We start from the raw sequence: 63,487 nt of genomic DNA on the forward strand, positions 1-63,487 counted from the left end.
TAAATCCTTACACAAAGTTGGTAGTTTTTTCCGTGGGCTAAAATTGAAGGCACAGGTGTTTTTGACTCCATGCCAAGGTCTCTGAGCCCCTTGCCAGGGTCTCGAATCACCCAGGGCAGTCAGAGGAATGTCCTGGGTCCCAACATCTCCCCCTCCTATTTGGACCAAGAACACCTCTTTTGCAGCCCTGTTCATGGCCCGTCGCATGCACTGAAAAAGGCATGGCAAAAGGAGCAGAAGAATTATAAGCCCTACTAAAATGTAAAAAGCTGTTTTCAAAAGTTCCACAATAGTGAAGAAAGAGTCCTTGCGGCAATTGCGCTGGAACTTGGCAGGATGGTTTGCTTGACACCTTGGTGTATTTGCACCAAGAGGACACATTTCTATAAATGATATGATTTAGGGTGGCATCTGTTGTTTTGTTCTTTGTTTGTGTCACTTCCGAAAAACCGAATTTTATACAAAAATTCATTTTTGCTGAACCAAGAATTTCCAGTTTCTGAGGTTCAAAAGGAGCCACAGGAAGAAACTGTAACCAAACATGCCATCCATCTACAGGATTTGAGATGACCTGCAAGACCTTTGGAGGGATGTTCTTTGGAATCGGCCACTCATTCACTGGCAAGCGTACCAAGCATGTTGAAAATGGTTTCCTCGGCCTTGAATGTGTCAAACAGATGCTGTCCAAACCCTCTGCATCGGCCAAAGCTTCCCGAATATTTTCTTTGGTTTGATCATGGGCAAATCCGCTCCACTGCCCAAGGTAACAAGCAAGAGAATGAGGCACATGAAAAACACCTGATTGAACCCCAAGCTCATGGCTTCACTCCCTATGAGAAGCTTTGCAATACAATGACACCCAAGCCCTGAAAGAAACCCCAAGTCCTTGAACTTATATATTGATTGAGGAGATGTTCATGGTCTTGTCATCTGCTTCCGTCTGTGCGCTTGCCTCTTTGTTTCCGGGATCTGTGTCTGCTTGCATCTGGGTCTGATAGGGCTTCACGTGTCTTGCCGACACCCACTTCGGTCCTCGCCCTGTGGAAACACAAGCAAAACCCTTGCCTCAAGTAACTAGTTTGAAAGAACCTTCAATTTGTCTTGTCTCTGGATTTTGGATCAAAACTAAAGGATTCTCCCTTAGTTTTGCTTGTCTGCTGTTGGAGAAATGTCTGATAATTGGTGGAGTGGACTCTGAAAAAGAGCCGTTTAAAAAATTCAGCACATACAAAGCTTTGTTCAACCGCATGTAAGGTGTTGCTTCTGCCTCCCTCCTTTTTTGTTTATCCAAAAGGGATTTCAGGGTATGATGAGTTCTTTCAATGGTTGCTTGACCTGTGGGAGAGTGGGGAATACCAAAGGTATGTCTGACACCCCACTTTTTCTGAAATATGTCAAGCACTTTCCCTATATAAGTTGAACCGTTGTCTGTTTTCATTTCTTGTGGCACCCCTAATGATGCAAAAGCTTGCAAAAAATGTTGACAGGCATGTTGTGCAGTTTCTCCTGTGTGCAAGGATGCAAAAATTGCTCCCGAAAAAGTATCAAGTACAACATGAATATTTTTGAGTTTCCCAAAAGATGGATATTTTGTGACATCAGCTTGCTACAACTGGAGACTCTGCAATCCTTTCGGTTTGACTGCTCCTGTGGATGCAGGTGGTTGCACAAGCTGACAGTCTGGGCAAGCACTAATGATTTCCCTTGCTTCTTTTGGAAATGCAAAAGGATTCCATCAATGCCTGTGCATTTTGATGAAAAAATGCATGACTCAATCTTGCCTGCTCAAAAATGTCTGGTAAAGTTTGTGAAATGGACATGGTTTATTTGTCTGCATGGGCATTCCCTTCTGCTAGAAGTCCTGGAATAGAAGAATGTGCTCTGGTGTGGGCAACAAAGTATTTCTGTTTCATGTTTTTCAGCAATGTTCTCATACATGATAAGTATGAATATAAAATGTCATTGTTTGTCTCTTTTAAAAGTGATCCTTCCAATCGTTTGACAACATTCCCAATGTATGCTGAATCTGTGATCAAATTGAGAGGTTGCTGGAACAATTGAAAAACTCTGACCATTGCTGCTAACTCCACAATTTGTGGTGAACCTTGCACTATCTTTATGTCTGAGTCCCACTCTCCTGTAACCGAATTTTGCCATGTGATTACTGATCTGTGAGTCTTCCCTGAACCATCAGTAAATACCGTCATCCCGTCCAATGGTTCCTCACTTATTTTTGGCTTTTCCCTAAAACTTATTTTTGCTTTCAGCAACCTATGGCTTGGAAAATGAATTGTGCAAACACCAGGATAACCTAACAATGCAATTAACAAATTTTTTGATTTCTGCATTGCCCAATCAAAATATTGGTTTTTTCAGTGGTAAGTAAATTGTTGAAAAATCTTTGCCTGACATTGTCAGCAACCTTGTCCTTGCTTTTATAATAATTTGAGATGCCATCTCCAGGTCCGTGAGGATTGTCTTTGGAGACCTCTAAGATAAAAAAATCCAGTCTATGATTAAGAGAGGGTCTCTTTGAGATGAATCCCATTGAAAAATCAGGCCATGAAACTGTATTTTTTCCCCCAAAATTGCCAACTGGAAGGGCAGTGATTCCACAAAACGGTGTGCCTGTTTCTGATGAATGATCTCTGTAACTTTCTCAAGGTCTTTTTGTGCTTCAGGTGTGAGAGTTCTGGGAGATTTCATGTTATTGTCCCCTCTCAATAGATCAAGCAATGATGGGATATCATCATTTGTGATCCCCAAGATTGGTCTCATTGAGCTGATTTCTCCTAGAAGCCATTGCAGGTCATGCAAATTGCTGGCTTTTGAGCTGACTTCCATTTTCTGTGGTCTTATTGTTCGCTCCGAGATCTTCCACCCCAGGTATTTCCATGGTGTGATCTCCTGAATCTTAAAAACGCTGATTCCACAGATTGCTTTGCTGAGGGGGTCTGCTCGACCTTCCATTTTTGCACTTCTGCAATCACACAGTCATGAGCTTCTTGCAGCTCCTGTTGTGTTGGTGCTGCGATGAGCAAATCATCCACATAATGAATGATTTTTGCCCCCGGGTGTTTTTTCCGTGCCAGAGACAAAGCTTGAGCCACATACCATTGGCAGATAGTCGGCGAGCTCTTCAGGCCTTGTGGAAGAACCACCCGATGGTACCTTTGCAGAGGCTCCTCCCTATGGATGCTTGGGACGGAGAATGCAAGTCGAGGAGCATCATCTGGATGAAGCGGAATGCTGAAGAAACAGTCCTTGAGATCAATGATCCCAAGTGGCCAACCTCTTGGAATCATTGAGAGAGAATGTAGTCCCAGTTGAAGCAGTCCCATGTTCTTGATGACCTTGTTGATTTTTCTGAGATCATGCAGCAGTCTCCATGAGCCTGAGGTTTTCTTCCGAATGACGAACACTGGAGAATTCCATGGGCTGTTCATTGATTTCATGTGTCCCTTTTGCAGTTGTTCTTTGACCAGGCTCTTCAGAGCACTCAATTTCTTTTGTTCAAGGGGCTACTGATCCACTCAGACAGGATTGTCTGTTTTCCAAGTCAGTTTCAGAGTGGTGAGTGCCACAGTGACCCCCACTAAAAATCCACTTCCAATTTCATGCCCTGTTGTGCTAAAAGGTCCTTCCCCATACAGTGATGGGTTTTTGCACAATGAAAGGATGAATGATTGCTGTTTTGTCTCCTGGTCCTGTGACAACAACTGTGTTCTCACTCTGCAGACAGAGGGAACTCCCCCGTGTGCCTGTGAGAGAACCCAAGGGTGCAACCAACTGCCATTCCTGGGGCCAAAAGATGTACGATATGACTGTGACATCGGCCCCTGTGTCAAGCATACCTCTGATGGTGATCGACTTTTCACCACCAGATCAATTGACAGGTGATGGTGGGTTGATCCCAACCTATGTGTTTTATCCAGGAAGCGTGTACTTCCATGTGGTCACCAGAGGAAAATTCCTGCTGACCAAACACTGGCATGACTTGTTCCACTGCATGTGGTGGCAAAGCGATAGCTTTGGCTACTGGGGTATTTTCTGGAACAGTCAGTGATGGTCGAAGAGCTTTGGCTAGAACTGTCAGCTCTTCACTATGATTTGCCGAGATGATCGAGGGGTAAATGACAAGTCCAAGGATACTGCTTCTGTCCTTACTGATTATTAAAAAGTCTTGTCTCTTGTGTGAAGTTCCAGTGACACCAGTGGGTATCACTGCATGGCTCTCATCCATGAAGCACGCCAGTTTGGAAGCTGCCAGGGTACACTGTGTGTCTGGTGGCAGCAGCTCTGGGTCACTGGGGATTCCGCAGATTGCTTTGCGGAGGGGGTCTGCTTGATGTTCCCCGATGATTTTTCTGTCTGGTCTTGTGTTATTGCCATAGCTTGTGTCGTCATGCGCTGGTGATGCATGCTCCTTTTTGAGTTTCCTGGATGTGGTAGAGGTTTTCCATCCACATCTGTCTGAGAGCGGCACTCACTTGCAAGGTGTTTTCCTCTACTGCACCTTGGACAAATGTCCAATGGCTTTTCAGTCCTTGGCATTTGTGGGCAGTTTCTCTTAAAGTCCAAATGCCCCACATTTGTAACATTGTCCTCCAAGAGAACTGCTGTTCTTTTCAAAGTTTGCCAAAACCTTATCTAATCTTTCATTTTGCACTTGGAACATTTTCTCTATCTGTTCCTCCAACTGTCCCTCTAACTGTTTTTCCAACCATTCCTTCACGATGGACACAATGTGTTGAGGAGTTCCCACCTTGCTGCATGCTTCCACCATCTCCGCCAGAGAGGCCTGATGTGGCAATGCACTGATAAGTCGTTTGCACTCCTCGTTTGCACTGACAAATGCAAGGCTCTTGAGTAGATGTGGTTTCACCGCCTCATCTGTCACTTGTCGATCCACTGCTTGCATGAGACGATCTGTGAATGAAGAGAAAGACTCTAAAGGACCTTGCCCGATGTCCGTGTAAATGGTGTCTTGAAGTCCTGCTGGTGCAATTTTTAGAATTGCCTTTCGTGCTGCTTCTTTGATGTCGCTCAACACCTCTTGTGGAAGTCTCACCGCTTGCTGCACCGGGTTGTCCTCAGGAGGATCACCTGCCAACAACACCTGCCATGGTGAGGTTTGCATTTTTTCCACCCTGATATCTGGCTCTCAGCTCACCATCTTGAAGAGCTCTTCTCCATCTCATGTCCCACACAAGGACTTGCGTGTCTGTAAGGATAGTTGATGCAAGACATCTGAGATCATATGATGTTAAGTCATATATATTGAAAGTGAGTTTTAAAAGCTGTTTAAAATATGAAGATCCCAGTCCATTATCTCTGATGGCCTCTGCTAGATCTTTGACTACTTCATGATTTATTCGTTCCCATCTTCGTTTTTGGCCCTGCGCATCATAATTCACTGGCACCAAGAAGTCTCCTGTGCCACGTAATAAATTTCTTTCTTTAGCTAATTTCATCCTAATATCTGCCCAGTCTGTCATTGGAATTGTTTGTGCTGTGTGTACCTGTATCTCCACAGGCACTTGCTTGTAAAGTGAAGTCATCTGTTGTGGCTGCTGCCATGCTGCGGCCTCTCCTCTTTTGGGACTCACCAGCATCAGTAGCATCTGCAACCCCTGCTGAGCTGTGGCCATTGCCCTTGATCCTGGATGGTGAACAGGGATTTGAAATTCCTGTGTTGCTTGCAAATTCTGTAAAGATGAAGACCCAACATTCATAAATGAAAGAGGAGTATTTGCTTTTGAAGAAACAACACGACTGCCTTGCATTGACTGAAAAATCTGATTAGTTTTTGAGTGCCTCACATAGTATCTGCTGTATTTCCAAAAGATCTCTAGTCTGAGATTTTGACTGAGGCTGGGACTGTGCAGGCCGCTGAGTTTGGCTGCTCTGATCCCCACTGGGATTCACCTCCCCTGGCTCAGTGCCAACACCCACAACCGGTGCATGTGGTTCCTGCCCTGCCGGTGCCTGTGACGCGTCTGCGAAACAGGAAAAAACCTTCCCCACTCTGACTTCTGTGTTTTGCCATCGCCGGCACTGCGCATGTCGCTGCTGCATATTTGGCTCCCGCAATTCTGCTCCCCATCCCAGCTGGCCCGGTCCTGCTTGACGCAGTTCCCGTGACCCGTGAGCATTCCCTAGATGGCTGCTGATCGCTCGCCATTGCAGTTGCGCGAGTTGTTCCCTTCATGTACATCTTTGGCACTGCCCCACGTGCAACCACCACTCCCGTGCTTCCCGCTGGTCCCATGGCCCTCCCGGCTGCCCCTGCTGCCTCCCCAGGCTGCCGCTGGCTGTCCAGTGCCGCCATGGTGTGGCTCTGCCACTTGCTGAGAGGCAGCTCCCCCCTCCCCTTTGGGCCCTGTGATCTTGTCTGCACCCCTCCCCACCTGTCCTGCCGCCACTTCTGCAGTGAGGCTCCGCTTTGGCTTTCTCAATTTGGGATAACAAGCCTCGAAATAGGCGAAATCCCAATCTTCCTCCTCACTGGGGAAAATGGCTAGTTTCAGCTTTCCTGGGACTGGTAGAGGTATGTCTGTGTCTGAGGACCCTGAAGATTCTGGGGATTCTGGGGACCCATGGGATGCCGGGGACCCTGGAGGTGAAGGCAGTTCCTCCCGCTCCCCTTCGGCGGGAGTAATTTCTGCTTCCCCTGGGTCGGTAGGGACAACTGCCGCCTGCTGATGGCAGGGTGACTTCCCTCCCTCAACCCCTGTAGGAGTCTGTGTTGCCTGCTGCTGACCGGCAGCCTTCCTGTTGTTTCACGAAATTGCCTTCAGCATTACCCTCGCTGAAGGTGAAAGCTTTGCTGCCCTTTTATCTTTTCTCGTGGCCAAATGATAAAGGTGTCTGTTGATCTGTTTCCAAAAGCTTGGCTCAAACAACAAACAGCACGCTGAGTGTGGATAATTACACCGCACCCATAGCAAAAGATCCCTAAGTTCCTTCTCAGCAATTTCCACAGGATGTGTGGCTGCCATGCCCTGTAGGGCTGACAAGCTGTTGAGCTGCTCCCCCTGTTCTCAATCTTTGACTTAGGGACTTCTGGTACCACTTGAGGATCCAGAACTTCAATGGGACTGCGACCACTGCTTTCAACAAGACTGCAACCATCACTCTGACCAATCTGGTTATAGTCTGGCCAACCAGGTTTAGACACTGCCTTTGTATGTTAAAAACACATTTCTGTGTATCAGTGTATTTTTTGCACAGAGCCTCCGTGAAGGAAGATGATGGCAGGCAGTGGTGTGGGGACAGCCAAGGGGACCGGGGGAACCTCGGGGCCGGGGCGGTGCCCTTTGTGTTTAGCCGCAGGGCGAGCGGCAGTGGCCGCTGCCCGTGGGACCCTGCGTAGTGCCAGGCACGGCGGCGACACCGACACGACAGCGACTTCTTGACAGCGGCAGAGGACCAGGAGCTGCCAGGGCCTGGCCGGCCCTGCTGCCCCCTGAAGGAGCTGGTGATCCCCCCGCTCCCCTATCCCCGCTTGAGGAATCCAGAGCGCCCCGTGCCCACACACGTCCCATCCCCACCACTGTGACACCCCCGGCCCAGATCCCCCTCGGCCGGGCTGCCCCGGGCCTCCCCTGGGTGGAGGCTCAGGCGGTGCAGGAGCTCCTGCAGGAGGCGGGGCAGAGCCAGAAGCGGCCCGAGAGGGGCTCTGGATCCCCCATTGCTATCCCCCTCCAGCTGCCTGACAAAGATGTTGCCACAGGGCCGCTGCCGACCCTCAGGACTGTGAGGCTGTGCCTGTGGGCAGTTCGGGCTGGCCGTGCTGCGGGTATGTGCTGGAGTGCTGCCGTGACAGACCCTCCGGAACTTCAGTATGAACTGGAGTGCAAGGCAGCAAAATGGGACCCCACTCTTGAGAGTTTGCTGTCACCTGGAGGAACATGCAGTACACTTGGAATTGACTGCATCAGATGTGGAAGCACAGTCCCACCATTTTCTATGGACTGATCCAGACTGCACTGGAAAGGGTGAAGCTCCAGAACACTATCAATGATCTCATTTTATGGGGCAGCACAGCAGAAGATGTTTCTGAGAAATGGGAGAAAATAATTCAGATTCTCTGGAAAGCTGTTTTTGTCATTAAACAAAATAAGGTCCAGGGACCTGCCCAGGAAATTCACCTCCTAGGAGTGTAGTGGCAAGATGGCTGTCAACAGATTCCTGCAGAGGTGATTAACAGATAGCTGCCATGTCCTCACTGACCATAAAGAAAAAACCACAGGTTTTCCTAGGTGCCGTGGGTTTTTGGAGGATGCACATCTTAGAATACAACCAGACTGTAAGCCCTCTCTACCTTGTGACACAGAGGAAAAACTGTTTAAATTGTGGACCTGAACAACAGCAAGACTTTGAAGAGATCAAACAAGAAATGACTCACACAGCCGTAGGGCCAGGCAGGACAGAATTAAATGCTGTACACCACAGCCTGGAGCCTCTGGCAGAAGGTCCCTGGAGAGACTCGAGGATGACCTCTTGGGTTGTGGAGTCAGGTATACAGAGGATCTGAGCCAGCTGTACTCCAACTGCAGAAGAGATTCTTGCAGCCTATGGAGGGGTTTGAGCTGCCTCAGAAGTGATTGGCACTGAAGCACAGCTTCTTCTGGCACCCTGACTACCAGTGCTGGGCTGGATGTTTGAAGGAAAGGTCCCTGCAGTATGTCACACCACCAATGCTATCTGGAGTATATGGATTGCCCTCATTACACAACGAGCTCAAATAGAAAACGCAAATTGCACTGGGATCTTGGAAGTTATCACAAACTAGCTTGAAGGTGACAACAACTGGCCCAACTTTTCCAAAGGTGAATGCAATTCAGATATGTTCATATATATTCTCCTATAAAGGGAGACAACTCATTCCAGAGTATTCTCCTTTAAATTGTCTGAAACCTTTAAATTGTCTGGTAAAAGGGAAATATAACCCCCATTTTTAAAACCGGGAAAGCCAAAACCCCAGGGAACTACAGACCAGTCAGTTTCACCTCTGTGCCAGGCAAGATCATGGAGCAGATTCTCCTCGAAATTATCCTAAGGCATATGGAAAACAAAGAAGTGATTGGTATCAGCTGCCATGGCTTTACTAGGGGCAAATCATGCTCTGACAAATTTGGTGACCTTCTGTGCCGGGGCTACAGCGTTGGTGCGTGGGGCAGAGCAACAGGCATCCTCCGCCTGGATTTATGCAAAGCGTTTGACACTGTCCAGCATGACATCCTTGCCTACGGCCGTGACAGCCGCACCCAACACGTTCCTATTTGTCGGCTCATTCTTGGGGTGGCGGGGTGGGGTTCCACGCACGGGGGTTCCCCCTGCCCCGCCCGTGCCTGGCACAGCCATAACCCTGGCACAGCCATAACCCTGACACAGCAATAACCTGTCGCGTATCCTGCCCCATCCCCAGGGTATCGGGAGCGGAGCCTGTGAGCGCCGGTCCCTTCGCCGCCCCTCTCTCGTACACCGAGCGGGCGGGGGTCGCTCCGGCCCGACCCGGCCGGGAGCATCTGCCAGGAGGAGAGGGCGCGGGCAGCCCTCGCCCCGGCCGTCACCAGCGGCCGGACCCCCCCACCTCCTCTTCGCCCCGGAGCCGCCGCGGTGCCCGGGCCGGGCCGGGCAGCCCCGCTTGCTGCCCGCCGGCTGTGCGGGACGGCCCCGCTTCACACACGAGCAAACGCAGGGCAAGTGTCCCCCGGCTTTCCCTTCCCCTTCCCCATCCCTGCTGGGACACCCAGGATTTCGGCCGGGGAACGCGTCCAGACAGCCCCTTCTTGCTCTCCCTGGCCGCCGCGGGAGCCACCGGGGCGGCGCGCCTTGCAGCCTGGGCAGTCACCCACGCACCCTCCCGGGGTCCCCTTTCCGTCAGGAGCCTTTCTCCAGAGAGGCGTTTCTGACTGGAACCTGCCGGCTGCAACAAGGGGTTTGCACACCAGGGTTACGATCCCAGTAAGAAAGACGCCTGGATTCTGTTAAGCGTCATTTAAAATAAGACTTGAAAAGCTAACAGCATAAAGAAGGAAAAGTGTGGAGTTAAACTTACGTCTCCCTTTAGATGCTGGGAACTCTGTGTTGTGCAGCACTGGAGAGTAGCAGCATGCCCTACAGATCCCATCAGATGGAAGGATTGGTCTGTTCTGGTAATTCAAGCTTTTATAGGATTTTCTTACAAGAAAACAACTCCATTCATCATTTCTACTGTCAAACAGAGAGCACGTTCACATGACAACTTTTTGGTACGCTGTGAGATAAAGGCAAGGCCAGGCAGGTGTGTAATCACTGGTTTGGAGTGGGAGCTGCTCCACTGTTATCATCACACGACTGAATCTGCCCTGCACCGAGGCAGAAGTGCAGCATGGCACAGGCCTGAAGGTGATGCTGTTGGTGCACATCACAGCATGGCCTTGTGCCTTCAAAGTCACTGTTATGTGGATCACTAATCCTCACTGTGCAATGCTCTTTAGGTCAGAATCACTGCAGGAGCCCATAAAAGTAGTTTGAGATCCCCATCAGTCTAGAAACAGTTTGGAAGATCCTGAAGTTAAAAGCAATTATTCTCTGTAGCAGGGAATTTAGGATATTAGTGTGGAGTATGTTGTTTATGCTGATGAGGTAGCAGTCTATACAGAGTCCCTTCACTGACATTTTGGCAGTATAATTTGTTATTTAAGAGAAACGGATTATACAGATAGGCTGAGTAAAAACCAGTCAGCAAGTTTTAATGTTCAGAATGTTAGCTGGAGCTCAGCTGGAACATGATCAATAGTTGTCATGAAGGAGACTTTGGCCTAGCAGGCTGCATTCAGCTTCAGAATGAAAGAACTCCTGAGATTTATCTGTCACACACAGTATCTTCTCCCAGAGGTTCTTAGTTAAAAGACATTCTTTGATAATAAGATTGCTGTAGTCCGACTACTAATTCCAATGAAGTCTGTTATAAACTACAGAATGATACCGAAGGTTATTGAAATTCTCTGCTGGCTACATAATAATTGTCTTTACTTATTGACAGCAAGTATGTCACCGTCTCTGTCTTTTAGTTTCTCTTCTATGGATATTCCTCATTTTATTGTCCTTGCCATTTCACTAGTTGCTTTGTAAATGTAATTTTCTAATGAATGGAGCTACAGCAAAGACTCACTTGTGTAATGTTTGGACTAACTTAAAGCTCCACTGAGGTGGCCAGGGGGCATCTCACAGGCCTTGCTGCAGAGCAGACCTCTCTGAGCACTACTCGATATCCACCACCTCCTCCTGTTCCACAGCACCTTGGGATTGGTGCTTATTTCTCTCACACAAAGTTCGTCTGCAAACACAGCAAGCAAGCTAATGTCTTTACCAAACAGCAGAAATAAACATGGGAAGTCAAGCATAATTTTCATGTGAAGTTCCTGAACCATGCTTACTTCATATAGCAACACTTAAAACTTTCTGAGGGCAGAAAATGTAACCTCTTATATCACCAGTGTTTAGTCTATGAAGGATCTTTTTGGCTGTTCTGCTACCCTTGAAGTAAACATGACAGAGATTGTCATTCCCCTTGTTAAGTCAGAAGGACCATCTGGCACTATATTAGAACAGTATTCTATTAAATTCATCAGCATGCTAATTATAGGATGACTAGTGAATGGTTAAACTGCCAGATGCTATGAAGATATATCACTGTCTGTTTACGTAGTTAGGCAAACGTTTAATTAATCCTCCAGCTGCTGTGTCTGCTTTACCTACGAACATAGCTAAATTGCATTCACCTGTGCAAAAGGCTGGCCAGTCATTGCCTTTCAATAAGAAAAGAAGCTTAAACAAAACTTTGGTGCAGCATACAGCATGTACATGTATGATTTAAATATGCATGCTGGTAATTGCATCAAAACTAATTACAGACTCTTCCACTTCAGTTCCTGGATTGTGCTCCCTTATCTTTTAGTGGTCTTGCAATTTTGAAAGCTGAGTTGCTTTGGAGACTTCAGCAATGCCATGTTAGAAAACTCAATATACAGCCTCAGTTAATAGGATGTCTTTTTTTTAAAAAACCTTTTACTCTTCCCCATTCTAAGGAGTCTTTCATTCAGAAAGCACTGAGGAGGGTAAGTGACCTTCCAATATCACACAATATTTAATATTGGTCCCAGGGTGTTTAGCATTCCCATGAGGCTGCTTCTTTACTGAAACACTGAAAAACAGAGCCCATTTGGGATGTGGCCTTGGCTAAGGATGATTTTCAAAGAGAGTGTAACTCCTTTATAATTGAAAGTGTTAGTACTTCACTCTATAATTGAAAGTGTTTGCATGTGGCTCTATTTGTTATTGTAAGGTCTAAGAGATCAATCTCTAAAGAGATGAGATCTGGAGAAATGGGACTTAGTGATCTAGCTAAAGTCTAGCCTCCGTTCACTCAAGTTTCCAGTACACTTCCCTTGTTTGTGTTTAGGAACCACATTTCAGAAAGGTGCTTTATTTCTACCTAGTAGCGGGCCCATAGTCATCTTGGACTTTTCATAGAATCCATCCCAAGGCACAGACATTGTGGAGACCAAAGATGCACATGGACAACAGGCTGAGATGCAGCTGCAAATCTCAAGTCCCCTAAGTCAAGAGCTTTTTTGGATGGGCAGCATCCTTGGCTGGACACAGTCTGTTGATCTCTGTTGATTGCAGAATGTGCTTCATGCAACTGAAATAGCCAAAATTGTGTTGCATTTTTCAAAAAGTTCTTGGTGTGATTTTGAAATGGGCCCACAAGCATTTTTCCAGACAATTCATAAGCACAGGAGTTACTACATAACAAAGAGCAGTGCCAAAAGACAGACTAGATGCAGCCAAGCATTTTGGAGGCTAAAGGAATTTAATGGTATTTTGTGACAGTTGACCTTTTTGCCACAGTACTGACAAGAGTAGGAAGAAATAGGATATACTGGGAAGTTATTCAGGAGATACCAGGGACATAGGCTTTAGGGAAAAAAGTTCAGAGTTTAGAGCTTCTACAGTAAAAATAATAGTTTAAATATTTTTACTATTTTAAGCCTACTTTATTTATCATTTTCTTCTTCCTTTGCTAGCATTCCTCTTAGCCAGTTCTCATAATATGTGTCTCGTGAGACACACACAGCCTTCCCTCTTGGGCACAAACACTGACAACGTGATGCACATGATGGCTCTCTCAGGGTTAGATGCTGGTAAACATGCCTCATGCAGCTCAACAACTGAAATCCAGACAGCATTTCTGGGAGTATGTGGTGTCTTAACCCTGGCTGGGTGCCAGGTGCCCACCAAAACTGCTCAGTCACTCTCCTACTGAGCTGGGCAGGGGAGAGAAAATATGTAAAAAAAAGGTTGAGATAAAGACGATTATGTTACCAATACCAAGAACTATCACAGGCAAAAAAGGCTCAACTTGGCGAAATTAGTTCAGTTTATTGCCAATTAAATCTGTGTAGGATAATGAGAAATAGAACCAAGTCTTATGACAACTTCTCCCCACCCCTCCCTTCTTCCTGGGTTTATTTCCCTCCTGAACTCTCTGCCTTCTTCCCCCCAGCAGTGCAGGAAGACAGGGAATGGGAGTTACAGACATTTCATCACACATCTCTATGGGCAGCAGGGGGATAGCTGCTCCACTGTGGACCTCTGTGGGCTACAGGGCCACAGCTACCTCACCATGGTCTTCCTCACAGGTCTCAGGGGAATCTCAGCTCTGGCACCTGGAGCACCTCCTCGCCCTCCTTCTCCACTGACCTTGGTGTCTACAGGGCTGTTTCTCTCCCATATCCTCACTCCTCTCTCCAGTTGAAGTTGCTGTGGTTTTGTTTTTTTTTTTTTCCTTTCTTAACTCTGTTATTCCAGAGGCACTCTCTGATGGCCTTGGCCTTGGCCAGCAGTGGGTCTGTCTTGGAGCCAGCTGGCATCAGCTCTGTGGGACATGGGGAAGCACCTGGCAGCTTCTCACAGCCACCACCTGAGTGGCACCCCCCAACAAAACCTTGCCACACAGACCCAATGCAGAGATAAGATACTGGTATCTCAGGAGCTGTGATCAGTGCTTCAGAGTTTCCTTAGAGTTTGTGGAGTTTTCCTGGGAAAGCAGAAAAAATGTATCTGTGGTCATCCCTTGCAGTTTTCCTTACTCTCTCTGTTTGGATTAAGAGTGTCTCATCCTCTGACACACTCAGTTTTGTGTGCACAGTAAAGTCACCTTTGGACTGGGTCTGCAAAACCAAGAAATGGCCTTTCCTCAGAAGTTCCCAGTAACTGGGAAAAGCACAGCACTTGCAAAGTGTTATATTTGATGGTTGTGGAAAGTTTTCCTCTGCTTCTTTTAAAGATTCCAAATTTGCTGACTTTCCAGGCACATTGCAAAAGGCATTTATGTAAGAGGGTTTTCAGAGGAGGCAGCTGACAGTGGAGGTAGATACTTGGCTGAACTGCTGAGGCTTAACTTGACAGTATTTTTGCATAATTTATTATGGCAGTTCCACAGGGCCTTGGGAACCAATCTTGATTGTTTTAGATTTAAATAAATAAATGAGGGATTGTGGGACAAACTGGCACTCCATTCCAGGAGATGAACCTGAGACACAAAGGCAGGCTCCCAGTGCCAGAATCAACTGCAGTTTTACAACTATGCTAAGCTATGCAATTATCTTAAACCACACCGATCCTTTTGGATTTGCAGGTGTAAATTTAGAATCAATCTCCTTACACAAAACAAATAAACAAAATCAGCACTGCATTTTCATATTAACACAGCTCAGCACAGTGCCAGAATGAATTATCGTCTACGTTCAGAAGCACTGCTGCTGTGCTGGTTGCCTCACAGATAAATTAAAATGTATAACTCTTTGTCTGAGAAGCTCTGTGACTACAGAGCACAGCAATGACCTGTAGAGATTGTGACCAGTAAGGTAACTGGGAAGAAACTATGATTTTCTAAAGCAGTGCTGGTTAAGTCAAGCTTTTTACTCTGCTGGGGTGTGCAGCCCTGCTGCTTTCATTTGTTATTGGCTCCATTTTTCTATCCATTCCCTCACCTCTAGGGAAAAAGAACTGCAAGAGTTAACCCTAAGATAGAAAAAGGATGATTATGACAGAAAAGTATCCCTAGGGCTAGAAGACAGGACGCACCACCACCAAGAGATTTGGGTGGCAAAAAGTACTGTGAGCAAAAAAACAACCCAAGGTGCAACATTCCTTTTAAATCAATGGGGATAGACAGCAGGCAGCAATGCAACAGAGCTTAACTATGGCAAGTCAGTAAGCAAGCAAATAAATAAATAAATAACCATTACACATCAGTTCACTGCATGATCATTGTCAGAGAGAACAGAACTTCTCTGGAGTTTCCTTCTTAGTCAACTGGGCTGGAATCCAGTGGGAGAACAAACTCAGAGGCAGCTTTCATTTAAAAGACAATTTGTTTATTAACCAGGCAGAAAATCTCATTGAAAATAGAGGAATTCTTATGATTGTGCTGCAGTATTAATTTTCAAATATTCTGCCAAAAATCTTTGGGTGTTTTGCATAAGATGAAACCATAATTCTGGATGGGACCTTGAGCAGGAGTGGGGCACGAGCTGACTTTCCCAGAGAAGTCCCAGGAGGCAGTTTCACTTGAGACATTTAAGATTCCTTCTCTGGCAGATTTATGTATATATATTTCTAATCTGGATTAAACTATTTGATGGGAATGTTTGCTCCCTGGCAGGGAGAGAGTGTGTGCAATGTTGAATTTGACTCATGTAATTCCTTTTCTGGTCATTTGGTAATACTGTTTTGGTGGAATAAGGTGCTGACTCCTGGTATGTTAGTACATCTAAACAAATGTGGGGCAGGGGTGGGGCTGAGCACTGGTCCCCAACTCTTCTCTGCTGAATTTTTAGTTTGCTCAAGGGCTGACTGGACCACTCCAATGAATGTTTTCCAAGAGAGAGCCCAGAAGTGCTTCTGGGGAGAATCTTTTCTCGGCAACTCTTGTCAGAAGGCACCATGAGTGAACCTGACCCTCCATCATTGGGGTATATCCTCGTGCCGCACTGATGTGAATAAAACATTCACTTACAGGTTCTTGAAGTTCAGAGTTGCAGAGAAAACCCTAGATGATTTCATAAAAAGAAAACAAGGTGACGTTCCCTAGCCCTCTAAATCATAATTCTGTTGCTGAAGGGACACCAACAGGGTGCCAGAGGACATCCAGAGAGAGGATGGGGTGGAAGTGCTACAAGAGGAACATGTCCTGGGCTGTGTTGATGTGAGACAGTCCATGTCATTCAGGAGTAGGGACCAAACCCTCTTTTTTGGTATTTTTAATAGAGTGGACATAGTCTTTGCCATCCAGCCTTTCAACCTGAGATACAGGAGTTCAGACCCTCCTCCAGCTGTTCAAGGAAAAGAGCAAAATTTTTTTTTCACATGGAGACCATGTGTAAATCAGGGCTTTGGCCAGAAGCTGAACATCTCAAGTCAGCTTGCAGGTGGAATTGCAAGAAAAACAGCTAATAGATCTAGCTAATAGATCTGTTGGATCCTTGCCTTCACAATGTGGTGGATGAGAAATCTGGAAGCTGTCCCACAGAGAAGCTTTCTATACACCTGAGCTGAAGGAGGGGTCAGTTTTGCAATGTTAATGGATCAAAATGTTTTCACCTTGAGCTCCATGCATGGTGCCACAGCATGGCAGAACCCCTGAAAATGTGTACCTACACAAGCTGTTAGGATCTCCAGTTAAAATTTGTTCCTTTCTTTGCTCCAGGCATGCTGTCAGTTACTGCATCTCAGCTGCAGGCTGGAAAATTCTAGCCAAAGGGAATCTTCTATAAATTGCTGAATTCAATCATAAAGCACTCATGTGACCATTTCACAAGATACTTTAACTGGAACAAACCCAGCAACAACAGTCATGCAGAGATGATGAGGCTTTAACTCTGCAGTGCCATAACCTTTTACTGATGGGAAAGTGCCCATAAGGATTTTCTTGGGAATTGATTTTCCTCTTTATTGTTGCTAATAAGAGATGTTGATAATAGAAATTAACCTAGGTATCTCTAAATAAAAATAGCATGACTCTGCTGTGATTCACTTGCAGGAAAATGGGTCCAAACCCCTTTCTAGATCTAAGGACTAAAAAAGAAGTAGAAATATGCAAAACAATTATTATCATCCATCATTTTCACTGAAACAAAGCAGAACAACAAACAGTTATGATAGTAGACTGAATCATAAAATGGCAATATGCCAAGGGGTGTATCAGCTGAGTCTTCTTACTTGTCTGTTGGCAAAATAAAGAGGATTAGGGGAATGACTCATCTGCTGATTGGAAAAGCTACTTTAAAGTTGCAAAGAAATTCAAAAAAACAACATTTAATAAGCAGTAACTTGCTGAGCAAAAAGCTTCTGTTCACTTACAGCTGCACCCCCCAGTCAGTAAACTGTGGATGCTTTGGAAGAGCAGAACCATCCCAATTCTGATGTCAATCCCTCATCACCAGCTTGTATCTTCTGTTTGCTCTGGTCCTAGTGAGTGGGGTCATATTAGCAACAACAAAATATGTGATCTCTTTGCATAGGGGAAAATCCTGTTTTTGTTGTTGCTGTCAGTGACAATTCTATTCCTGGTTGCATTGCAGTCAGTGTTTTAACCTTTCCTACAAGTTTTATCTCCTCCTATATTAAATCTGAGTTCCACCTACACCAAGCTAAGATTCATAATGCAACTGAAGTTGTGAGTTTAAAACTATTTGTGGCCACCAAAGTGATGCCTGAGCTGTTGTATAAGGGAAAAAAACTCTCTGTTCAAGCTCAGCCTTCAAACCTCCCCTCATTCCCCGTTATCAGAGCAGCCAGCAGCTCCCTGCCCTGCTGGCACTGGTGGGGGTTCCAAACAGTGCAGAAGTTCTGGGCAAAGTCACCAGTGCTGGGGAGGTCCTGGCAAACTGCCTGTCCCTCATCTTATCTGCAGCCTGGGCTCATTCAGCCCGAGCTGCTGCTTTGTCTTCATCTCACAAAACCCCGATGTCACCAGACACCTCAGGCTTCACTCTGCTCAGCAGCCTGGTGAGGATCTAGGTAACAGGTTTGTGTAAGTGCTGTGTGGCTGCGCCTCCACTGTGCGTAACTGCCCTGTGTTGGTGTTTGGCAAGTGCCATCTGGTTTTCATTTTCTTTCACAGTGTAATTCATCACCTCCACCCCCACAGATTCACAGTGGAACTGCCTTTCTGCTTTTAAGACAATTTCAGCTGCGTATGTTTTGATTTACTTTAGCTAAAACTCAGTAGACACTACCATCAAATCATTCTCCTTTAAATTAAGAGTTATTTGATTTGCAAATTTTAGCAAGATAGGACTACTCAGAAAATCTTAATTGATAAAGTAATACGATGCTCAGAACATGAAAGGACCAACCATATAACAACTCTGCTCACAATAATTTAGGAAAATACTCTGGAGAAGCATCTTAAGCATATTAAAACCCATCAAGATATATAAGCAGTAAGAATAATAGTGAGCAATGAGAAGAAGTGTAGAAATGAAAACATCTATTGTAGCTCAGTACAGGAAATTGTTTAATATTCCTTGTTGTAACTCAAATTACTATTTCTTTTAAAAAGATTGAAAGCATCTTCCATTACAAACTAATTTTTGAATCTTACACTTTGAGAGGGGAGACTGGCTTGTACTCTTTGTGGATCTTGTACAGGCAAGGTCAGCTAAATAAAATTTAAAGCTAAGAAGGAGTAAAAGAGCTGATTACAGAAGTAAGAAAAACAAGTAACTGACAAACCAAGAAGAATGTTTTGTTGTGCATTCTTGAGGCTTCTGGCAGTTTTCTCCCCTCCACTTAGACACATACACTGTAAACACCATCGGACACAGCTGTAAGGAAAACTGTAAAGAGAGAGTAAGATCCAAAGCAGCAGCCCACCTCTGGTGACACAGATTATTTTCTTTCTCAGTAACACTGAAAGCCCACTTCACACTGTAATTTTACATTCTCCTCAGCTATGTCTTAGGGATCACTGGCATTGTGTGTCAAGGTATTGTCAATTGCAAACAGGTTTACCCGGTCAAAGGCACATTGTCAGAAAACAATACTGTACATGTACATAGGCACATTTAATACCTTGTTAAATCTACTAACTCAAGCAGGCAAAAACCTAGCAAGTGTCAGAGTTAATGCCATCTGTGCAACTTTAAATCTGCCCTTTCCCCACATGCATCATGGCTACAATCTTTAATGACATGATCACCAATTTATTTTCTCCCCAGGGGCTCCTGTTTTATTCAGTGTTCTCTCCTGGGTGGTCTCCTCCAGCTTCCCATTCCTCAGACATCTCCAGGCCCACTGCACAGTCATACATCCACATATTTTCCACAGGAATAACAAGTGGAAATATCTCATGCAGGGGACATGACCTTTGCTTAATTTAAAGCCATGTTTAGTAGGAAGGTATTAGAGCTTCTGCCTGCTTTAAAATTCTTCTGAATAAGTGGAAAACAATATACTTTCTTAGAAGTCACTGATTTAAGCCGAAGATAAAGGAATCGATTGCATGGGTGACTTCAGCCTGAATAGTTTAACTTCAGAGGTTAAAAGTAAACAAAACCAATGTCTAATAAAGGTGAATGTTGGAAGGTTTTGGCTGGGTGACATGACTTGCTTTATTGATCATTCAGCTCAAATTTTGACAAGCTCACTGCAGTACTGGGAGTTTCCTCAAGAGCCTTGTTGAAGAAGAGGAACAGGACACCAAAGGTTGGGATCTGAGACGGCTCAAAGTAAAACATCTGCAGAAAAAACGGGAGAAGTGTCCAGGGCTGGTTCTGTTCTCTCTTCCCTTCTGTCCCCTCGGGTGGTCTGTGGGTGATGCAGAGCACCCCTTGATGGGCACCTGGAGACCTCTCCAGGCTGGAGGAGGAGTGGTCAGATTCCCCTTTTGTTTCATTCCCTTTCTTTGTGGAGCAGGCAAGAAAGCAAAAAAATAAGGGACCAACACAAGGCTTCAGGTTTGCTTTCACCCACTTAAAAAACTAAGGCCAGGCAATTAAACCAACTGCAGTAGCTAAAATAGTCTTACCCCAGAACAGGAATGAAGCAACCCAATCCCATTTGTCCCACAGTTTCTGAGTTGCCAGTATTGCTTCAATTTTACCATTCATCCCTCCCCCACTGCATCTGATTATCTGTATAAAAGGCTAATAAATTCTCTGCTGAATTTCAAAAAGCAGCAGTATTTGCATTTTGAACACCCAGCCATGCAAGATTCAGCCCATTTAATTATTTCATTTCAGAGGATGTACCCGGTTTGTTACTCACCCTCAGAGAGGAGGCATGGGCTAGCGAGGGATGGGCAGTGAGATTATCAGCCTGTTGATGTGTTTATTTAAATGTTACCAATTGCCACTCCTGATTTGGATCTAATTTACACTTGAGATTCGAGACTGCTATCCTAGGGATAGCTCTATCCTGGTGCTAGCTCTTGAAATGTGTGCACCAGGAACCACATCAATTTGACTAGGCTTGTATAAATCTTTGCCTAACAAAAAGGATACATTTCCAGCCTGTGTCATTGATTTGTACTTCCATGAAATGCCACTGTGTTCCACTTAAGTTTTGAATGTTCTGTTTACTTGGATTCACCTCTAACCACATTGCAGTGAAAAAGAAATTCTTCCATGGGCTAAGAGGTATGTTTATAATAAAACTTTTTAGAAGGTGCTCATAATTTCCTCTCTATTAATTTTCCCACTGCTTCATTTTCTGCAGTGTTCTTATGTCATGCCCTCTTGGCAACGTGCAGGCTTTTATCTCCTGTATTGTGTAGTGCCAAGTGCTGTTTCTTTTTCTTCTGAAATTACACAGGGTTTGAGATTTTTAGATCAAACTGCAAATGTTTCTTCTCTGATAAAGATTTTGGGTCAAGCAGCTATTATTCCTTTCTTATCCTAGCTAAAATTTCTCTCAAGCAAAGGAGTGAGAACTAAGGATGTAATAAAATCCATTCAAACTCATACACTATAATTACTGCAGTGAGTTAGATTGGCACAATAGCATTCCTTGGGACACCTGAGCTGGTCTAATGGATCCCTCACACCAAATCAGACCTCCTTTTGAAAGGATGGAAGTTTCAGATTGTCTTACTGAATTATATATTGCTTTTCTTTAATACCAGCCCATTTCCTTGGGGAAGACCTCAAGGGCAAGGACTGTCTCTGTTCAGAGCAAGCACAGCAGGGAACCACTGCTGATGCTGGGTGGCTTAGGAAGTTTCATTATAGAAGCATTTGCTACCACTCTCTCTGGGTCCCAGCATGCCTTGGACCCAGACTAGATCAATAAAAATTAAATTAAAATGGCATACATATGTATGAATGTTAGATTATATATACTGCATCTGCTGCACACCTCTCCTGATATATTATCTGTATACCTGAGTGTGTGTGTGTTTGTGTTAAGGATACATACAATATGCAATCTGTACAATCTGAAATTTGTTACAGCATCTTGAGCAAATTGAAATTTGCTGGGGAAGGTGATATCCTTTATTATATCTAGTGAGAAAGTTGATAAAAAAAAGAAGTTACATAAGGCCTTGCATACTCAAAGGCTTTTAAACTGCCACAAATGTGCTAACGAGATAATATTTCTCCTTGCAAAAGTTGTGTCTGCAGATCATTATAGGTTTTACATAGGGAGTGTGATTGCTTCCTGTGTTGCAGAAGGAAGGTGCTGCTCAGAGAGCAGCCATGGTGACTGAAGGGCCCTCTGGTTCCGTGTGAGACAGGAAGGGCACAGGCACAAGCATCTGGGACACACCAGACCTTACATGGCTGCTCTGCAGAGCTGCAAGGGTTTCACAGCATCTGGGAACCTTCTGGTGGACTCCTTGTGGCCAGCTCTGCTTTAGAGGTGGACTCTCCTAGAGTGCCAGCAAATCTGCCTTTTTAGGTAAGCTGTGCCTTTCTTTGCAATGCTTGGTTTAAAAAAAAGAGAGACTTTTTAAATATAAGCCCCTCCAGGGCTTCCTGGTGCGCAATCCGTCCTCCTCTCCTGTGTACTGCTGGGGAGTTGTGCAGGGAAAAAGATTTGTGCACTGCCAACATCTGTGTGAGGATGGAGGAATTGTGACTGGAAAGCAGCAGGACAAAGAGAAGGTAAGTACATGGTGGGAACTGTCTGTGACAGCCCTTTGCAGCTGTGTGAGCTCTGGAGGTAGATCATCATGGGTCAGACCATCACACTTAACTGTAAAGAAAATAGTAAATTGAATCTATTAATAATAATAGTTTAATTTATAAAAGATGTTTGGTAAATATTTTTTGTGGCCTGTATTTCCTCCTGACTCTATGAGAAAGAAGGACATCTATGACAAGGAGATTGGGCAATCAGGAAAATCAGGAGCTGTCTGCTGTACCATGCATCCCTGTTAGAACACTGGCAAGCATTGTAAAATCAATTGCAAGGTACCACCTCTAAAGTCATCCCAAATATTTTTAACTCCTTCAGCTTATTGTCTTAAATATGGTTCAGACTTTCTGTTTTCATCTGGTAGCATCATCCATCACAAAACCTTGTTAAGGCAACAGCTTGGAGGCTAATCATGGCAATCCTTATTTATAATTAAATCTCCTGCTCTTATAACAATTTTCTAGTTTTCATTACTAAAAGCTCTGAAATTAGACTGGGCATTAAGTAAGATGGGGCAAGCCTTATTACAGAGTTGGGTGGACTCTGCAAGGGAGAATCCCTCCCCTCTCCTTCCCCCTGACATCCAGGTCTCCTCCTTAATTGAATAAAGACATTTTTCCACCGTAAGATTTATACACATGTTGAAGCACATGCCTAGTATGATTCCTAATATGATTCCTTTCTCTCTTTTACAGCATCTCTGTAGAGACAATTATGGGTATTTGCTTGCAGACCAGTCACCCACTGCCACAAACATTGCAGTAAGAGGCCTCTTTGGGAGCCAAGAGTCATCTTCTGCCTGCTGGTTCCAGCTACACCAATGCACATGAGATAAACCAGCACAACCATCAGCATTGTGTCTTGGCTGGAAATCATTAAAACATTGAAAGAGCACCTTCGTTTGAATGACAACATTCTTCAAGGGCTCCAATCTTCCGACAAAAATTAGCTTGTGCTACCTTGTGTTTGTGTGTTAGACTGTGGAAGATGTGTTACCAAAAAAAAATTTTTTATTTTATATTTTAGTACCTGATGCAGAGAGTACAGTGCTTTTTGTCTATGGGATGATGGACAGGTGGAACAGGCACCCAGAGCATGACCCTTGGGAGGAACATCAAAGGTGATCAGACTGGAATGAGGGCAACGCTGATCCTTTTGACTTTCAGTAAGACAAAGACTTTGTGACTGCATGTCCTATTCATGAAGTACCTTCACCACTAAAAGTTAGATACTTGCAAAGTCTTATCTTCCTTTCAGGCTAACTTCTCCTGCATAATAGACACCACACGTGTCACCGCCATATTTTCTGGAAAAATGCCCTTGCCCAGGATTCTTCTCCTGGGAAGCTGAGAAGCCTCAGAGAAAAAGGAAAATTATATTATCCCATCTGCTTCTCCTGTGTTTTGCTGCTTTGGAATGTGGTTTGGACATTGTTAACCAACAGGTGCAGGTTTCATTGGTTTCAGGTGAATTGTTTTTACTAATTGGCCAATCACAGGCAAACTGTGTCGGGGCTCTGGAGAGAGTCATGAGTTTTTCATTAGTATCTTTTAGCCTTCTGTCTGTATCCTTTCTCTACTCTTTAGTATAGTTTAGTATAGTATTCTTTAATATAATATAGATCATAAAAGAATAAATTAGCCTTCTAAGAACATGGGGTCAGATTCATCATTTCCTCCCTTCCATGGGGGTCTCAGAAAATACCACAGACATGTCCCTGCCCATGTGTATCCCCCACCCCTCCGTGGCATGCCAGCCATCTGTACATCCTCACCAAGCTCTGAAGCCAAACAGGTTCACAGCAGCAGCTATAGGGGCTATAGCAGCTATGTTCATGCAGAGGCCTTTCGTGATGAAATGCTGACAATACCCCACACAGCAGCTGCATACAGCCAAGGGTTTTTAACAGACTTTTCTTCCCCTGCTCTACTATTTCTATTTCTGCTTTAGCTTTCCTGAGATTAGAAGGGGAAAGAAGAGGCAGAATTGCCTGTACTGTTCCAAATGAGCATGCACTAGGAATTCACATAACTGCATTGCAAAGCTTTCTGTTTGATCAGCTGGTACTTTCCTAGTACTGTTCATATTCTCTTTGTTTCCTGACTGCTGCTGACTTTGGAAGCTGGTATTTTCATAGAATCATCTTTTATGAGCTGGAATAATTTCCTGAATGGCAGTATACATTAAAGCTATCACAGTGTATAAAATTGGACATATTTTTACTAATTGTACCTGATTTTATATTTATCAGTGTTATATTTCTTTTTCTATTTTATTGCCCATTCAATCTCATGATATTCTGCAACTCTTTGCAGCTTTTGTCTTTACTCTCAAGCCTGAGTTGCTTAGTATTGTTAGTAAATTCTGTCCCTGACTCTCCAAATTAATTTCCAGAACATTTATCAATAGATTGACCAGCACAGAACCAGTTTTTAACTTCATTTATAATATTTTAATTAGTCTTCCACAATTAGCCCTTCTTTTTCATTTCACACAATTGGACACTTGTCATCAGACATTGCTAAAAGCCCTTTTAAGATTTAAGCAAACTTTATTAGCCAGATCATCCTGACATACGTGCTTAGAGATTCTTCCAAAGAGTTGTAATAGATTTCATGGTTGTATATCCAATACAGTACTCATTCATTATGGTTTATGTCAATTGGCAAGGTACAGTCATCAATTCTTTTAATTCTTTTGAACCTCTACAGAAATCTCACACACAGGTGTAGTGGGTTTTTTTTTTGTTTGTTTGTTTGTGTGTGTGGTGGATTTTCTCTTTCTTTGAACCATATTTGCCTTTTTTTTCCTCTCCTGTGATACTAATGCAGTTCTAAGCACGTTAGTATCTCAGAAATCTCCTGAAAATACTTAATGATCTTAATGAACTGACCACCTGCTAGTAACTTATCAGATTTTTTCAAGTAGACATTTACTGACACTTAAATTCAGCCACATCTTCTGAATAAGATCCTGTCAAAAAATGTTAACAGCATGAAAATTTTGTTAAGCGCTTCACCAGCAAAGAGTGATAAAAAACTCTATATCCATTCTGGTCTATTCTTACACCTTTACACCTTGACCATGAAGTCACCCAATTCTCTGACAACTGTCAGAGACAGTACTGTACTGAGAGCTAGTAGTAGAAATAAATTCAGCCTCACCAAATCATGTGGGGGATAGCATTACTCCTGTACAGCACACAGATAGGTTTAGTGCTGGCAAGCTAATATTCAGACTTCCTGTAGCACAGAAAACATTCTTCTGCATTTGTTTGTTTTTATTAAAACGTGCTACAAAAACATTTTGAAATGATAGTCTTATCAGTTTTCCATTGCAAGTCAAGTTTTCTGAACTATATGGTTTAGATAAGGAGCAGAGAAAGAGATGACTCAGTCATCATCTGTAAATGATTCCATGGGTGATAAGGAAAAAAAAAAGCCATATTAAATCTCTAAGCTACCTGGAAACACAACACAGGGTGTTGAAAACAAATAAATCCAGATTAAATATAGAGTGTCCCCAATACTTATTGACTGCTAGGAAAAAATTAACTATACAGACTCTTCAAGAGATTAAAGAGATTTCTCAAGTCTTAATTTGTTTATAAGAGATTCCTTCAGAGTTGAGACTGAATTACCAGGCTTATTCCAGTTGTAACTGGGCAGTATTTTTCACCTCTGTTTTGCAGATCCAGTTACACAATTAGATGTGGTTTCCTAAGACTTGAAACATGTGATACTAGCATGAAGAATGTCTATTCAATATCTCATTTGTATCAGTGTTACTTTGGCTTTAATGCAGTAACAAATCATCCTGTGTGCATGAATTCATATGCTCCTACTTTAAAATTTCATATAAGCAACATGAATTTAATGATTTATGAACACTGAAAGACTGAATGATTCAACAATATTGAATCATTTACCTGAAGAACAGCCTGTGTTCTAACCTTTTTATGGCAACTACTGGAAAATACAGTTTTTGCAGATGCAATCTCCCAAAGGAGCAGAATAAAATATTAATACAAAACCAGAGCAAGATTTTTTTAAATCAAAGGCTGAGAAAGGAGGGGTAGAATAAAGTTGGTGAATGAGATTAAGTAAATTTAGCTCTAATCTTACTCAGGGTCACCTCTGTAGGGAAACATACTGGCATTGCTCTCCTGGTATAATTATTCTCTACAGTTATACTGTTATAAATAACTATGTTTCCAAAGCAACCTATCACTTTAATTCAATTGAAACCAAGGATGGAAGGACTACAAGAATCAATTCACAATATAATATGTTGTCTCTGGACACTGAATTATTGATTTTTTTTTTCTCTAGGAAAACCATGGAAATAAAAGATGGACATAAATCCAGTATAATAGGGCAAAATTACTATGATTCTATGATCAGCTTATGCTTAAAGCAGTCTATTTTGAAAAGAGAAAGGAAGTCTGGAGCAATTAATTATCTTTGTTGACTTACTGAAAATGTTCAGGAAGCACCAGCTGTTAGGTCTGTCTTCACACAGAGTACCCCAAGCATCAGCAGGGGTTTGGTGCCCTCTTACGTTGGGTGCAGGCAATATGAGTGACTGCAAACACTGCTGGCTGATGGATCACTTGAGAAGGCTTCTCGGGATACAAACTGTCAGGAAAGTAAGTGCTGACTGAGATAAGTGACTACTGAATGCTTCTAAAAGTTAATAACCACTGTAAGGCAGAGAACTTAGCCAAAGAGGCAGTGAACTCCCAGCAACGAACAGACCCACAAACATACTTTTGTACCCTCCCCTTCAGCTTTTATTGAGGTGCTCAGCCTCACTGACCTGATCTTGCATAGCACAAACCTGATTTCCTGTTTTGGCCAAATACAGTAATAAGTTTCTGACTGTGAGAACACACAAACAAAAAAAAGTCTGTTGAGCATCACAAAACAATCATGGGCACTGTCACAGCTTCCCCAGTCAAGTTGTGGATGCCCTATCTCTGGAAGTGCTCAAGGTGTGGTTGGATGATCTGAGCCACCTGATCTAGTGCAAAGTTCCCTGCCCATGGCAGAGGGGTTGGAACCAGATGATCTTGAAGGTCTTTTCCAGCCCAAACCATTCTATGATTCTGTGCAGAGAGAGGACTATGTGATCTGGTCTTTTCCTCCTGGAAACCCATCCAGTTAACAACCTCAGGTACTTACCCAAAAAAAAAAAAAAAAAAAAAAAAAAAGGCCTGCAAAATACTCCAGTGATTACTGTTCACATCTAAAAGCTGGTACAGGTTACCTGAAATTAGATTTCTGAACAGTTTTAGCAATCACCTTAGGTTCCTCTCTCATCTAGTTAACACTGCAGTATGTTACTTTTTTTCTTGTGCAAGTATTTCTAATCCATAGAAAATCCTTCTAGGTCTTCTAAAAACAAGACAGATTGCTCAGTAAATTTTTCTGAAAATAAAACCTGATTTGGTATAAGAAGTGTTTTGTTAGTTTCTTTTTCATTTCCCAATTAGCATCATAAGGGTATACAGTTTAAATGCTTTTTTAAACTTGGCACTTATGTAACTCATCATTCCATTTTACTAATTACTCAGAGTGAAACATATGAGAGATATTTATGTCTCTGTGTTGATACATAAATCAGAATGCAAAAGAGATTGGCCACAGAAATAGTGATGTATAAAGATAACATGGAATTTTAGATTACATTTAAATCTTGCTACCAGAAATTATTAAATACCTTATTTAAGTGCCGAGGGCCCTGTATTTGGAAGAGCAATCCATTGCAATGGAGTGTATTTATATTAGTACAGAAATAAAACACCCAAGAGTGTTTTAATGCAAATCTCTCAATTTATTTTATCAAATTCCCCTGCTATGCATTTCTTCAGAAATCAGTTTCAAGGCAATGCATAAGAAAACATTCAGAAAATTAGCAAGTTAGTGCACAAAATCATTTTCTCAGTCTAGTCATAAACACAGAGATAAAATAGAGTCTAAGCATCTCATAATTATTAATAATAATCATCCCTTGACCCTTGTTATCACAGATACCCAAATGCCTAGTGGCTAGGCACATTTTGGCACCTTGATCTATTTCAGTAAAGCCACACAAAACTGGATGGATGCTACCCATTTCTTGGAGCCAAAAGCTCATGAAAAACAGCTGAGAGCAGATCCATGCAGCAAGCAGAAACTTGGACAAGTAAGTTATTTGTCAACATCCAAAAGTGCACGACATTGCTTAACTGAACACAAAAAGATGTTCCTAGAGAGCTTGGAGTTCTATTTTCAAATGGATGTGACAAAGGAAAAATAAATAAGGAGAGGATGTAGTGAAGAAAGATGGGTATGCCTATGACCCCCTACACACCAAGATATGCTCAAATCATGATTTTATAATAAAATTTTATAAAATAAACCCACCTTGTGTAGACAACAAATAGCTAAATTGCACACAGAGCAGAGATCCCTGAGCTAGTCAAAAACTAGTTAGAAAAGCCACACAACACACTGTGTGGACATACTCACATTGGTCTAGAGGAAGTACTGCTACTTTTTCAGCAAATAAACATTGCTTACTAGCTCCCATTCAAGACCACATGAGTGATGGACCATATTGGCTAGTGTATAACCTTAAAGTTCTGCTTCTAAGGCTTGAGTGAGAGCAGCCCCAGGTAGGATCTGGTCTTATTGTTGTGGATGTAGCCAACAACAAAGCTTTCACATTTAGTGCATTAATCTCACATAGTGCTGAAATCAGGCAGTCAGGCTCCGTAGCTGAGTTACTTTTCAGAGAAAATATGAATCTGAATTTTCTGAACAGCTTTTCCATCTGCTGACTCACAAGTTTGGGATCATAGGTTGAAACCTACCAAATTAAGTAGCATTTGCTTTTGACAATATTCACTGAAGTAGGTATTTCCCATCAGTACAATTCCATTTTCATATTCCCTTTCTAAGAAAGTAGAAAAAACAACCTCTCTTAGCTGGTAATTAGTATTAAAATAATCCACACAGTAGAATAAATGTGTGGAAACAGCAAAAATCCTCTCATGTTTTTCCAAGAGCTAGAAAATATGGAATGTGGATCCACAGTTTTACCATGGTAATCAGTTATACACGGTTTCATTTCTGCCATGCCATTTTCCCCATCTCATTTTTCCCATACCTGGTTCCCTCTATGCTATAAAGTGAACTTAAAATCTTGTAGCAACATGCAAACAAAGGAGAACCACTTTGTTCTGGGAATAGAGAAGCAGGTTTTTTAGGACAGAGCTTAGAGACATCTGCTATAATATAGTGTAAGAAACTTAACTCTACACATTAACGAAGCTGATGAAGTCTGAGTTCTGGAAATAAATGAAACCAGATGCTTTGCTGTTAACTGACAGAGCTTCAATTAAATCAGAAGAAAATCATATGTCTCCCAGTCCCTACTGCTGATTAAGACTTTCATAGCAAATTGCAATTTGTTTTTCTTGAGGAACTTACACAACTTGAACCTCAATATGTTCTACTATGAAATCTTATGGAACTGAAAACTCATGCTGATATAAATCAAATAAGGTTAAGAACTAATTTAGTTAAGAATCAGTACTTGGGTGCTGTGGAGATACTTTTAATTTAGTTTGAAGTGTCTAATATCAATTTAGCTCAAGCTTATTACAGACTTTATGGCTTTAGCTAGAGCTGAAAAGAGATTTCAATACTTATGTCATTAACCACCTAAGGCAGATGCCAGTACTGACACCAATATCCAGCAGCATTTAATTTAACATTGTGACACATCCTTATATTCTCTCTTGGACAGTATCAGCACAACCATTCAGAAAACAAAGTGCAGAAACATTGCAATGAAGTGCTCTTCTCTCAGGAAATAATTTATAGAACTTCTTTTAGACATTTCTGACCATTTAACAACAAACACAGTCTAAGCAGAGCCCCAGGTTGGCTCTATACATTTAACATGAACAGTTGTGTTTATAAAGTTTTATGTAATAAAATTAAAATGCTTATCATTTTATGACTGGAACATAAGTAAAAGTCACAATACAATTACTTAAACAAGTAACAGCTCAACACCAAGTATTTCTCCAGAACTCCAGAACAGCTAGGCCAGAGTCTTAGTTTGACAGTTCTGGGAGCACTTGTGCAGTTCTGTGTTTGTCTAAGGAAACACAATCCAAAAAGAACTCAAGGAAATGAGGTCATAGGTCTTAGATGTCACACAGCTTGTGCCACAGCAGTTGTGGGAAACCATCAGCGTAAGGGTACATATTTTTGTACTTGCTGGGCTCCAATCTCTGCAACATAGACTGCTCCACTCCTCATGTCTACATCCACAAGGTGTGGTTTGGTTTCATCAGCCAGCTGGACGCTGTGGACTATGGCACAGTCCCCAATGGAGCCGACTGGAGGTGCTGCCAAGATTGCCAACCGGTTGATATTCAGCTGAGCTACAATCAGGTATTTGTAATCGGCAGTAAATCTGTGAAAGATAAACATATTTTTGAACTATGAACTCCATGTGGCACCTCATTTTAACACAAACAAAATCTCTTTAACAATCACGATTTTGAAGGCTACGACCAAAACAAAATGCAATGTAACATTGGGAATTAAGTTGTAAGCCTTGCTCTTCATATGGCTGCTTACTGAGACACATGCTACAGAAAACTTGTTCAAGAAAATATTTCTTCCTGTAAAAGCTGCAACAGAGTAATATTAATAACATAACAACTTTAAAGTGAATCTCCCAATCCTGCACTCAAATCTACAGGGCTTGCTATAAAGCCAGGATTTCCCTGTCAAGATGCAACTGTGCAGATCTTTGCACACGTTAGGAACCCAGCACCTTATTTCACTGGTTAACTCCTTGTCAGCAGGCATAAATATCAACATTTTAATTCACCAGTAAGAGTACACCTTATTTACATAATTGTGTGCTTCTAGAACTGTTCAGCAATACCTGACAGAATAGGGTCCATCTTCTGAAAAACAGCCATTCCAAGACCCAAGCCATTCTCCTGTGACTTTATCAAAAACTTGGATTCTCTTGTTGCCTCTGTCTGCAACCCATACCTATCAAAAAGAAAAGTCATGGCTGTCAACAAAGAGAACAAATTAAATGCATTTGTTTCCTATGAGAGCAAAGTTCCCTGTAGTAAAAATGGAAGACTGTACCCTGGAAGAATGCATACCTTCCCATTCAAAACTAAATCAATAGATCAGACTGCCAGATATAAACCAAAACTGACCTACAAGTTAACAAACAGAAATTATTTTATTCTACTTTAACAGAGAAATCAGCCCCTTCTCTTTTTTTGTAGCTATATGACATATTTGGTAGGATTTTTATCCCTACAATGAGGACATATTTCCACCTATTAAATTCAGAAGATCTGTCTAAAGGTCTGTCACCTGCATTTTTTTCCAATGGTAGTCTCATTTCATGATTGTGATCTGCAAACACTCCTGACATGCCTAATACTACTACAAATATTTAGCCATTTAAACACTTAGAGCATGTTTAGCTGGTTTTGTCTAACCAGTTTTGTCTCTGTCCCACCCTGTGTTAACTGGGTTCACAAACATTGCAAGCTAGCAATACCACTAGACAGTTCCAATGAAGGCATTTTTTTGTACAACAATCATTGAAGTTTTAGCTGTTGACAAGTCATAAGTCTGGTAAGTAAACTTCATGACTTTTCTGGGGTATCACCAAAAAGGAAGCAGTAAACATAAACTTAGACCTTTCATCACTGTTTTTAAATGAAGCACTATTAAAGCATTGTCTTAGATTTCTTATGAATAAACAATTAATTCTCAACTTAAAATGATGGTCCACACTATGTTGGCAGTAAAATCATAGCTTATCCCAGTCACTGTCTTTGAATGAATAAACTCACGGTTATCCTGCAGCATAAAGTGACCATGCTCCTCCTCTTTTTTCTCCCACTCTGCCAGTTTTGGCAGAGAATTGCTTTTTATATACACTTCTTATTCTGATTCAGACAGCATCAGCAGAATTAGCTTCAACCAGTGGTATTTTAGTGAAGCAATCTTATTTTCCCTGAAACAGATTAGGAAATGACTGCATAACTCCTCTCTAGGACCAGAAGACCAAAAGCCAGACTTACAATTAATGCCTGGCAGAAGCAGACTCTTGGAATGCCTTGAGCTGCATGTAAAAGAGAATAATGTCCACAACCTAGCTAGAGCCTCACTATCACCTAAAGGTTATTTGGAATTTCAAAATATGAAATTAAAGTCCCTTGAAGTGTAGCAACTGAGGGTAATGGACCATCACTTTGTCATCTAGCAGGATTGTCTTTAATAAACACACTTGAGTATTTCTGTGCTTCTTCTGTGAGCAAGTTTTAGGATCAACTACACAGCCAGCCAGCAGGAGAGAGAAAGAAACCACAAAAAACCAAAAAGAGCAGAGCCGATGTTTCTAGCTCTTATCATTCATCCCACACATTCACTGCCCAGTTTTCTGGGTTTTACATCAAAGCACAGATATTTATGGCTGGACTTAATCCTTTGGTATGTACTTTCCCATGGGAGAAGAGCTGTTAATCAAGGTCAGGATGGCCCGAGCAGGCTGCTGCTTCTACATGAAGAAACAAAAGTGCTTTTATTTACTACAGAACATGCTTCTCCCGTAGTCTCACAATGGCAACCTGCAGGAAGAACACTCTGTTGTTGCACGGACACTGACAGTGTAAGTGGTCAGGATCCTGGTGTTAACGTTGGAGGCAGCTGCTTCCACAGAACCTGCACTATGAAACATCAGCTCAGGACTATCACACCGAAAACTGTAACCCCACAAAGTGACACAGATCACAACAGTTTAAACAAAAAACAAATATGCTTTGTTTTGTTCAAATACATATAAACAAGTCTGCTGGAAGATGAAATAAAAAAATTTCCTCAATTCTTTACCCGTCCAAAAGCATCCACTGTTACACTGTGAGGAATCTTGAACTGACCAATGCCACTCCCATTTGATCCAGTCAGCCATAACTCTTTGTAGTCTGAACAGTGAGCCCCATGAAAAATAAAAGTAAAAAAATCACAGTGAGAAAACAACAAATAAACCAGTTTTTAAGTCAATCTCTTGCAAAGTTACTTTGGATAGTTTGTAAAAGGTGAGATTTCTAAACTGTTTAAACACAGTACTCCCAATACATAAATCTCAGAGAAAACATGACTACTACAGTGATGACTGGATTGTTATTAGTGGTTTCATGATTATGGTTACAAAAATGTAGCCAGTAATACACAAGAGCCATAATCCAAGGTTCTGTTAAACACTGAATTAAAAAAAATACAAAAAGGTAAAAAAATAAGTTGGCCAATTAGGCTATTCATTTATTTCCTAAATTGATTTTTAAAACTTGTTACTTGGAAGTTTTCACTTTTAACAATTTACCATTTTGCAAACTAAGTAATAGGAAAGTATCTGCTTTTTGATAGGAAAATGGAGAAACAGTAGCTCCTCCACTTATTCCACCTGTGGACATGTGCAGACTCTTTAGTCACTGCCCTAATGGAGGAGTATGAGCAAGCTAATTAGAATCACAGAACAATTTAAGTATAAAAGTCCTCCAGACACTGCCTGGTCCAACCTGCTCCTCAAAGCAGGACTAGCCTTGATAAAAAATCCAACTCTTAAGCTAGATCAAGTTGCCCATAACTCATCAGTTTTTGAGCATCTACCGGAATGGAGAGTGCAAACCATCTTTGGATGACCCTGTCATACACTGACTACCCTTCCTCTGAATGCTTTCTAACAAAAATCAAACAGAAATTCACCCCTCTTGAATCTTTTGCTCTGTGTTCCTCATTCTTCACTGTATATCTCAAAACAAATGTGCCTCTGTCTTCTCTATGGCCTCCTTTTAGTGACTAAAGACAGTAATAAGAATCCCCCTTAGCTTTCTTTCTTGGAGACTGAATGTCCTGGGGTAACCAGGACACTGAACAAAGTCACTCTCTCAGCCTCTTCTCATGAATGACTAGGAGATTTCTCCTGAAGTAGCAAGCAGTAAAACAGGTTCTGATTCAATAAGGTCTTCAAGCTAAAGTTAAATGACAGTTCTGCCCAGTACTCGCCTAAAAATATTCCCAAGCCATGTTATTTAAAATCCAGTTTCAGTGGTCAACTACTGCAAGAGTTCCTTTTTCCATACCATCTGATAGTTTGAGCAATCTGTTGTTCATTCCTCCGTCTCCATCAACAACATAGATTTCTCCAGTTTCCTCCACAAAGATATCTGCTGGTTGATCAAATTGCAGGGGAATCAAACTTGAACCAGCATTACCAGGTGTGCCCAAGACCTGCATAAGTTTACCCAAAGGGCTATATTGTTTCACCGTGTGTCCGTATTTCCCTGAATCAAGGAAAAAACAAAGTGCAAAAGCATCTTAACAAAACAAAATATAAGTATTAAAACTGACTGCAAAGATTGAAGATCTGATACTCAAAAGTAAGTGATATTAATATGTTTTAAATCCAACAGACAAAATTCTATAATAAATTCTAAAATTCTATATGACAGTGGGTTAGTAAATCCACAGGCTGTGACACTATTCATCCACTATATTAGGATCACTAAACCTAGGTCTAGCCAGGCTAAACTTCTGTCTATCAGGGTTTTTTTTTCCTGATATTTCTGGGTGGTAGGGAGGAGTGCTGACCAAGCTCAGCAGCTCTAAGCAGACACACAGCACCACTCATGAAACTTCAGACTATTTTGTGCAGCAGATGAGAAGTTTGTTCATATCAAGTAAAGCACAAATCTATCTCAGAATTGCTTGAGAGACTTAAGTAAGTTTTTTAAAACAATATTACATTTTCTTCCCCTCTGAATATTTCTCATATCACCACGATGCATACCTGTTCCAACATCTGTGATCCATATTGAACTTCCTATTGCAGTGTTCCATACAAAGATACCATGAGGCATTTCAACTGTATCATTCCAGGAATGAAGAAAATAGCCTTCTTCTGAGAATACAAGTACCTTTGGCACATTGTCTCCCCGCTGAAAAGGTAAAAAAAGTTCTAAAGAAAACATATTAAGTAAGTAATCTTACAGTTTAAAATTCCTTTTTGTGAAGTTTTTGCAATGTTTCATGAATTGAAAGAATCTCCTGACATGATTGTCTGCTGGAACTCTTTTTCCAGCTAGAAAAGGAAAAAGAGATATGGGTCTAAATTTAGTATGAAAAACCTTCCAGTCAGTCTAGACTGTCACATCACATTGAGTCCAGCCTTCAGAGCAGCCAAGTGCCTGCAACTATTCTGGTCTTCAGCTTGAATTGTGATTTTGTGTTCCTGCTGAAAAGTATGCCCAATGTAATGGGCATGAGAAACTGCAACAGTGCTTATCAGCTGCATGGCACTCAAATACTCATACTGTGCTTTACACGACATTCCCACCATATCCCATGGAGACAATGTCTTATCCATGGCCTAGAGATACTCACACATGGATCTGGGTAGAGGAAATAATTTACCTCCAAGTACTCTAACTGGTTGAAAGAGCTGTGTGGTTTTGATTTCATGGGACAAGGCCTCAAAGAATGGAAGATTCAGTTGCCCGAGAATCACATTTTATCTTACAGCTGAGGGAACAAGCTGCTGTAACTCAGTTAAGTTGGAGCATGCATTCATACCACAGAAATGTAAAGCTTTAAAAAAACCCCACAAACAAATGTTGTGCCAGAACTGCCAGAAAAAATAGATATAGCAGAGACAGCTCTGTTTATATTTTCTCTGAGTTTGACAGGATCATTATTCATACATATATAAATATCTAAATATATGTAAATAAACATACACATATATATCCTAATCTTAACCAGATGCTTTAAAGGCAAAAAGCCACAAAAACAACACAGAGAGAAATATGGTATTTCCACTCACTTGTCCTACATAGACCAAACCATGAAGAGAGTCAACAGCAACACAAAATGTTTGGCCAGTGAAGTATTCTGGAGCTTTAGGCCAGCCTATGTCCAGCTTGTACATCGGTTGCTCTCCCTTCCAATGAGAGGAGTTCTTTGCTTTTAAAACCTGAGAATACAAAATAAATATATAGTAGTTAAATTCCATTGAGGGTGGGATCAAAGGAAAGAGCAGCTGAAAGTAAAAGCATCATAAATTCATTTACTCAATTTAAATTAACAAGACAGATAAATAGAAGCAGGCTTGCAGCCAGGGGTTTGGAAAGCTTCAACAATCTGAAAATTAGCTAATCAACTCCTTTGGACTGGGGAACTCTGGAATTAGAAGGCAAAACACACACCCTGAAATTTCTTACACCACAGCTGCTGTTAATATCTGTGAATCACTCTCCAAAATGAGAAAGATAGTACAGAAGGTTCCAAATGCACCAGATTCAGTAGCTACTTCAAGATGTGAAAATAAGAAAAAAATACAGGTTAAGAATGAAAACGACACCTTGGAAATGGAGAAGTGTAAAATGCCAGGAAAAGTCAGATTCGGGTCAACGTATACATTTTAAACAATAACAGAAATAAACAATCTTCCACCTTCTTGTTCTATTTTCCAGCAGAACAGGGGAAGTAAGCACTGAAGCAGAGCACTCAGCACAGAGCTAAGAAGTAACGCGGCTGACCCTGAAGGCCCAGGGCCACCTGACACTTGTGCCCCTCGCCCTGCCGGGGCCAGGGGACAGACACACTGATGGCACATTGCTGCGGACGGACAGGCCGGGCTAACACGAAGGAAACCCACGAGCCGTCAAGCAAGGAGAACGCCTGCCAGCATCCAGCGGGAAGTCAGTCACCCACAAACCCCCTTCTCCCCGCTGGGGCGCAGCACGCCGCCAGGAACCCCGGGAAGGGGCCGTCCCGCGCAGGCACTACCTCGGCGGTGCTGCGAAGCCGCCCAGTGCCGCAGCCTCCACCCGGAGCCCACAAGCCACAGGCGGCGCGGAAGCCACCGAGAGCGGGCGGGTCCCGGGGCGTCCCCGCACCTCCGCCCCGGGCGCGCCCCTCGCAGCGGCCCCGCCGGGCCCTCCCCGCTGCCCACCCTAACCGGAGGCCCTGGCACGAAGCCCCGGGCGGCCGCCGCGCACCTGGGAGCCGCCGAGCAGGGCCAGCACCGCCAGCAGCGTCCCGGCCATGGCAGCCCCGGCTCCGCCACCGCTCCCGCCTCCTGGGGGCAGGGCCGGTTGCCATGGCAGCCACGTGGCCGTCGCCCCTCCCACATGGCCTCGGCGGCCGCTGCTCCCCGCGCCGTGCCGGGACCGGGACCGGCACCGAGACTGGGGGCGGCGGCGCGGGGCGGGCGCTGTGATGCCCCGGGGCAGCGCTCAGCGCTCCGGAGCCGCCCCGGGAGCTAGGCGAGGGGCGAGGCCGCCCCGAATTTCCGTAGCTCCTGCGCAGGCATCGCTGTCGCCACCCAGCGTGGAAAAGGGCCTTCGCTCGGCGCTGTGATGCCGTAAGGGTGCGACCGCAGGGAGGCGGGACCGGCGGAGGGGGTGCGCAGTCTGTGGGCTCACGCCGCTCCCGGGCCTCCCTAGCCCGCCTGCCCCGGGGGCCGCCCGCGTCGGCCCCGGCTCTGCCCGCCGGGATCGCAGGGCGGCGGTGCCGCCAACGATGCTCTGCGGGGGCGCCCCGGGCCGGCCGGGCCGCGGTGCCGCGTGCTGAGCGGGGCGGCCACCGCTGCCGCCCTTCCCTTCCCTTCTCTTCCTTTCCCTTCCCGCCGCCGCCGCGACCCCTGTGCCCGCCGGAGCGCCCGCGGGGCGCACGGGGAGCGGGAGCACCGGGCGGCTCCCGGAGGGCGCCTTTGTCTCCGTGTCCGCCACTGCAGAAGCGGCAGCGCTCCATCCCCGGGGCCGAGGACAGCCCCGGCCGCCTTCCGTGCCCGGCGTTTTTTATTTATTTATTTTTTTAAATAATTTTTTTTCTGTATGCTCAAAGACATTTTTTATCGCTACTGTTATTTCCTCCACGTTTAAGTGTCGGCAGTAATCAAGATGGATAAGAAATCATTTGAAACCGTGCTGGATGAAATTAGGAAGGTAAATTCTCTTTTTGCATGTTAGTTTAATCATTTGGTGATGGACTATAGGGCAAGGAGTACTGACTGCAAATCGAAAGGAGGGGGACATTTAGCTTAGCTATTAACAAGAAATTCTTTACTGTGGAGGTGGTGAGGCAGGGGAACAGGTTGCCCAGGGATGCCCCAATCCTGGCCGTCTTTTAAGCCACGTTAGAAAAGGCTTGAGCAACCTGGTCTAGTGGGAGGTGTCCCTGCTCATAGCAGGCATGGTTGGTTGGATGATCTTGAGCCCTCATTAGAAATTAGCACTTGGATAAAGTTGCTGCAGCATTTTTACTTTCAAGGAAAATGAGGGAGAAAAACCAAAAAGCATGTCTTTTTGGGGGGAAGGGCTGCGGTTGCTTGGCCTGTCCGGAGACAGTGTCAAGTACTCTCCTTTGATGCGCTGGTTTAGGAGGTACAATGCACAAATAGGATGTGGAACACTGATTTCTGAGCTGCATTCTTTTTGAGCTGTCCTTTTTGGAAATCACATCTCCCACAGCTCAGGTGTGACTGTGTGCACACCTTCTTTCTCTGGGATGTCAATCCTGTGTTTTGATGATTGCTCTGAGCTGTGCTTCTTCATCTTCTGTTTAAAAACTCTCTGAACGAAATACTGCAGGTTGTGGGGAGCAGAGATACAATACAAACCTGGGCTTCCTCGTGTCTGGCAGGCCTCTGGTTTCTCTCTGCACAGGGGACTGATTTTAAGAGGAAAGCTTGAGGTTAGTGCTTGGCACACTTCCCTGAATGCTAGAAGGAGAAAAGGAGAGGAAAAATCAGAACCTTTGAGATTAATGTTTCTTGTCTTGCCTGGGAAGCAGAAACCTGTGACAATGTATTTTGTTGCAGTTAAGCAGAGGTTATTCCAGTGTCACAGTAGAACAGTTTACCTGCTGAAGGTTCTTGGTGTGACAAGTGAAGGGCTTGTTTCCAATGACATTTCCTCATGGCGCAACACTGATCCCCATAGCATTTTTGTATTAAGTAGAATTTTTTGTTGTGTTGGTTTGTCTAGGAGAGGTAAATTTCCTTTATTGTGACTCAGGTTCTGGAGTTGAGTTTCAGTTCGGTTTCTCTTCGGCATGAGGCAGTGATGGCTGCAATTGCAGTATTATTATTTTGCAACATATCGAGGTATAAAACTGTTCAACAGAAACCCCAGGGGTGTCTTTCTTATCACAACTACGTTTTTGCATACATTTTCGTGGTCCAAAGGTCTCTTTCATAAAATAGCTAAAAACATCAAAGTCTAAGATATGTCAGGGTGTGGACTTTCCTCCCAACTTAGGAGTTTGTGTGGAAAATCTGGGAACCACAAAAAAAAAAGTCAAGGAATGACTAGCACATGAATGCTTTCTTTGATGATTGATGGTGGGAGGGAGTAATGTTTCAGTTATATTACTGCAGTGCAGTCCTTCAGAATACGCTCTGTGATTACTAAAGACTTCAGACAAAAGGGTTTAGGCATGTGATTTTAGGCACTTATGTTTCCTCTATGCTATCTGCTTGGATTCCTGTAGTCCAACTTGCTGTTGATCTAAGGATCAGTGCTGTGCTGTGTTAATAATAGTTGTGCTGTTGTGGTGTAATGTTCATTATCCAAATGCTGGTTTTGTCTTTGCTGCTATGTTTTTGTTTAAGCTTCATTTCTAGCTCTGTGGTAGAACCTTCTTTATTATGTGATTTACAAGTTTGTTGTGTTGGCATGTTCCATTTTCAGTCCTACAGTTAGTTAGCAGGAACAATTATTTAAATGTCTTCATGTGTAGCTTACTTCTCTTTTTCCCTGTGTGTATTTACAAGTACTAACAAAATAAACTTTGGGGGGTTTGTTTGCTTGTTCCTTCCATAAATATGTATAGCAGTGCTTTCTGTTTGTACTCTTGTTATAAAGTCATTCAGTTGTTAATTTAAGAAGGGAAAGTAACATTTGTTTCAGTAAAAAAAATACATAGCCTGTTTTTTTCCAAAACACATGAAGAGGAGGAAGGAATAGAGGAAGAAATGGGCATAAAGGCAGAAATTCTTTCTGCCCCTTTGACTTCAGTGTGTCTGGTAGTTTGTCTCTTAATGAGGTACAGAAAGGAAGAGGGTTGTTGGGAGAAAAATAGAAGTGGGTGTGTGGGTAAAGCTAAAGGTGGTTTGAGAATACACGAGATCTGGCATTACAGGAGGGACTTGGAAACCATGGAAAAAAGGTGTTTTCACCGGCTTGGGGCAGTAATTCAGCTGTTAGCTGTCTTCTTTACATGTTGTACCTGTCACAGAGGGCTGGGTACAGGGGAGGGAGGAAGTCCTGGCTGTTAGACAGCTCACGTGGTTATCAACACAGCTGTCTTGCCACAAAGTCAAAAGGCCAGTGCTGCATTAAAGTACTGTGCTTTGTTTGTTTGGTATGACTGCCTGTTAAAATTTGGAATGTATAAGGAGAATGATAAGACAGTATCCATCTCTGGAGCAAGCTTTGTTGTGTAATTAATTCTATCTGTATAGACTCGTTATCCAATTTCTTCATAAATTGACTGAAGTAAAATACTTTGCCAGTTACTTTACAGGGGCCATGCAATGAAATTGCCTGAATAATCAACTGTTATCAATAATCAACTGTTAATAATCAGCAATTATCTTCTTTAAGTTGATGTAAATCATTGGAGGAAAAAGAAGAATGATGATATTCTCTCAGCACAGTTCTAAGCAACAACAAAAAAGCAAAATCAAGTAAATAAAAAAATGAGTATTATTTTGACAGAAGAATTAAATCACATCTTCCTGTTTTTCACTGTTCTCAGTTACCTAAGAAGAGCACTGTTACTTCAAAATGCTGCAATATAATTAATACAAATGTCACTTTGTAGGGACAGATTTTAGATTAATAGATTAGCAGATGGTTGTGCTATAATTATAATTTTTCAGTCACTAATTATGCATCTTTTTTTTTCTGTATCTTTTAGGCTGTGTTGACTGAGTACAAATTAAAAGCTATTGAATATGTTCATGGATACTTTTCTAGTGAACAGGTAAAGTCAGCGCTCTTATGGGTTTAATGGGAGCTATTGTTTTTGTGTATTCAGTAATACACTGTGATTGTCTTCAGTCATACTGAGGCTGATCATATTAGCTTTTCATATTTATTGAGGAGATTTAATTACTTGTTATTATATTAGCATGACACTATTAAAAAGAGTTCCAAGTTGCTTTGTCATCAAAATCACTGCATTTTCATTCTTTTTGTGTCTGGAAAGTTGTATAAATTTATCATAATGGAATTTAGAATTGTTTTGTGTGTATTGTCTAAATAGACATAATGTATAATATGATAATATGTAGATTTTCTTTTTCCTCTTTCTTTTCCTGCTGGGTTTTTTTGGTGTATGTTTGGGACTATACTGTTTGGGATCCTGATAGTTGATAAGCTTTTTCAGAGATACTTGATTTAATACTTGATACTTGATTTTTTTTACTTATTCTAATACAGTGGTATTGTTATTCATATATGTAAATATATGCCAAAAAGTAAGTGTTTTAAATATTTCCATGGAAAATCTTCATCTCATAAAATAGAATTTTTAGGTGCTTACTTAGAAATAAATAGAAGATTAGATGCTGGTAGGCACCGACAATCAGCCATCACAGACAGATGTTTTGTAGCAGTACACCAATGTGGCTGCAAAAGTGGAAAGGTCATATTGTTGCTGTTAGCATACATTTTTAATATATCTGAAAGATTAATGGAAGGCCTTACTGTTGCAGGTTGTTGAATTACTGAGATACTTCTCCTGGGCAGAACCACAGCTTAAGGCAATAAAGGCTTTACAACATGTAAGTTCTTGTGACATGATCTTGTGGAATAAATTTGCTCTCTTAATGTCATTTTAATTTTATGACACCTACTTTTCAACTGATGAGTCAATATACCCTTCAAAATCTTCAAAGTTTCTTCTTCATCTCCTTCAGTGGTACCAAGCTATGAAACTTCATATTTTTAGGTGGGGTATCTTTTCTGACTGAAGTGACTTTTACTTTCCTGTGTATCACAGAAGGAGATGTAACCCTTTCTAACTCTTGTTAACTCTCCTGATTTCTTTGCTTTTGGTGAGTGCTTTTTGGAGGTGCTTGTTCATAATTTAGCATATAGAGTTTCCTTCCCAATGGGAGGGAGAGCCTATTAAAAGTTTACTGAAATATACCATATGAAGCTGTTACTGAATTGTATTCTGAGTTTAAAATACTGGTGCTGTTTTATTTTATACACACTTTTTTCCTTTCTCTATCAGAAAATAGTGGCAGTTCCAGCATCAAAAATGGTTAATATTCTCAACTGCTTCACCTTCAGTAAGGATAAACTTATTGCCCTTGAAATCTTAGCTTCGTAAGTATCTCTTCTGCTGTGTTCCTTAACTTGTATTGGTTTAGCTCATGTTTGAGGATGTAAAACTTTAGATCTCCCAGAAGGAAGCACTGTGCCTGGTTAAGGTAAAGCAGAAATCCATTACTGATGGGGCTGTTTAAAGTAATAATTAGAAGCAGATGTTGTAAAAGTAGACATAAGACTGAGAGAATTGGGTTTGTTCAGCCTGGAATGAGTTTGGGTGACCAAATTGCAGCCTTTTGGTACCTGAAGGGAGCCTGCAAGAGAGCTGGAGTATAGTGACAGGACAAGGGGAATGGCTTCACACTGGAAGAGTAGGTTTAAAGTGATATTAGGAAAAAATTCTTTGCTGTGAGGATGGTGAAGCACTAGCACAGGTTGTCTGGAGAGTTTTCTGTCCCTGGGAATGTTCAAGGCCAGGCTGGATGGGGCTCTGAGCAAGGCCAGGCTGGATGAGGATCTGAGTAAAAGGTCCCTCTGCTCACCTGAAGGGGCTTTGGAGCTAGATGATATTCAAGGTCCTTCCAACCAATGATTCTATGATTGTGGAAAATTCCATAGTTCTTGCTGCTGTGTGACCTGCCTGCTGAAAGACTGGCACTTTTGGTGGTGTTTTTACTGTGGTCTTCAAATGTTGTAGAGAACAAAGAGGGCCTTAAGCTTGTTTCTCTGCTCACTGAAGTCTGGAAGACTTGAGACCAGGAAATTCTGGGAATTGACCCTTTTTTGAAAAGTCCTCTAAGTATTACATATGTAGAGATGAATTAAGGAAATGGTACTCTTAAACTGACAAATCTACTGTGTATAAAAAACAGATATTCTAAATTTTTATTTACAGAGAAAGTTGGAATATTCCTAGTGAATAGAGTTGCTTCAAAGGATCTATTACACATATTTAAAATGTAAATCTTCTGCTTGGTTCAGGGGATTTATTTTATAAAGTATTGTTCTTTTTTGATTATTTAGAGGTTTTTGCTTTAAGCATATGTGTCTTCCCTGTGAATGCTGTACTACCACCTGCTTGATCTTCCTGGGGCATATAAATTCATGGTACAAATATTCATAAAACAGTTAAGACTGAGGATACAGACACGATTTTGCTTTAGGAGTTGAGCTTAAGGAAGCCATGTCAATGCTCCTAGTCTATTTCAGACCAAACCAAAACAGAGTAGCCAAAGGAAAGTTAGTTAGTGACACACAAAACTAACATGTTACCTTCTCGTAATGAGACTGGAGCTCTTGGACTGTTCAATTTTTACGCTTCAGCTGATGTGGGGCAAAAGCACAATAACTTCTTAGGTGTTGAATTTCTATAGTACTAGAGCAAAGTAAGAGAGTCACGATTACAAATCCTAACCCAAATCTATGTGCTGCTTACTTCATTTATCAGAAATATTGAACAAAGCTGAAAGCTCATTCACATTTTAATACTGTTCTTAGAAGTGTTTTTCATGGCTTCATTCAATGTTCTGCTGATTTAATTTCTGTGTAATATCCTCCTTTGAGGACTCCTCCTTTTTGGTGCTGTATTTCCAGTAGTTTGGATGGCATGGATAATATTTGACAGAGAAGTGCTGGTAAAAAATCGGTCAGAATTTTGAATAAGGTGGGTAGAAGCAGGCATTGGTCTCCTAGTAGTCACATACTTTGTTCTCTGGTGTGTCTAGTGTTGTTTGGGGAAGAAGAGAGAGGAGGAGTACCTTTTGGAACTATATTAAGGCTTCCACTAGCTCTGCAGAACTTACAGAGATTTAACAGAAATGATCTTTTTAATTCTAAATGAAATTAGATGAGAACTTGTTTTTCCACCAGACTGACAAGAAATTGTGGCAAATTGAGTAGCTGCTGGCTTTCTGCTGTGCTAGGAATTGTGTGTTAGTAGCAATTAAAGCTTTCTGGTGAACTGTTGATGCCTTAAGTCTCAAGGCATCACTGTTGTGATGCAAAATTCATTTATTCTACATACTTAGTCTTGAAATAAAGTTTAGCCATCATCATCCATTATTCTGTATTGATATTTAGTTCTAATATATTGTTTTACTTACAGGTATGAAGTCCATATTTAAGCCTAGGATTTTTTATAATAGTAATATTATGATCTGAACTAGTTATGTTTTTTTAATATGCTTTTGGGTAGTGTCTAACCATGGGTGACTTTTCAGCATTTTCAGCTTATGCAGATGGAATGGCAGTAATTGTCTGTCACTGTCTTTGCAGCAACATTGTTGATGCTCAGAATTATCGCCTGATTGAAGATCTGTTCAGAATTAATATGTCAGAGAAGAAAAGATGCAGACGAATTCTCGAACAGGTAATCATAAACTAATATCCTTGGTTCTGTTAAGATTGTGTCATTGTGGGCTCAGGGTTTAGCATCAGGACTTCTGGGAGCTGCTGGTGTAAGACAAGCTGAAACAAGCAATTGCAAAAAGGTAAGAGCATGTGCAACAGAAGAAGTTTTTGTCAGACATTAGGAAAAAGAGACACAGAATTGGAATCAATGCTGGAGGAAACAGTTTGTTTTAGAGAGCACCAAGTGCTTAAGTCCAACGTCAGTGTAAGCAGAAGGGGACTTTGACAGAAGTTTACACTATTTGGATTATTTGGAATAAGACTTGAGACACAGACTTCAGTTGTTCCATGTAGGTTGATTCATGCAGTGTAAATGTCGTGAAGTAGTAACTAGTTTCTTTAGAGCATTGAATTTGATAGCAAATAATGTTCTTTCTTGATTATTTTGCAGGCTTCAAAAACAGGTTGTAAGGCTCCTCATGCTATGATATCATCCTGTGGCATGATTCCTGGCAATCCTTATCCCAAGGGCAAACCAAGCCGCATAAATGGAATTTTTCCAGTAAGCATGATCCTATGCTTTTGTTTTTCACAAATGAACTTTGATTTAAGATTTATTGTAGTATAACCAAACCCAGAATTCATATATGTGGAAGGAGGAGTGGAATCAAAACCAAAGTGCATTTGTTGGATTTGTTGGTTTGTTTGTTTGTTTTACTCCATTCCACATTTACAGGAAACTTGCATTATTTTTATTTGCTCATTCTTTGTCTGCTGCTTCAGGTAAACATTACCTGAACAATGTCATAAATAAATTGTTCATATCAGGAAAACATTGTAACTCCAGCAGTATTTGGCAGAATCAGGAGAGGTGTCAAGAGGCTTGCTGGTAGGTTGATAAAGTGACCTAATAAGGTCACTACAGTACTACTGCTAATCTTAGTGTAGGTCTTAAGCATGTTAAGCATTTCCTGTGAACACCTAAGGGACAGCCAAATTAAATTAATGTTATCATATCCACAAGTCAAAATCCAGATTTCTATCATCAACATGCACTGTTTAAAATGCCTCTCTTTACAAAAGCTCAGTGTTACAAACCAAGCTATTGGAATGCTCTTACTTTACAAGCCTAAAACAGTTAGTTGGCTTGATTTTTTTTTTCCCTGACAAACATGGTTACTTTAAGAATGTTCAAGAACTCAAATGTAGTTCAGAAAAAAAAAAAATATGGCAAAATTGTACAGCAAGGTTTGCTTCTAAATTAATGCTTGGTTTAATTTTCTTTTATTTCAGGGAACCCCTATCAAAAAGGACACAGAAGAATGTACTAATGAGGGAAAGGGAATAGCAGCCCGTATACTTGGACCATCCAAACCAGTATGTCTAAAAATTAATAAATAAATGACACTTTAAAAATCCCCAAAATGCTGTTATGTTGCAAGAAGACTGTAGAGTAGCAATTTAATTGAAACTAAATTCCTGTAATGAATATGACCTAGTATATTTTTATTTAACTTGAAAATGACCTCTGTTTTTTTATCTGTAGGGGGGGAATATTCTCTTCTGGATACAATGTATGTGCACTTGAAGACAGAATTAAAATTACAGTAGCAGAAGAGAAAACTAAAAGCATTTTTGGTAATCCATCATGAGTTTCTCTCTGAGGATTTCTCACATGAGCACAGAAAATTGCTCATGAAAGCCTCCATCTTTGAAACTTGAATTACAGCAGTGCCTTAGAGGTTCTTGTTTCTTAACAACAGCTGATCTGTATTTCAAAATCTTTGAGCATGTGGGACAAACTTTCAGTGAACCTGTTACTACTTGGAAGTATTGTCCAAATGTTTTATTATCACTTCTATTATGAGATGTTTCCCACAAAGCTGTATTATTTTAAAAACATAGGTATTTTCAGAAATATTTGCTAGTTTTAAATGTGCTAAACCTCTAAAATGAGAAGTCAGTCCAAGACTGCAGAATATGAGAACTGCAAGGCAGAAAGGAGCTCCCTTTCCCACTTGTGCTCAGTTTTCTATTAAAATCTAAAGGTATACTAGTGATGTTTGTTTCACTCTTTTCAGAAAGAGTGAAATACTTGCAGTCACTATGGATATTATGAAAAAAATTCATATCACCTATATTTGTAGAAAGAATGTCTGTCTGTAGTAGTAGAATGTTAGCTTGTTGTCTGAGAAACATTACCTAATGCTTTCACTCTTGCTTTTTCCATTTGTTTTTTGTTTATGTAGGCTCCATCAACGTACAATCCACACAAACCAGTTCCATACCCCATCCCACCATGTCGGCCACATGCAACTATTGCACCAAGTAAGGTTTCTGTGTGTTCTAGCTTGATGCTATTGTTCATGCATTTGCCTTTTAAGCAATGTGCCAAGTGTTGGTTTCTCTGACCAGGGTCATATCTGAAATTGGCTGCTGCTCCCTGAGCATACTCTAGGTACTGGTTTCTACCTTTTCTTTCATGACAGCTGAATTGATAAAAAGAGGAATATATTGACTTCTTTTTCCAACATCCATAAGAACACTTCACAATCCTGTTCTGATGACAAAATATTTAATTTTATGGGAGGTATTGTGCATGTTAAACAAGACAAGGGCTTTGGCTTTGTTGTAATTTGGCCAAGGCTTGGGCTTTGGTTTGACAAGTCTGAATTGTTGCTGTAGAACCCAGCTTGGGATATGGTCAGCCATGGCCCTGAATTAGGTGGAACTATATAGGAACTTGCTGAAGGGCTGTAATCTGTTTCTCACTTGCCTTCAACTTTACCTTCAGTCCATCATAATGGAGAGTAAACAGTTTCCTAAAAGAAAAGTAGATTTCAGTGTCAGAGGGGAAATAGTGATTGCTTTTTCCTGCCATTGCTCTATTTTTAGCAATGGCACTATTTCTTAGTGCCTTAAGTAAGATTGAGCCTTTATTCATAAGCTCCTCTCTTTGCTCTGCTGCATCAATTGTTAGACTTGAGACATTTTTGGGAGGTGGCAAGGCAATTGCCCTTTCTTGGGAAGAAAGCTTAGAATACTTAAAGTAGTCAGATGCAGGTCTGGCAGGCAGCTGAAAGCATTTTCTAATCTTGAAATTCTGTACTGCAAAACAAGGAGTGCTCTGGTTAGGGCACTTGCTTTTCACTGATGTTGGGGATTTCAGGGAGTTTTTCAGGGAGTTGATAAGAAAGTGAAGCAGAGCTCCTAGCAAGCATGCTGTAAGCTGAGTCATCTAATCAACTTGATGTCTGCAAGTCTTTTTATAGCCATTTTAGAAAAATGGGCACTACTAGTGGCTAAAATAAGAATGATTGATTATTTATGCCCAGGAAATTACTTGTTCTGAAGAAACTGTGTGGGAAACTTGCAGACTAACTCGAATTTATATTGAATAAATCCTATCTAAAGTACCTTAAAGCACAAAATTTGGCCTGTGATTGGATAGAAATATTAGTACAGTTTTAGGATATGAAAGAGCTTTTGAGGTTTCAGGGCCTTACTAGGCTGCAACATGTGTTTTAAGAAAACTCTTGTGATAACAGAACTCATAAGTGGTGAAATTTGGTATATACGTGTATGTGTGTGTTTAATGAGATTGCAGATGCTGACGTGAAACTATTCAATGTGATTGTTTTCAGTCAGTGGTGATGAGTTGCTTTCTGCCTCTTGAACATTTCCTTGCTGAGTGATGCAGCGATTGTTAGTCGCTTTTCTGATTTTCAGGCGAGAGTTATTGTGCAAGAAATCTTAACATCAGGTGGAATTACTATGAAAGTATGAAATCAGAAAGGACTTCTATATGACAAATTAGTGCAATTTCAGTATTGTTCAAGTGCTACCTTTTCCCATGAAGCCTGAGTTTTTATGCTCTTACACTATTAATTCAGGGCCACTGTGAAATGTGTGGTTCCTGCAATTTCAATTCAGATGTGTTTCATCAGAACTCTGTACCACAGCAATACAACAGTTTCAGTTGCTCCAAAAAATAACAGAGGAAAAAAGGTATATTTAATATATTAATTGCTGTAAGAATTTTATATTAAAATACTGTGCTAACCCGCTTGAATTTCTTAACATTTAAAGAAATATTGAAGTATACTAGATTAAGTATTTGAGAAGGATTGTTTTTTTCTCAGAATTTTCTGGCTAATGTTAAACGGTCATGGTTATTGATCTGTGTTTGGCTCCTTTGTTTGTCCAGCTTTAATGCTGAAGAAGCAGTTGCAACAGCCTTTAATTAAGAATAGGAAAGGAACCAGTGATGCTGCTGACACTGTATCACTCCTCCCCTTTGAGTTTTTTCAGGCAAAATGAAACTGAAAGGAATTGAAACCTGACTTTTTCAGGCTCTCTTAAGAGAAATTCTCTTAAGAGAAATTCTCTTAAGAATTGCCCTTAGTAAAATTTGGATCACAATGTATGCCCTTCAGGCAGACATTGGCAAAAGCCAGCATCCAGTCTGGATAGTTAACTGGTCTAGCTTTTTGATGAAGGAATATCTTACAGTCTTGAAAATATTTTTTAAAAGGTGAAGATGCTTACTGGTTCATCTAGATACAGGTTGTTCTCACAACAGGGATGTGTAATGCCTTTGTTATTTTAGGTGCTTACAACAATGCTGGCTTAGTTCCAATGGCCAATGTCATAGCTCCAGGCTTACCAGCTCCTCCACCGTACACTGCTAATCAAGTGGTATCAGGTAAAGCATGCATATCTTTAAAAATATTCATGCTGTTTTTCCTGGCTCATTGCTGGGAGTGGATCATTCACTGCTGGAGTTTCATTTGCCTTTCAATAACAAGCTGTTGTTCTCTGTTTAGAAAATGAGGACCTTTCCAGCCAGGCAAAACCTTCCCAAAATCAAGGTAAATTGCAAATCCACAGGGGGATTTTTGTGTTCATTGTATTTTTGTTACTTGTTCAGAAAATGTTAACAACAAGTTTAGTGGGATCTTCATAAGCTTCTGAGTATGCAGCCACTAAGTATGTGCATTAGAACCTCTTGAGAGTGGAGAAAAAAAAATCATCAGACATTTGTACTTAAAAGCACTGAAACATTAAAATTCATTCTTTTGTGTTAGCTTATCAAAGTTTTTTGTACTCTTCATTATATAAGTATGTGAGAAATAATGCTAAAAACTAAATCAAAATACCCTTTGCAATATTCGTGCACTTAAATACTTCAGTAAATCTTTGCAATTTTTAAAATTCTGGACATCTGTTGGAAAACTCATTGACATTTTAATTTCATAGATCAGTTGCAATAAGAAGGTAGGAATGCAAGAGAGATTTAGAAATTTTTGAAGGTCTTATCCCAGAATGTTAGATCCAACTGTGTCTGCCTGCACTTTTGTCTTACCCTGTAAGATCCTGTTCTTTTTACCAAGACAGTTGTGCATTTTTTAATTGTTTTTGTGTGGTGCTTAGTACAAAGCATAATAATAAATCTCATTAGGAACTACTTATAAAAAGGTTTTGATAATGTTATTAGAATTGACAAACTGAGAATTTACTGACCATTGAGTCAGGCATATTAACAAATACTGCAAATAGATAAAATGACTGTGATAAGTTTAGCTACTGTAAATATTCCTAGGGACCAAAAAAAAAAGTTGTGTTTTGTCCTTCCTTCTCTGTGTCCAGGGGTGGGTCTACAGAAATGTTTTGAAGAATCACTTAATTCTTGTATACCCCTCTTTAAGTATGCATGTATTTTTATGAAGTTAGTTTATGCAGGTAAATGAATACGGTGTAAGGAATGAAATATTCTCTTAGGAAGAAAAGTTCAGCTCTGCCTTCTAGTACAGCTGTATTTCATTTGTGATTACCTTGGCTGTCAGGATTAAATAACTGTAATCTTTATGAGAGTCTTTAGCTTGGAAATAAACAGAGAGAAAAGAACAGAATCCAGGGCTGGGTAGTCTGGGTTTTTGGTTTTTTTTTTGAAAAGAGTATGTAGAAGGAAATAGGTTTTTTTCAGATTTACACATTTTAGTGTTTCAACATACACTAAATTGAAGTTTGTCATATCAACTTAGGTCCAAGATTTAAAGAATTTTCTGGATTTGTATGTAGAATTATATGTAGAAATCAGGCAAGAGAGACATGTAGGCTGCTAGAGAGTTTTGGGTGGTGAGTTTAACTGGTTGGATGAGTGTCTTGCTTGCATTTGAACAGATTATTCCAAAAGTAAAATAAAGCACAAGGGTTGTTTGAGAGCAATGATTTATTAACATATTCATGTTTCACAGGAGACTAGAGGCAGGCTTATCGAGAGTCATGACATGCCAGTGTTCATAAATGCAGCTCCTTTCCATTAACCTCCACGTTCACAGTGTGCCTGCCTGTTTTCTTGCAGCTTGACTGATGTCTCTAACTTACTTTGTAGGATTGACACAAGCTGGCACTTTTAGTGGCAGGTGGTTGCCTTTATTACAGACACCTGACTAAAGACTCCTAGAAATCCTTGTTGCTAAAGTCAAGTGCCAATATTAGTTTAATACTGTAGTGTGATACATGAATTTCAAAGTGTACCTTCTTAGAATCAAAATCTGAAGGAAACACAGTGAAGAGAATGACCTGATTTTGAAGGAAAGAAAACTACCAGCACCTGAAATCAGCTTTCTTCAGTTGTTGACTAAACTTCTCTGAAATCATGATACATTGAATTAACTGGTTCTGAAGGAAATTCTGACCTTCAGTGAGAGTGGATGCAGAGGAGCCCAGGTGATCTGATGCTGATGGAATATTAGATCTGGTTTGGGTACTGCCAAATGTTAGGGACCAGAGGGAGGGTGTTTACTTGTATCACTTAGATGTTCTTACAGAGTGTATTTGAGTTTCTAACTGTTTTGCATGAGATCATGAAGAGGCAGCAGATGTCACAGAGCATTTTAAAAAGGAGTGTTAGCCCACATGGTGTATGATTTGTGTGATGTGTTTGTGTGTACCTTTTTGGTTTGTTTTCATAGGCCCCGCTGTTCATTGTTTATATGTAGACATTGTGTGTTAGCTATTGCTTGTGTATCATATTTTGAAATACTGTATAAAATGTTTTTGTGTTGATTTCAAACCTTTCTGACAGTTTCAAGTATTCTTACTGGTTTTGTTTCTTTGCAGCTTTTTCTGCACAAGCGAATCAGCTCTTTACTCCTCATGGTTCTAATCCTTCAACACCTGCTGCTACTCCAGTCCCTACCCCATCACCTGTCAAGGCAATAAGCCATCCATTAGCACCTGCAACTCCACTCATCTCTGGGATGAACATGTCTACCCCTGTCCTTCCTGTTTTCCCAGGACAGGTCTCCTCTTCCATCCATACATCTCAGCCATCCACCCCAACCCCTACTGTCATCAAATCCCTTTCATTGCCCGGTGTTCCTGTCACATCTGTTCACAGTGCAACCTCTACCCCTATCCCCTCAGTTTTTTCTGGGCTGGCTTCTATCCCTGCTGCTATGCCCGCTCCACAAGGTTCTTCCACTCCATGTGCCACACCTGCACCCAGTGAAGCTTTTGCATCTGCTGCTACACCATTTGCTGGCCTCCCTTTCTCTGCAACCTCTTCAGTTGCTTCTGCTAATAATCCTGCTCCATTGTCATCAGTCTTTGCTGGCCTCCCTTTGTCCTTGCCGCCCAATGCCCAAGGGATTTCTAGTCCTGTTCCATCTACAATTGCTAATTCTCCTGCCACCACCATTCCTGGCTCGCTTAGCTTGCCTAACCCAATTTTGTCTGTCTTAAAGGGATTTCTGACATCAAATGACACTTCATTAATCAATTCATCTGCTTTACCTTCTGCTGTGACAAGTGAGCTTGCTTCTTTATCTGCTCTTGCTAATCAAAGCTCTGATACTCCCACTTCCACTGTCAACAAATGTTACACTCCATCAGCTACCCCCAACACACAGCGTTCCTCCACACCTGGGCTGGCTATTTTTCCAGGTCTTCCATCCCCATCTGTAGCCAATTCTAGTTCCACTCCTCCCACATTGCCTGCACAGTCACCTTTAACCACTTCGCCATCGATTATGCCAGTCAACTGTGGCTCATCAGCCTCCCTCTTGCATGGCACAAGTCCTACTAATCCCGACCAGCAGCTCTCATCAGCCCCAGCTGCCACAAGTATGCCAGTTCTGGTCAAAACAGAACCCATGAGTCCTACCCTGTCGGCCTTCAAAGGTCCTTCTCATTCAGCCAGCCCTTCTCATGGCACTCTAGGACTCTCAGGGCTCGGGCGTGCATACACCTCAGCAGCTTCAGTGCCCGTCAGCTTGCCCAGTTCCCTGAACCCAGCGCTGTCAGGGCTCTCCTCTTTGAGTGCTCCTCTGAACAACTCCAGTTCTCTGGCTTCCATTTCCCTCGCCCCACACGGCTCCTCTGCTCCCATTGCCCCCGTGTTCAATGGACTTCCTCCTTTCACATCTCTAACCAGTAACTTTGCCTTTACTGGTAACCCAGCACTGACCCCGCCCGTCACCCTCCCGGGGTCTCTGCTGGCCACTCCGGCTACGAGCACCACAGCCGTGCCCGCCCCCCACGTGAGTTCCACCGCCGCCGTGCTCTCAGGACTCGCCGCCTCCGCAACCGTCTCCGCTCCACCCTTCTCGCTTAACTTGTCCAGTGCTGTCCCTTCCCTTTTTTCTGTTGCCCAGGGACCTCTGGGATCATCAAACCCATCCTTCCCTGGTTTTCCTGTCTCTAACACACCCTCTGTCACTCCTGCTCTCCCTTCTTTCCCCGGCCTCCAGGCATCTTCTGCAGTAGCAGCAGTTGCACCGTTGCCGGCAGCTGCCACAGCCCCATCTCCAGCTCCGGTCCTGCCAGGGTTTGCCTCGGCCTTTAGCTCAAACTTCAACTCTGCACTTGTGGCACAGGCTGGGTATGTTACTGTTTTTGGAGGAGGTCAGAACTATTTCTTTTTCTCTTCAGCAAACACTGATTTTATTTTAGGAGTGTAGACAAAATTTTCACTCATAGTTACTAATTGCAGATAATTTTAAAAAAGTTAGTTCACTGCTAGATTTACACTTGTCATCAGAAGCTGATAGGGTAGTGACTAAATAGGTTGGCCTCAATAGTCCCTGTTATGACAGTCTAATCCAGTGAGGTGCTCAGTGATTTTATTTCCCAGATGAGGATACTTGGCACCTCCTAGGCTTTTACAAGAATGGATTCCACCTGGGCATCCATTAACACACACAGGTAATAGCAGACAATATCTTAGATATTTTAAGGAAGTCATCAGCATAAATCTTGTCTTAAAGGGGTTTTCTTTGTGTGTGAACTGTCAACACAGTTGAGGTACAAAACATTTTGAGTGCCCTTAGGTGTGTTCCAGACAATCTTGGTTTGTGTATGTATGAATGATTTTTAGATGGGTAAAGACTGGAATTTAGTTTAGAAATTCTGGCCTTTATGAGATTTAGAAAAAGAACTGCTGTAATTTATGTAGACATAAGCTTATAGAGAGGGAAACAGAATAAAACATGGTGCAGATGTTCCTAATAATAGCCTCATTTTCACATTCTTTCAGCTTGACTTCTGGACTACAGACTCCAGGAAATGCAGTTTTTCCTGGTCTTTTATCTCTCCCTGGTATCCCTGGCTTTCCCCAAAGCGCCGCACAATCTTCCTTACAGGAATTGCAGCACAGTGCAGCTGCACAGTCAGCACTACTACAGGTAATGTGCCTATTTGTTAGTACTGTTCTGCATCCAGTGATCTCTTGAGCACCTACTTGCCTGCTAACTCCTTGGGATTAGTTTAAATCAGTACATGATTAAAACCCCTAAATTGTGTAAGAACTGATTTAAAGGATGATGATAAAAAACAACTTGTACTAACTTCTTACTCAAGGCCAGTGTACAATGCTTCATAAGTGAGATTAAAACATTATCTAAAACTCTTTGTAAAATGGGGAGAAATAAAAGAAAAGATAATGCAAATTAATTTTTTTGCTGGGTTTGTGTTAAATCTAATGAGCTGACCGTACCACTGCAAAATTTGTGCTCTGTTCCAGTCTGACATTTGAGTAACTTACAGATTTCTATGGACTGTTTGTTGTGAGTTATGTGCCTCTGCACATGTAATCAGATTGTCTTGAAATTGTGTCTGTTGTGGTTGTGGCTTTCTCTTGATAGTTCCCACAAATAGAATTGTAATTTAAGCTTGAAGTAGCTTTGGATAATGTGTAATTTCATCATCTCTTTTCCATGAAACAGCTTGTTTCACCCACCAACCCACATAAGTTAACTGAAACTGTCAGCAGACTTTGTTCATATGTTTCGTTTGTCTTTTGTTAAAAACAGCCTCTGTACAGACTCTTGTAAGAAAATTGACCTTCTCTACATAATACTAAAAGAGAGAGCTGAGTGTCTTAATGTTTTCTCTCTTCTGTGACACATCAGTTGTTGAAATGGAACATGTGTCTAAGTACTGTTCAGAGTGCAGCATATTGTCAGATATCTTCTGAATATCAGGGGATCGGAAGAAGCAAGTTACTTCATCTAGACCGTGCTTTTGCAGCTCAGGAGTCTATTTGTTCTGTAGAAATGTATGCAGATTGCATTGAGGGAATGTAATGGTTCTTCTTTATAAGATCCAGTCACTAAAATTAACACTTATTTACCTGAGCAATGAAGAGAAGGAAAGTTGAGTCACTAAAATATTACAGCTCCTGATTAAGCTGTGCCTTCCAAATCAGCTGGTGCCGTTAACATTTCTTTGTTCTCCCCCTTAATCCAACTGCTTTTTTCATTCTCTGGTATTTCAGAGCAATAGTTGCACTACAGATTAACATCTTTGTATAGATGCCTTGCTCATCTCTATTCTTTGCACACTTCAGAATATAATCCACTTGTTTTAGCTTGAGCAGGACTGGTATTGTGGCTGAAATTTTGCTTAATTTAGATTTTTGTTTCCTTGATTTTATCAGTGCTGTTTCCTAACTTCTTATCTTCCTTAAAGGCGCATTCTGCTTCTGCTCTGGACAACTATACAGCTCAGCCTGAAGGTTTTGCTAACTATCCATCAACACCAGGAACACCATTTTCATTGCAGACAAGTCTGCCCCAGAGTGGATGGCAGTAAATACCAGGCATTTCTAAAGACTGCAGTGTTTGCTTGACAGAGCCTGATCCTATTCACTTTGAAGGCTGTCTCTGCGATAGTGGGAGCATGGTCTGAGCTGGGGAAAGAGAGGGAAAACATGAGGGTAAAATGTTTCCAGGAGGCTGTGTCAGATGTCAAACTTAATTTGTGAATTGCATTCAATTTGATTCAGGGTCTGATCCTGTGAATTGCTGAGCATCCTTGACTCTCCTTTAATTTTAAGAGTTCACTGTTTGGTGTTTTACAGGATCAGGAACATTCAAACAGGTGTTTGTGTAAATAGGGCAATTGACTGTCAAGCTGAGTAGGGAGACCAAGTATACTTAATAGTGTGAATAAGCACCTATCCTGTTATGTTTTGTATGGTATATGTGGTTAATAGAGACTGAGATCTAGATTGAAACTAGACAATTAAAGCTGTAGACGACCTTTTGTCTAGAAGCACACTTCCTGTGTGTGTACAAATCAAGGTCAGTTTATGGTCTTTTCAGATGTTTTCTTCCTATGTATGAGGATCTCCTGTTAGCATCAGCAGTATGTTAAGGGGAGGGTAGGTCAGAGGTATGTGGGGGTTTTTCTTATGCTTCAAAATACTGTCATGGGCTTGCTGCTGAATTGAGTACTCCTTTGTCTGAACAAGAAAGATAGGAAATGATGCTGTACTGTATTTGGTAGAAGTGGATTATGTTTTACTGGAGTATGATTTAGCTAGCTGACAATATGTCTTTCCAAAGTACACAAAAACATTTTAACTTGCCTCTAAAATAAGGTTCCATAATATTCTCCTTGCCTCCAGCACCCCTCTGAATGAATTAAATAATTGTACTGCGGATAGGCTGCCTATCTGGCACTTTTGACTGCAGACTTATGTGAATGTTTACAGACATGGGGCAAGTTCTTCTCTCCCTTATACTCACAAACAAACTGGTTCTCTATATGCTTTTCTGCTATAAACTACAACTTGATGGTGCTTATCTTATCCTGTGAATATAAGTGGGAGCAGAATTTGGACCATGGATTTTTTTAGTATTTTTCCTTGGAAAACATACATGATTTTAAAGGCATATGGCTAAATTAACTGTTACAATGCAGCATATAGAAAGGTCTTGCTTTGTTAGTGAAATTGAGTTGTGCACTCTGCTAATAACGTTAGTATCTGTGGCAATGTGTAACACATCATTGAATATCTTCTATTTAAGGTATGCTCTTGATCATAGTCTAGAGACAATAGACATGAATGATATTCAATCATGTGACTAAATTAAAATGTAGAGATACTACACTGTAGAAATGTTCTGCACCTAGAGTTTTACTTTTTTAAAGATTGATGATGCTGGGAGATGTTGCTAATGTATTTTCTTTCAAGATGTGAACAAACTTTTTTAGAACATTAATGGAAATTACTGTATTGGTTTTTAACATAATTTTTTAAAATAAAAAGTTTACAGTCATGGCAAAAAGGCTTTGATGACTATTTGAATATTCACCTAAAATATGAATGAATAAACTTCTTTTTATTAAGATACTTCTACTGATCTTGATCTTGCTTTATGCTGTTTCTTTTTGATGCATAATTCTGTCCAAAATTATAAAATTTACTTCCTAAGGAGTGACATTAGAAATATTCTATTTCATTTGTAGGTTAAAAACTTTAAAAACTTCAATTCTTTGACATTTTAATAATCAAACTTACATATTACATTAAATCTAGAAAAAAATATTGTGTTCTTACATTTTTTTATTTTGTGAAACCTGTTAAATTCTCATGATTCTTCACTCTGAATTGCTCTTAAAATTGATATCTTGGATATTGATATCTTGACTTAAGAAATCTGTGGAAGAGGTCTCTACCATCTTTCATTTTATTCTGCTTGTCATTCTTTCCATAACTTGCTCTTTGTAGATTTGCAGATGAGTTGGAGAAAATAAAGATACAGGTATCTTATCAAGAGCAAATTGGCTTTTCTCCCCAGGATGTGAATGTAAACCAGTTCCAAGTCAGTAAGTGTTTTGTAACCTTACTGAGGTGCTGAGTCCGACATCCTGTTTTAATCCTAATTTCCCCATCAAGCAATCAAAGTTTGAACTGCTTCAAGTCACCTTGTAGTCAAAAGCAAATAATACTGTTTTGTCAGAAAGTAAGCACTTTGTGCCTCTGTTTCTAAAAATATTTGTTGAATGGTCATGGGGTATGGGGTTCCTGTCTGAGCACTGGGCAACTCAGAGATGCTGAAGAGACTCAAGCCTTGTTTCTCCAAATGAAAACAGGTGAGAAGTAGTGAAATCCCCTGTGTTAAATGCTCTTCTCCTGAAGCAGTGTAGTTACTGGGTGTTGTCCAGCCACTTTACCAGAGAAGAGTGTTTGATGCTCCCATCAAACATCCATCAGTGTTAGACTGCCATCAGTGTTAGACAAGTGAATAGGTTAAGAAGTGTTTAGTTGTAAAGATCTTATGTCTGGAATGGGACTCTCTGGTTCTTACTGAATCTTACTGAGCTGCATTTTGTGAAGGAACTCTCTACTGGTTAGGATTAAAATTCAATTTTTTAAATATTTCTCTGGATGTAAAATTGGTTTTTATTAATTTTTTTCCTCTTCAGGAATAGAGTCTGTGTTCTGCATTGCAGCAAACTGCTGTGACCCAGCCTTGGAATTTCTGAAGGGAGTGACTTGTCCTGAGTTCCTTCATGCTTACTTGAGCACCGTTTTTAGACAGCCAAGGAAATGTCTGCTCTGAGGCAAACCACCTTAAATCGAGCCTGTGCCAGGAAAGGGCTCTTGCTGTATGACTTTAATTCTGGACTGATTATTTTCACTGTTCAAGTTGCCAATTATTGCTCTATTTTGTGTGTACTGACAGCCTGCATAGATACAGTGTGGTAAAGTGTTCCTTGAAATAAAACCTTTTTTGCAACAACTAAGAACATACCAGGATTGTGTTTGCAAGCAAGTTTCAACGTTCCTTCAAGTGCTTTAATTGCAGCTGCAGTGAATAGGAGAGAAACAGAATAATTTTCTGTCCTTTTCCTCTGGTTTGCAAATGAGTGTTGGGAGTTTGCCTGGTCCTGAAGGGAAACTTGCCATGAATGTTCTGGCTTTCTTGCGACTTGCCTGCCTTTCTGTATTGATAGAGGAGCAATAGCTTTGTCTCTCTCTCTTATTTACTCTAGTGGCCCAAGGAGGCCTTCTGTCATCTCCAGACCTTCAGCTGTTGAAAGCTGATGCCATTTTCATGAGGAGGAGCAGCAATATGGGAATGTTCCTACAAGCAAAAGGACAGTACTGTTCATCTGCTCTGTCCTCTCCTGTCTCCTTAATTTTGACCTGGGGAAAGGGACTGCTGAGCCTGAAGCAAGTAGGTAGAACTGGGGCCAGGAAAAGACTGAGCTGAGAAATCTATAGGGACTGGCCAAAGCCCAGTGCATGGGAAGAAAGTAGTATGGGCCTAAGAAGGTCAGAAAAAGACAAACTTAAACTTACAACTTTGTTTGCAAATCTCATGTGGGGACTGCCGGATTCTTTTTCGTACGTTTGGGATTGGCACTGTTTACCGATGGCTGTGGATTAAGTCTCTACAACTGGATTATGAGGTAAGTGAGAGAAAGTTGACATTGTAGAGACATGGTAAAGGACTAGTGCCATTTGTAAATGTAGCTGTTGGTACAGAAGAATGTTGGAGAATGATGTGCTTACAGGTAAGCACCTGATCATGCCTGACCTGAGCCCTCAGGCTGCTTTTGGAGTAGAAGTTGAAGGCTTTAGCTATGTCACAAATATAAAACTCTGCAGAAGTAGTGAATTGCAAGCAGCCCAAAGCAGTCATCTGAGGTGGCTTCTGAGTAAGTTCTGCTGAAGCAGCTTTGAGCTCAGTCTTTGTGGCTGTGCCCTGTATCACAGGAGTGCACCAGGCTGTTCAGCACCAGTGAACTTGCAGCTTGTAACCTGCTTTGCCCCAGAGCTCTTGTGTGTTTTAATCTCTGAGTGGTCTGTAGTAATCTGGGACATGAGTTGTCCACGTGCCCCAGTATAGCCCCAAGGAGAAAGCATTAAAATTGCCCTGACTTTGATTTCAAAATTTTGAAAAGAGGAAAAAAAGTGCAGCTTATGTTAAAATGAAAAAAAACCCCTAATATTGTGTTGTTCCTGAACACAAACACAAATGCACCATCTGCATTACTCACCTATATTTACAGTCACCTCAGAGAGTTGTCAATAAACAGGGAGCAATTATGTCTGTAACTTTTAGCATGTGCTGCTCATTTATCTGATGGTATAAGCAGCTGTTTAAATTGTGGCATTCAAATGGTTCAGAATTAAGCTATTTTCATTAACTTTAGTTCTGCTCTAAAGTTAAAAAAAATTGTTGGGATAATTTTGCATATTATGTTTTTGCTTCTGAAATAATTGAGCCACATTTCTCTTGTCACTGTTCACACATGCTACCCTGCTAGTAAGTGTCTGTCCTGAAGAGGTGTGATCATGCAGCTCAGTGTTTAGAAGTCAAATAATGATGAAAATGCTACAAATAGCCTAAAATTAATATTGTCACATTTTTGGGAGCATATTGCAATAAGCATGTCAATCCTGATTTTTCAGGCTGTGCTTATGGCTTTCAGTGGGATTTGAAATGTGTTTAGGGATGTAGTTTTCTCTCTGTGAGACTGAAAAAGGATTCTCTGGGGAACAATCAGCTTTGAATGACCCATCTGTGGCCAAGGTGATTACTGGCAGGAAGGAGGACTTGGGTGAAATGAAGCTGGAGCCAGATCTTCAGAGATATTCTAGATAACAGATGCCCACAAAAACCAGCCCTATAATTAATGTAGCTATATATCAAACTCATAAATTACATATAAAAAAACCCCACCTCTCATATTTTATTAAAATAACAAGCAACAGCCTTGTCCTTTTAGAGGGTTGCCCTCTGCTGCTGCAGCCTTCAGAAATGGCTTAGTCTGAAATGCTGTGCTTAATTTGATTGTCAAAATATTTTGTGAAAAATATTCTTACTTGGGGGACAATTTTAAAGCTTGGGAACTGAAATGCTTCTGCCGTGGTTTTGAGGTTATCCAGATCAACAGGGCTCAGCCTGTACTGATGGACAGTGTGAAGAAGAGTGTGGTGGACTATTCTACACAGTTTGGAGACTTCACCTGGAGTTTTGTTTATTTATTATGCTGGTGTTTGAGATCTGAACAGCAGCTGAGCCCCAAAACAGCAGAGGAGCAGCATGCAATCTGCCTTCTGGTTTTATGGCATCATAGGTTGGAAAAGACCACTTAGGCTTGAGTCCAACCATTAAGCCAGCACTGCCAAGTCCACTGCTAAACCACATCCTTAAGTGCCACAGCTATGTGTGCTTTAAATGCCACCAGGGAGGGGGACCCTACCACTTCTCGGGGTAGCCTGTTCCAGTGTTTGGCAACTCTTTTCGTGAAATAAGTTTTTCCCTCATATTTAATCTAAACCCTGTCACACCTTGAGGCCTTTTATTCTTATACTGTTGCTTGTTTCTTGATAGAAGAGACCAACCCTCACTTTGCTGCAACATCCTTTTCCTTTGAGGCAGGTGTAGAGAAGGTTGAGATCTCCCCTGAGCCTCATTTTCTTAAGGCTGTACCTCAGCTGCTGCTCACAGGACTCACTTTATCTTCCTGGCTTTTTTGTGGGTGTTTTAATCTCTAGTGATGGATTCATAGAAATTATTTCCAGCTTGTATTTTGTGGGGCCTAAGACCAGCTGGGCCAAGTGCACCCCAGACAGAGGACAGCCACAGAATACCATCCAGCTACATCAGAGACACAAGACTTGTGTTTGGGAACATCCTCTCCTCACCAGGGTAACCACCTCCCAGAAGACTCTCATACAGGGGATTTCTCCTTCTCTCCTCCTGCCTCCTTCTTCAGCATCTTGCACGAGCCCTGCAGTTTCAAGGTTTGCTGCTGTCTCATCTATGAGGGGATCAGAGCTTCCCTCTAAGGGGATGGATCCCCAGACAGAGAGACCCAAGAAAATGAACACAGAACATCTAATTGGTAGGTCTTGTTTTGTGTGTGTGAGAGTGGGTTTTTTCTCAAAAATATTAAAAAGGAGCAGAATTAACCAAACAAAAAGGTACATTTGATGTACAACTTAGACTGGAGATGAAAACTCAGAATGTGCCACTCTAAGTGACAGAGCAAGTTGCCTCATGCTGCCCTGCCAGGATGCATCAGCATCTACCTTCTGCCAACATGACCCCATGCATGAAAAAAACTGATTCAGCTATTGATACGCTTCTGTATGGAGAGATGGACTGGAGAGAGGAAAATAGGATCTAGTTAGGGAAGACAGAAGAATTTTTCAGCCCTTAGGAGGAAGGAGAAAGGTTAAAGTAGAAAGCATGGTGGTTAAAGAGACTGAATCTACTCCATCTTTTTGTTGCTGTAGGAGGCCTGGGAGATTTTTGCCCACGCTGAGTTTTTCATTTGCTTTCCAAGTGTTAAACCCACATATAGAATTTGTTTACCAAGTCTGTTTGTGATGTACCCTAATGAGTGCATTGAGTAAAAATGAAATGAATCTTATTCCATCACCTTGCAGTTTTTCCACAACTGCTGAGTGATGAGCTCTCACATTTTGTGGTGCATTGCAGCTCCTGATTTGCTCTGGACTAAAGAGTCAAGTGAGGTTTTTGGTGGTTATGAGTATTATAATCCATATACAGGGATGGCAAACTCAGGTCAATGATACATGGGATTGTGACTGGTTCTTAACTATTGTTTTCTTCTAGAGTCTTTAATTTGTTGTGTGGTTAAATGGTTTGAAACTTTGGGGTATTCAGAGAAGATCTGTGGTGGCTTGGGGGGAGCTAGGAGTTTCATTCAAATACATAATTTTGTGTTCTCCTTTTCTAAATGTAACCTACACTATTAGCTGGCATCAGGATCTCTAGGACAGTTCTTGTGGAGAAGGATTCAATTGTACTTTGTCAAGCTTTGGCTGCATGCTTTTTGCCCATGGTGGTTAGGGGTGATATCTTGACCCTTAACTCTTCTCAGCTGCTTGAGCATCAATCTGCTGAGTGCTGGCATTTCTTCCCATCCATTCCCCTGTCTGTGGATTGTGCCATTCTCACCAGGCATCTTCACAGTGGGCTCAGGTGGATGATGGTAGATGATGCTACAAGCCAAAATTGCTTTTGAGGAGGTTATTCATAATCAAATTTGTCACTGGAGAAAAATATCTTCAGATATTTTCTGTAAGCTGGTCATTTATGTGATATTAGGAGAGAGTAAAAACGTTGAGTTCTCCTGAACAAAACATCCTTCATGATTAATTTGCTCAGATTTCAGATTAAGAATTATGAATGATGCCTATTCTGTGACTTTCCTTGATCTCTTTCCACTGATTAAAACACACCTGACTGTTGGTATTTTTTGTTCCTGTTGTAG

General features: G+C 41.6%; 3 protein-coding genes across 4 annotated transcripts in view; 2 read left to right on the top strand and 1 right to left on the bottom strand.

Moving 5' to 3' along the window:
- Nucleotides 1-27,774: 27,774 nt before the first annotated feature.
- On the bottom strand, nt 27,775-37,386 carry NHLRC3 (NHL repeat containing 3). Its single transcript, XM_036389073.1, has 7 exons — nt 37,301-37,386; nt 36,124-36,273; nt 35,092-35,239; nt 34,385-34,585; nt 33,135-33,226; nt 31,156-31,268; nt 27,775-30,675 (listed from the first exon to the last, which is right to left on the bottom strand). Exons 1-7 carry the CDS (start codon nt 37,346-37,348, stop codon nt 30,447-30,449), a joined length of 981 nt encoding a protein of 326 aa, XP_036244966.1. The 5' UTR covers nt 37,349-37,386; the 3' UTR covers nt 27,775-30,446.
- A 141-nt stretch (nt 37,387-37,527) lies between these two features.
- PROSER1 (proline and serine rich 1) lies at nt 37,528-59,002 on the top strand. Of its 2 annotated transcripts, none has more exons than XM_036382945.2 (13): nt 37,528-38,248; nt 41,226-41,291; nt 42,025-42,093; nt 42,549-42,643; nt 44,861-44,954; nt 45,387-45,497; nt 46,229-46,312; nt 47,185-47,263; nt 49,545-49,640; nt 49,762-49,806; nt 52,061-53,822; nt 54,477-54,624; nt 58,655-59,002. In XM_036382945.2, the coding sequence occupies exons 1-13, from the start codon at nt 38,204-38,206 to the stop codon at nt 58,658-58,660; spliced, it is 2,700 nt and encodes an 899-aa protein (XP_036238838.1). In that variant the 5' UTR covers nt 37,528-38,203; the 3' UTR covers nt 58,661-59,002. The 2 variants fall into 2 exon arrangements, with proteins under 2 accessions (XP_036238838.1, XP_036238829.1); XM_036382936.2 differs by lacking the exon at nt 58,655-59,002 and adding an exon at nt 55,910-57,578 and having other exon boundaries at nt 37,529-38,248.
- A 2,977-nt stretch (nt 59,003-61,979) lies between these two features.
- STOML3 (stomatin like 3) overlaps nt 61,980-63,487 on the top strand; it is a 9,199-nt gene continuing 7,691 nt past the window's right edge. Inside the window, exon 1 of the mRNA XM_036388384.1 lies at nt 61,980-62,089. Within this exon, the coding sequence (XP_036244277.1) occupies nt 62,008-62,089 (82 nt within the window). The 5' untranslated portion in view covers nt 61,980-62,007. The remainder of the gene's footprint in view (nt 62,090-63,487) is intronic.

The sequence above is a fragment of the Molothrus ater genome, chromosome 2 (assembly GCF_012460135.2).
Source record: "Molothrus ater isolate BHLD 08-10-18 breed brown headed cowbird chromosome 2, BPBGC_Mater_1.1, whole genome shotgun sequence".
NCBI lineage: Eukaryota > Metazoa > Chordata > Aves > Passeriformes > Icteridae > Molothrus > Molothrus ater.

Excerpts from the sequence above, each read along its gene's own strand:
- NHLRC3 (XM_036389073.1), bottom strand. The coding sequence starts at position 37,348 with ATGGCCGGGACGCTGCTGGCGGTGCTGGCCCTGCTCGGCGGCTCCCAG. Across the intron at positions 36,274-37,300 it reads CCCTGCTCGGCGGCTCCCAG|GTTTTAAAAGCAAAGAACTC; the intron begins GTGCGCGGCGGC and ends TTGTATTCTCAG. Across the intron at positions 35,240-36,123 it reads GTTTGGTCTATGTAGGACAA|CGGGGAGACAATGTGCCAAA; the intron begins GTGAGTGGAAAT and ends TTACCTTTTCAG.
- PROSER1 (XM_036382936.2), top strand. The coding sequence starts at position 38,204 with ATGGATAAGAAATCATTTGAAACCGTGCTGGATGAAATTAGGAAG. Across the intron at positions 41,292-42,024 it reads GATACTTTTCTAGTGAACAG|GTTGTTGAATTACTGAGATA; the intron begins GTAAAGTCAGCG and ends TTACTGTTGCAG. Across the intron at positions 42,094-42,548 it reads CAATAAAGGCTTTACAACAT|AAAATAGTGGCAGTTCCAGC; the intron begins GTAAGTTCTTGT and ends TTTCTCTATCAG.